The sequence below is a fragment of the Olea europaea genome, chromosome 2 (assembly GCF_002742605.1).
Source record: "Olea europaea var. sylvestris chromosome 2, O_europaea_v1, whole genome shotgun sequence".
NCBI classification, from domain to species: Eukaryota; Viridiplantae; Streptophyta; class Magnoliopsida; order Lamiales; family Oleaceae; genus Olea; species Olea europaea.
In genome coordinates, this window is record NC_036238.1 from 4,740,003 (window position 1) to 4,811,556 (window position 71,554).

The following is a 71,554-nucleotide window of genomic DNA, read 5'->3' on the forward strand; positions in this document are numbered from 1 at the left end:
TTATAAGTAAATTAGCAAATGACTCGTACCTTACTGTCAAAACTACTTTTGGACAGGGTGGTCCGTTTTGGAAGGTACCGACTGGACGCAGAGATGGGGTGATATCAAATGCATCGGAAGCCATGGCGCAAGTCCCACCTCCATTTAGTAACTTCACCACCCTCCAAACACTTTTCGCTAATAAGGGTCTTAATCTAAAAGACCTCGTTGTGTTGTCAGGTAACACTATTCATTTACGAATATTATACTTGCTAAATAGTATAAGATTATATATACACGATGGACAATTATCATTGACGGCATTATTGAAACTTTTCTGTGAATTATTTTAGGTGCCCATACAATTGGTATTTCCCATTGTTCGTCGTTTACAAATCGACTGTACAATTTCACGGGAGTGGGTGATCAAGATCCGTCTCTCGATAGTGAATACGCAACGAACCTGAAAGCTAATAAATGCAAGTCAGTTAATTCGACTACAAAGGTTGAGATGGATCCCGGGAGTTTCAGAACATTTGATCTTAGTTACTACAGACTCGTCCTAAAGAGAAGGGGTCTATTTGAATCTGATGCAGCTTTGCTAACAAGCTCAACAACTCGGTCATTTATTACAAAACTTGTTGAAGGCTCCCTTGGGAATTTCTATAAAGAATTTTCCAAATCAATGGAGAAAATGAATAGTATTGATGTCAAGACTGGATCTAGTGGTGAAATTCGGAAGCAATGTGCTTTAGTGAATAGTTAATTATGTCTTGCTGTTTTTGTAAGTTTTCTCTTTTTTGTTGCTTTATTGCTTGTGGGAATAATTGAATAAATTATTGTTGTGTCCTTCGAATTTTTTATTTTTCAATATTTATTGAAAAGAGTTTGCAATAATAAGTGAATATTTACGGTGTACACTTGTATCTTATTGATGGAAGTTAAAATTTAGATTTTATCTTTATTTAAAGTCAGTAATTAATTTTAATCACGTATTACATTAGCTTCACAATTTTTCAATAATATATTTCATCAAATTTTAACAAAATCTATTAAAAAAAATAAATCAATTTTAATCCCAGGGCTCAATTTTCTTTTCAATTAGATTAATGCTATATACTCTTATCGAGTTTCCAATCTCAGTTTAGATGGTCCTAAATGATTGGTTAAATGAAAAGTGGAAGTAAAGAAGTCATTTAATTTCACTTTTTATTTAGTATCACATTAGGACTATTTAAACTGGGATTGTAATTTCAATAGGAATAAATAACATACTCTTATTATTTTCTTTCCTTGGAATACGCATCTATCTCTTTATGACTCAATTTCTTTTACATTATAGCATAATAAAAAAAAAAATTTGACTCAAATTCCAACACCCAAGTAAAATTTTCTAATCAAACATGTAATTTAATTTTCCTTACATTTAAATAAAAAAAGAAAATATTATTTTAAAAGTAACTCGTGCGTCAATGTCCAACTAGGTAACTTATTTATTTCTAATTTTTGAATTGTAAAAAATTCATTATTTTAAAAGAAATTTTTATATAAAATTTGCTAATCTTATTACAAAATGCTCTTGGAACAAAATTTGAGAAATTTGAGTTAATTGTCCCAATGGTCAGTAAACTTACATCTCCGTCTTCAATTCTTCACTGAAATTTAAGATGTCAAGTTTTGGCTACTAAATTTATCAAAATGTTGGACGTTACTCACTACCTTAACATTTGTTCTAATTCCTTAACAAAATTAGTGGCGTGGCTAGTGAAATATACATGTGACGCCCCGTTACAATGTTAACAAATCTTGGGCCTCAAATCATGGGGGCCCAATTGAAACTTTAAGATTTGAGCGTATTCGAGAGACTCTTTATTTATGGAGAAAAATCATATGTAAAACAAAGATCATCTTTAAATTTATTCATACACTTGAACAATGATTGTTCATTTTACTTTTATCAATAAACATTCGTTGGTCCTCATATGTTATTATGATTTGAATAATTTAATAAGTAAATTATTTATATTTGTCATTTAGCCTTGTTCGGCTCCATTATTTTGAAAATATATTTTTCTCTTTCTTATTTTCAATCACACATTCTCCAATAAAATAATATTACACTTAAATACAATACTTTTCCTTATTTTTTAATCACACATTCTCCAAAAAATAATTATTCGAAAGTACATTTTCTACCAAAATTACATTAAAATGGAGTCCAAACCGGGGCTTATTATAAATTTCAAGTTTCGTCTTAAAATGAGTTTTGTCCATTATTTGAATTTCATTTTTACGTATATTTTACACTAGAGAAAATAATACACAATAGAGGGAAGATAATAATCGAGAGAGAGAAAAAGGATGGAAAATATTGAGGTACGATGACTCCCTTCATTTAGAAGAGTTTCTACATCTAGATGATTATGTTGATAATGTCTGCTTTTTTCGTGTCACATTGCTCAACATGGTCCTAAAGATGTTTTCGGAGAAGAAATTTTGTAATATTATCGATTTTGATAATTGTTTTTTGCAATTCACAATAAAATGAAAGAGGCTCCCAATTCATGTTTTATTTTAGTCCGCATTTTCACGCAGCAATCACTTTGTGCTAATGCTCTATTTGAGCCCCCTTTTTTTGAGAAACATAATTTTTAGAATAATGATTTTCTAAGAATGTAAAGTCAAAATATAGAAAAAATTTAAATTTATGTGTAAAATTATTTTATGATAAAATATTGCTCAAATATTAGCCCTCGTTTGACTCCCCCTTTTAAAATGAAAATGGGTGGAATAGTATTTTTTTGAAAAATGAGTGATTGAAAAAAAAAAAGGAAAAGTTTTTAATTTACGTGAAATATTATTTTATCATATAGTGTGTGGTTGAAAATATGAGAGAAAAAATGAAATGTAATGGGGCCAAGCGGGGGCTTAGTCTAAAGACTCCGTGTAAATCCAATTGGGCAACTTACAAAAATACCCTTAAAAGTAAAGGTGTTTTGCAAAATCATATGAAAAGTTTTTTGAAAGTAAAAAATACTGTGTAAAATGAAAAAGTAACCTAATGTCACTTTTTTATAAAATTTGTCACTTTTTTTATAAATAAAAAAAAGTGACACAAACTCGGAAAAAAAGTAACACGAAAGCTTAAAAAGTAACAAAATTCAAAAAAAAGTGACACAAACGAAAAAAAAATGACAAACGCAAAAATAGCATCATCCATTTATGCAACACCAGTAATCATATTTTTAACATAATCAACATATCTAGAACAACATATATTAGCGTAATGGCGATTCCTAACATATCAACATGTGGATTGTCCTAGACATCCTGATTATGTTAGAAAAATATAACATATCATATGTCACTTTTTATCTTATTAAATAAGTGACAAAAATTTAAAAGGTGACGAAAACTAAAAAAAAAAAAAGTGACAATGTCACTTTTGAAAGTTTAGTGTCACATTTTTATTAAAAAATAACATACAATGTCACTGTTAAATAATAATAGAATTTTCAAGAACGTGATTGATAAAAAAGTGACAAACACTAAAAAAAAAGTGACAAAAATTAAAAAAAGTGAGAAATACTAAAAAAAGCGACAAAAATTTAAAAAAGTGATGAAAATATAAAAAGTGTTGAAAAAAGTGACACGAATTAAAAAAAGTGACACAGATTATAAAAAGCTACACAGATTAAAAAAAAAAGTGACAGAAAATAAAAAAGTGACGAACAATAAAAAGAGTGACGTTAATTAAAAAGAAAATAAAAAAGTTGTATTTGAAGGTTTCAAGTCCCTTGGAGTCTCAAAGTTCGGCCAAAAGGGTAGGCATGTTCATGAAATATTTGAAATGCTATCATTGAAGAATTTCAAGTCTCTTAAAGGTTGGTCGAAGACCGATCAGATTAATTTAGCAATGTCCTTGAAAATTCCAAGTTTTTCATCTCTTGGCAGATTTGAAAATGTTAAGAGATCATATGCATTGTTCAAGCAGTTTTGTGCAAAGTTTTGCCCGGTTTCTTGGTGCTTTTCTTTGGAGATGCTCGATTTTAGTCTCAATTCTTCGGGCTGCTTTGACTGTTACAATTTTCTGGTGAGTTTCGGCTAGTTCAGTGCATTGGTCAGCTTCATCCCAAGATCAATTTGTTGGCAAAAGTTCTATGTTCCTTGGTCGAAGGTTCAAGTTCGAATCAAGTCTTACATCTTGGAGTTCGGCCAACAGGTTATGTACTGTACTCATCCAGTTTCCTTGGAAGTTTGGACTCTATATTCTTGAAGATTCATGTGTTTGTTCGATGAGAAGAGCACCAAGAAATTCGATGATCTTGTCAATTCAAGTTTGAACTCTGTCCTTTCTGAATATGATCCTATTGTGCATATTGTCATATGGAATTGGATAAAACAATATGTCAAACACTTGGTGTGCATATTCTGATGACCTGCAAAAGTTATTTTTCTGGCATCTGCATTGTGAATCCAGTAGCATGTCTCCATTGTTTGTAAACCTCACAAACTTCATATGTTCTCCCATCGTAACAACAACGTACATCTCCTCCAATATCCAACCATACCATACCCTTCCATCTCCCACCCCAAAACATGTATTACTTCCAGCAAAACACATTCAGACCGACAATATAGTTCCTTGGAGGTATCTAATAAATTCTCCACTTAAATCAACTAATATTGATGACCGCACAACACTTATTGTTAAAAATCATGAAATCCACAACAACTCTATTGAACCATATTTCTAACAAAAGCCAGAATACTGAGGTGAAATACCAATTGCCTAAAAATCAATTGGCAATTTCAATCCAAACCAAAATTAGAAGAAAAACTATAATGCCATATTTTTGTCCTTGGAGTGGTTGATTTGGCAAGAACTTCAAGATTAATAAGGCCGAGAGGCATGAGTCCCAAAGTGAGCCCTAACATCATGCCGGCAAAAGTCAAAGACAACTTCAGTTCCCATTTTTACAAATCATCTGGTCGATTCCACTCTTTAAACTCCTCGTTTGGGAGTTTTGGATGGTTTGAGAGCCCCTCTTTGAAGCAGTTGATTTTGGGGCTTTTCAGGTCAATTTTGGGACGTATAAATTACGGTGATTAGAGGTTTTAATTTATTTTAAGTGTATTAATCTTGTTGGTTTTTTTTTCAGACTACTGGGCCTAATTTCCTCAATCCAATTTGCGAAGACAGCCCACGAACACTGAGGCCCATTACTATAAATTTAATTAAACCCTAGCAAAAGAGATTTGCTTTCCTTTTTTGCTACCTCGTATCGAACTCTGCTTCTCTCCTAATTCTTCACTTTCTTTTTTATAATTATCTGAATTTTTTCACTCCTTCTCCAATTTCTTTTGCATTTTATCTATAATGCGTGTTTCGCTGCAGTGATGATTCAAATTGTGGACTAGAGTTTCCGATCTGGGTCTCAAGCCCCAGAAGTTGAAGACTAACCCTTGGCTGTCTGAGCATAAACACGTAAGGTCAATTCCTTTTCCTTAAAGAATATGTTTTTTTTTTGAAATTGATTTGTTGTATGATTATATCATTTTCATAGATTTTTTAGATCGATTTTTATGATTATCAATTGGCTTATGATGATAAATGAAGTATCTTAGCGGATTTCAGTGAGATTTTATAAATCAATGATCTGGTTGTTACACACACTGAAGCCTCCCCTGTCTATTATTATATATTTTCTGAAATCCTCACTATTTTCGAAAATGAAATGCTTTTTGTTCATAATTTGTGCTATGAAGAGGTAAGGCACCAATTGGTGTTTTTTGGGCAGTGGTTTATCCGTGAGCCCAATTAATTAACGACTTCTCCTTCCACTGAGCATTTGAATATTGATTTAATTTATATTTATATATAATCAATTAATTGCATTATCTTGTGTATAATTGATTATTTTCGTGATTTGCATCCGTTAGCAATTTTGATCAATGGTGATTCAATGCCATTAGATGGCGGAAACGCATGGTATATTTAAATCATCAGTTTGAAATTTAATTCATCAGTTAGGGTTTGTTGAGTATTTGCTTCTGTTTGGCATTGCGTTTACTGGTAATTCTCAGCGACAAACTGCATTTCAATTGTAGTTTGTTCAATAATTTGGAATGCACTGTGACATTTGAATTGTGCGTTAAACTTTGATGTACCCCTTTATGCAGAAGGGATAGTTGCTTCTTAATGGTGAACTCTTTTCTTGATTGTAATAGGAGAGTTCAAGTTTCCCGAAGCATATATGAAATTGACAGTTTTAAACAGCTCGATGTTCTTAATGTATGGCATCGTGTTACCTGTCTGCTGCTACATTTTAATTTCAGTCAAAAATGATACTTGGAATAGGAGAACCAGAAAATTATTTTATAGAATTGTGAAGATGGAACATTTGGCAAAACTACAGTGGGGAAATGGAGTAAATTGCGAAATGTAAGTTGGAAATTGGGATAAAGGATAAAGCATTCTACTTGGAAATGAAATAAATTGTGAGATATCAGTTTTATGTTGGAAATTGGGTCTAAAGTTCTACCTTTAAATGGTAAGAAGACATTCCTTGTATGGGAGCTGTTTTTAACGAATTTTCAGCAAAAAATTGACTGTTATAAAGTACAAACAGTCCTATCCAGTCGTGATAATTAATCATCTTAAAATGGTATAACCAAAAATGCCCTTTGTACTATGTTGTAGGGTGGGGTGGGGTCTTTATGGAGAGCTATTGAAGTAATATCAAGTGTACGAATTGGAGAAAGTAAGTCTATGGGATCGTGACTACCGTGTAACTGTTAAATTTTTATAAAAAATCGCTCCTCTATAGGGGCTAAATTTTTTTAGGTTCATTAATGATTAATTTGAAAAAATATTCTTAATTGTTTGGCAAATTACTGAATTTAGGCTCTTTCTTATGAGGGCTTAGTAATTGTGTGGATTAATATGTATGTAATTGTGGGTCTCATAACTTATAAGTTAAGAAGTTAGTTGGCTTGTAAGTGGTGAGGTTCATAATTTTGTGCATTTTCTTCTACATAGTTTGCACGAGGCTTATGAGAAAGTGTGTAGTCAGTCAAACATAAACAATGATCTGACTTTTGGAGTTGCATTGATTTCCTATTCATAGTACGTAGGACATAAATTGTCTGTTGGTGATGTGGCAACATGTGTGTTGTCGCATCATTGATGTGCAACATATTTCATTCTCATTATGGTAGGAAATTAGTTCTGTGTATTATAAGCTTTAAAAATTTATTTTCTAAATATCTTTAACCTTCACTACCACTGACATGTTTTTGGTGGCTTGTCTTGAAGATAAGCTTTTATTATAATTTTTTTTTTTGAATTGTTTTAACTAAATAAACAAATTTCTTTTTTTTTTCTTTTTATGTTTTAGTTTAAAATTCTTTAATTAAATATTTTTCGTAAACAAATATTCCATTTTTCCAATCTTAATTAAATAATATTTATATTTTTTATTTAATTTTAATGATTTCTTATTGTTTAAATTTGTATATATAATATTTATATTGTAGAATAATATTTATTATAGAATAATCTTTAAAATGAATCTACGCTTGCATATAGTAGTTATGATTTGGTTCGCTTAATTTTCTGTTATTATACTTTATTCAATTATCTCTTGCACAATGCTTTAACATTTTGAATTTTTGCAGGATGAATTATCATCTAAATGTAGAGTTGAGACGGATGCCGGGAAAAGCTACGTGGAACAGTAGCTTTGACAGTTTCACGACTGTATTGGAGCTACTCGATGATCAGCATGCAGATATATTGCGTCAGTCCTTTCTTTGGCCTCTGTACCAGTTGAGAGAGGTGCAGTACTCAGGGCAGATTATCGATGCACTTTTATGTCGGTTGCTGAGTCGAGTCGACGGTGATGCCTTCCACTTCGATCTCGGGGGCAAAGTCGTCAGTTTTTCGATGTTCGAGTTTGCACTGGTCACTGGATTAAAGATTACGGGCGATGAAGCAGCTAGTAAAGAGATTCAGAGAAGAAATAGGCTACACGATGCTTACTTTCAGGGACAGGGAGCGATTATTCTACCGCAGCTGATCGACGCAATCAGGAGGTGTGATCAGATGCTAGATAGACTGAAGTTAGGTCTGGTTTACATCCTTGAGAGCGTGTTGCGGTGTCACCATAAGAAGACTGCGATCGACATCTTCCATCTGGAGATCGTCGACGATATTGATCGCTTCAACAACTATCATTGGGGTCGGAGATGTTTCGAGGATACTGTACACGTGTTCACTAGATCACACTCGAAGCCCAAGGGGTTTGTGCGTAAATACAACACTTATGGGTTGCCCTTGGCACTGCAGGTAAATGATTAACATAATCAATATTAAAATATTTTTATATTGAATTTGTATATAATAATTGTATGTGTTGTAGATTTGGGCTTATGAGACCGTTCCTCTATTGGGTACTCGCTTTGCGAAGCGGGGGGGGGGGTATACGTTGCCCTCGAATGTACCATTGGCGAGCATCTCGAGTAGAAGGATGTCCAACTGGGAAACAATTATCGGCTCTTCTCGACGACCCTCATGTGAGTATTATACATTTGTGATTTATATTGTACGTAGTTTAAAATCTCATTACATGATTGTAACGATTTGAATTGTTAATATGTCAGCTTGAAGTAATAACTGATTTGACACTGTCGATGGAGGAGGAGGCTAAGGGTCTGGTGCATGAATTACCCATTTCGCACACTCAAGACGATCAGATGTCCGATTCGGTCCACGATCGAGATTGGGTACGTGAATTGAATATAATTTATTGATTACCGTTTTGTATGAGTTAGCAATTATTGATTAAGTTAATAATTTGTAATATTTGTGTTGGAGTACGGTTCAGTTGATCGACGATTGCCTCCGCCACGGGCATCACCTCCACCCAGGGCATCACCTCCATCCCAGTCCAGAGACCTTTCTCGTGAATTTCTTCCACATAGTCAAGGTCATTATTTCGATGATCTGTATGCTCGTCTGACTGGATTTATGGCGCAGGAGCTCGGCGTGCTACGTCGAGAGATGATAGAGAGGGTCGACAATTTGGGACGACAGTTGGTAGGAAGGGTTGAAGATTTATCCGATGATGTTAGAGTGCTGCATAACCATTACGTGGACCTTCACGATGATATTGTAGCACTCCGAGGTGATATAGCCGACAGACGATTGAGGTGGCGAGCCTGGAGGAGGTGACGGTCGCCGAGGCGGAGGAGAAGAGGACAACCGCTGTGACTAAAGCTAAAAAGCGTATTGTTGACGTGTCAGAGCTGTTGGTCGACAAAGAGGTCGAGAGTGTCGTCACAGTACATCGTCTCTCCTTTCACAACTGAGACGAAAAGCAGTTTCGTCGATGGGACGTAGCTCAATCTGTTTCGGGAGGTTGAACAGGCCAAATGAAAAGTATTCGAGATTGAGTGGCGAAGAATTTTGCCCAGGTAAGTATTGTATGATTTTAGTAGATCACGATAACTCGTATATGCTTCGTTTAACATTTTATCTATTTATTTAGAGTCAGCCGTATGATAGTTGGAAGGATGATATTGGACACATATAAGTGGTTTCATGATATCACCACTCAGGGGACTTGGCTCGCCGACTACGTAAGTAACTCATATTGTTACTTTTTTTTATACTTTATGTTTGATTTATTAAATGAAATACCTCTCATTTTTTTTTGTTTTTCTTAATGCAGCACATCGACATGATCATAGGCTTTCTATGCGATCGAGCTAAGAGATATCCACGATTATTCCAAATTCCTGGTCAAATAATACTGAATATCGAGTTCTTCCGTGCCGTTATAATTAAATATCAGGTGCTCCAACTTATAGGTAATGAGACATGCTGTCTGGGTATATATTCAAATGCGTTATCAAGCGATCACCGAGTGTTGTGTAAAAGTCATAGGAGGGTTATACGCATATGTACATTTCAGTGATCGTGAATCATCACTGCATTGCTCTGGATATCATATTTGTTGACTCGACGTTATATGTGTATGATCCCGATCATTTATGTCTAACACAATGGCAGCTAGAGCTGAACTTGGAGCCGGTAATTATGAACGTTAATCTGATGGCTAGAAAGGCGGGCTTGACTGTGCAGGACAAACTAGCCATCGTGCGGTCAACGACGATGTGACAATCTATATCGTAAGTGTTTGTCAATTATTTTTAAACATATAAATTAGTTTTTACGTAGTTGGAATCAATTAACACATTATTGTTCATTTGTGGGGGGACTGTGGCATTTTGACTATCAAGTACAATAAATTTTTTAGTATAGCACATAAGATTAATGGAATCAACTAGTCATGAATACAGAATTTGCGAAATAAGTTAGCGTGCGATTTATACGAATTTGATTGTGATCCATAAATTATTTGTAATTATTCATTCTTATTATTTGTAATTATTTTTTGATTTTTTTGTAATTTAATTTTTTTGTAATTATTTTTTGTAATGTATAGCCATTAATTTTTTTTTTTTTGTGATATGAAACAATTGCTTATTTAATTACGACGTAATTTTGAATATTGTAAAATAAATGTAAATATTGTTTAATTCAGACCGATAATAATACACATGGTCTGATTGTTATTTAGGCTAACTTGACTTGTACAAAATTAGCGAATATGCCCTACTACTTTGTATCTGTTGTACCTATGCAATAGATAAATTTCTTCGATAGACGGTATTCTAGATGTACTTGGATATCCAGGATCACGCGATTCAATGAGTGATGGTGACAATGTATTGAGTGGGCGAATATGGTCGGGAACTATCCACTTGACTTCAATTAGTAGAGAATATTATATCAACATACACAGCTAGCGATGTCACACCTGCTCGGTGGCTTGATTCGGGAAAAGTTTGAGACGGCCTGACTCATAGCTCGGATGAAGCGAGCCTAGGCTCGGGTTGAACTCCATTTTGGGGTGTTGGCCCGAGCCGAAGCAGGTTCATTGTGGCTCGACGAGCCACACGGGTCAGCTCGTGTCACTGGCCAAAAATAGCCCTTGACAAGGCCTGTCTTTAAAAAAAAAAAAAAAAAAAATTAACACAAAAGTCAATAACAATAGTTGTTTGTAATAGTAGCTTGCTTCCTTAAGGCAGCTATAATGCTGCCTGTAATGGAGGCAGGTAGCAACTTGCTGTCTTAAGGCAGCTAAAGGACATGTGATTTTCTATTTTTTTTACAATTCAATTTACGAGGAATTTCAAATTTAGACAAAAACAGATTTTTTGGCTATAAATACAAGGTAAAATTTTAAATTTCAGATCAATTTGTTTTAATCGATTTTAACTTGCAGTGTTATAGATTCAAGCTTCAACTTTAATTTATTTGCTCTCAATCTTATATTCAATTTTTTTTACTCTAATATTCAGTATTTAATATTATACTAGTCATAAATGAATATTAATAGTAATGAGCCTAATCAGTTTAATGGTAGCTCGAGTGCTCCATCAGGTTACGATGCATATCAAAATGTTCCAATTGATTTGGAGAATATTGAAGATGAAGTACTCAAGATTAAAAAGTTGAAAAAATAATTCTCGGATTGTTGGCAACATATGATATGTGAAAAAATTAGTGTTCAAAATAGAGAGGATATTTGGAAAGCGTGTTGCAATTATTGTGGCAAAGAATTTAGCCCTTGTTTGTCATCCATTTTCTCCCATTCTTTCTCATTATTTTTTCACAGTACTCATTTTCAATCACACATTTTTTATTAAAATAATATTACACGTAAATAAAAAAAAAATCCTTCTTTTTTAACCATACATTTCAACATCAATCATTATTTCGTAATACATTCTTCCCAAATAATGGGTGACAAGCACACCCTTAGTTGGAAGCCTAATTCGAGCACAACGTATTTGAATAGATACATATTAAGGAGTTGCAAAGAGAAGCTAGTCGATCTCGACTAGAAATAGGTCGAACTAGTGTTTAACAGTTCTTGTTCTACTCTTTCCACTTTTGTATATTCACGGGAAAGATTTTTGAAGGAATAGCTACATACGTGGCTGTAGCAGAGATGCCGCTTACGAGATAAATCCAGGAATTTTACCTTGCTCTTGGAGAAATATCTCTAACCCAGGTAATCTTCTTATTATAGAAATATTTTTCGTTCGGATACTATAAGATTATATAACAAAAGAAAACAAGTTACTATTAAAGGTCTAAAATTTTTTAATAGTGTTATATTATTTATATCTGATTTATGGACCGATGGTAATAGAAAATATTATACTGCTGCTATGACTCATTATATTGATCACTTGTGACTTTTACGTAAAAGGATTATTGCACTTAGATGTGTAGAATATCCACATAATATCACTAACATATACATGATTTTAAAAGATATCATACAGGAATATGGTTCGAAATTTTACTTTTGATAATGCTAGTGTGAACAAATGTGATATCGAAAGATTTATTAATGATCTTAATCCTTCATTTGGAACTTTACTTTTTCATCAACGTTGTGTATGTCATATTATTAATTTAATTGTAAAATCTGGATTAGAATATATAAGTTCTCTTTTAGATAAAATTAGACAAATAATAAATTTTATTATTGTGTCACCAATAAGAAAACAAGCATTTAACAGTTTGTGTGCAGAGTATGACTTACACGAAAAATCATTCGCCACTAATATAACACATAGATAGAACTCTACATACTTAAGTAATTTCATTATATTATAATGATAGGCATATATACGGACCCGAAGATAATTTAGAAGATTGGGAATGGTCTATTGCATTTCACGTGAAAAAAATTTAATATATTTTTTCGATGCTACAAAAGAATGTAGCGGGGTTTATTACTCCACATCTTCAATTGTTTTACCACATTTCATAAATATAGAAATTTGCGATTTTTTCTGACTTAATCTGATCTATGAAGTTAAAATTTCGTAAATATTGGAAAGAATTGCCTCTTTACTTATTTTAGTTTCAATAATGGACCATTGACTTCATTTAAATGGTATAATAGCCACTATAAATGGGATTTCAAATTTTATGTATGTGAAATTATCACATGTGAATATAAAATATATGTTATGTGAAATGTATAATTATTATGCTGAAAAAGAATGTTAGCGTAGTTCTACTTCCCAAAGCTCTTTTTCAAAAAAATATTTCAACAAATTCAAATAATTTATGGAATTATTTGGAAAGCAATACAAGTATTCCCTCGTTTAATTCTAGTTCATCAATGTCTAGAGCGATAAATGTCGATGGTACAAATTTAGAAATTCCCTCTGAATTAGCTATGTATATGTGTGTGGACGTTCGTAGTGTGTTACCTGAAAAAGAATGACAGAAATTTAGTCTTCTAAATTGGTGGAGGTGTAATTAAAGACAATATCCAATTGTATCAAAAATTGCATGTGATCTAATAGCACCTTCGGTGTCTACGGTAGCATCGGAGGCTGCATTCAGTTTATGTGGTCGAATTTTATCAGACGAACGTTCAAAACTAAAAAAACATATATTGGAGGCTTTAATATGCTTGAAGGACTGAGAATGTGCGAAATTACGTGTTCAAGAACATGTTGATAGTATACTGGCCAAAGAGTTGCAGTAGATCCAAATATAGAATGTTGTAAGTTTTTAAAATATTTATTTCAAAAAAATATGTAATTTTTAAATTTATTTGTTTCAAAATAAATTGTACACGAAATATTTTATTCGTGTACAATTTTAACTCCACCTACGTAATGTAATCGATCCCAAGTCCAAAAGGAGGAGGGTTGTAAATTGTCATTCGTATACATTACACAATTTTATAAATTGTAATTTTTATTTACTTTGTAACTCGTATAAATTATGTAATTTTTTAATTCTTTAAAAAAAATGTTAGATTCGTAATCTTGTAAAAAAAAGAGCCAGACCCGAGCTTTTTTTTTTTGGGTCGAGCTTTTGCTTTGCTCAGCTGGGCTCAAACTCGAAAAAAGCTCGTTTGATTTTGCTCAAACCTCAAGTTTCAGCTCGCAAGTTGACTCGGCCAACTCGTTGACATCCTTATACACGGCTCTCCAATATTCAGTAGTATAATAAGGAGAGCACAATTTTCTCGATGCAAATCCTCGATACAAAGTCACAGCGATGCCTGCTCACATGAAAAACTCTCTAACTAAAATTGTTTACAAGTGTATGTGTCATCGGTCAAGTCCACTATGTATGTCGTATTATGTGCGCATTCTACAGAGAAGCGCAACTTATCCACTGGTTCGACATTCAACTTTCTCACAATCTCTACAGTCTTGAAGAGCATTTCCTCTTGTGCCGAGGCTAGCACGCTCGTGTAGCTCTGTGAAATTGACAAACAAATCATCACTATTGGAAACTACACGCGAGGAGTTAGATGACGGTCTACTCTATCCATCCCCTGAAGTCTCACGCTGCTCATGTCTCTTCGGAATAAAGCAATCAAATTCTTATTAGTAAAAATATTTACATTTTCATTCTCATTGTCGTAAGCTACGAAAGGAATTCTGTGTGCAACTGTCTCTAAAATAACCACATCATCTTCACGAGCTATCTCCACAGTATCCCAAAAATCATTAGCATTGTGATCCCCTCCATCCGAGTCTAGTTGTATATTTAGACTTTAGATCATATTTAATCTTACTGTAAAATTGATCTAAATTAAGATTCAGATTTTTAAAGTAATCTGAAATCTCTCCAATGGAGAGATGCAAAGAAAATGCAAATTATCTTCTTCGGCAACAAATGTAAAAAGAGATGTAAATTTATAATTTTTTTACATTTACAAGAGGCAGTTTGATCCTTTCATTAGAATAAGATTTGAATTTAAAGTGAGTTTGATTGTCAAAATTTTTCATAAAATGTCATTTTTTCACTCAAATTTTTGTCACTTTTTTAGTGTTTGTTACTTTTTCTATTTCTATCACTTTTTTTTTAATGACACATCACTTTTGAATAAAAATGACATTTTTTTTTAATAAAAGTGACATTGTATGTGACACTTAACTTTCAAAAATAACATTATGTCACTTTTTTTTTAATTAAAAAAGTGACACTATGTCACTTTTAATATTACATGGTATTTTTTACTTCCAAAAATTTTTTCATACGATTTTTCAAAAGATTCCTAATTTTAAGGGTATTTTTGTAAGTTACCCCAATTATAATTACAGAAATGTAGCCTAGAAGCGTCACAGTTTCACAATAGAATATGTTGATTTAAGAACAGACCCGTAATAAATAGCAAAATTGTAATGAAGTTCGTACAGCTGCCTGCAAAAATTTGACTACAAGCTCCCATTTGGCCTCCATTAATTTTCATTTCATTACATTTTATTTTTCTCTCTCATATTTTCAATCATACAATCTTCCATAAAATAATATATTACACGTAAATCGAAAACTTTTCATTCTTTTTCAATCACTCATTTTAAATAAAAAAAAAAAATACTATTCCACCCATTTTCATTTCCACAAAATGGGGGCTAAAACTATAAAAGTGCTCCTTAGAATGATTCTTGGGGATAAATACCAAGAACACTTCTTAGAACATAGAGTGCAAGAATAGCACTAGTGAAACATAATAAAACCACCTCTTACTTATCTTTCATCTTTGCTATAGCTAAGCCTGTAGGCCCTGGATATCCTATTTCTATAACAAGCCGCAATTTGTAAAATAGCGGAAGAATATCTTAATGTGACAAAAATGGTATCTTAATGGTATGCAAATACAAGAGAAATTATGGTATGGAGGCACTCTTCCTTCTTTTCACATCTTTGCACCTCTCGAGATGAGAATTTTGTTGTAGTTTAAGGTTTTTGGTGTACTTTATTTCTTCCTGGAGAAAGCCTTTATATAGGCAGATTACATTACATAGATCCTATATCAAAGGAGTACATCAAGGCATATCAATCATTTCTCCTATAATATATCTCTCTCATACAGGAAGATATACTCCTTTCCATACAAGTTACCTATAATTTAGCTAATCACATGCTAGCACTCCCTCTCAAGTTGGCGCATAGATGTCTTCTAAGCCTAACTTGTCCAGAGATTTATGAAGAATTTCAGTAGAAACTGCATGAGTTAGAATGTCTGCTAGCTGCTCACTTGATCGAATGAAAGGAATGTCCACCAACTTCAGATTCAGCTTCTCTTTGATGAAGTGTCGATCTACCTCAATGTGTTTAGTTCGATCATGTTGTACCGAATTATTAGCTATTTACCGAGCTGCTTGGTTGTCACAGTATAATAGCATAGGTTCCTTTGGCTTGAACCTATTTCAATAAGCAAGATTCTAAGCCATAAAAGTTCACATATCCCAAGAACCATATCTCTATATTCTGCTTCTGCATCTTGTTGTTACATTTTGTTTTTTGCTTCTCCATGTGACAAGATTTTCAGCAACAAATGTAAAGTAGCCAGAGGTGGACCTTCGGTCAGTGATGTTTCCTGCCCAATCCGCATCGGTAAATCCTTTCCCTTTCATATGTCCATGTCTCTTGAATGTCAGTCCTTTTCCTGGAGCTCCCTTTAGGTAACTCAAAATTCTCATTACAGCAGCCATATGACCTTCACTTGGAGCATGCATAAACTGACTTACCACACTAACAGCATAGGCAATGTCTGGACGTGTGTGGGACAAGTAAATTAATCTTCCTACCAATCGTTGGTATCTTTCCTTGTTGGTTGGTACTTGTTCTGGGTAAACGGCAAGGCGATGATTCTGAATAATAAGAGTCTCTGTTGGTTTACATTCTAGCATACCGATTTCGGATAAGAGATCTAGTATATATTTTCGTTGTGACAAATATATACCATCTTTGGACCTTGCAACTTAAATCCCCAAAAAATATTTCAGTCCTCCTAAATCTTTCATTTCAAATTCAGAAGACAAGCATTCTTGTAGCTTTTTCATTTTATCTGTGTCATCACCAGTTACGATCATATCGTCTATATAGATAATGAGCAATGTAACTCTACCATTCTTACGTTTGATAAATAGAGTGTGATCTGAGTAGCCTTGGTGATAACCAATTTTTTTCATAACATCGGTGAACCTCCCAAACCATGCCCTTGTCGATTGTTTCAAGCCATACAATGCTTTCCGCAATCTGCAAACTTTTCCACTAGAATGTGGAGTGTTGAATCCAGGTGGGAGATGCATATACACTTTCTCTTCCAAATCTCCATGAAGGAATGCGTTCTTTACATCAAATTGTTTTAAAGGCCAATTAAAATTCGCTGCCAAGGATAATAAGACTCTGATGGTGTTCATTTTGGCAATTGGAGCAAAAGTTTCTTGATAGTCAATGTCGAATGACTGAGTATACCCCTTTGCTACTAACCTCGCCTTGTACCGATCAATTGTCCCATCTGCTTTGTGCTTGAGGGTAAATATCCATTTACAACCCACTGGATTTTTTTCTGAAGGAAGTGATACAACATTCCATGTGCCATTTTTTTGTAGTGCATCCATTTCAGCTTGCATTGCCTCTGCCCATTTTGGATTTTTTAGAGCTTCCTCAACCTTTGTAGGTATTTTTATATTCTCCATCTCATTTACAAATGCTTGGTGTTGTGGTGACAACCTATGTGTAGAGACATACTGTGTGATTGCATATCTCACTTTTCCATCCGGAGAGTACCTATCAGGTGGTTTTCCACGATTTTTTCTGGGAGGCAAAGAATAAGATGGAGCAGATAATAAAGGAAGGAAAAAAACTCTTTCAGGTGTATTTACCTCAGGAATATCCATTTGATCTTGGACGTGTACTTGAGGAGAGGAAGGGGCTACTTCATCATGGTCATCTTGTTGTTAACTAGATTCAACAGAAATATGTTCAGAGTTCTGTACCATATCAGGCTTAAGGGCTGTATCTGGGTCTTGGTTTTGAGCTTGGTCTTGTCTTTGAACTCCCTCTGAACCAGATAACTCGGTGTTTTGTGGAAGATCAATCCAGTTGTAAGCCTCACATTGCGGCTCCCCCCGAGGACTAGAGGTGGAGTGATCTGTATGGAAAAAATATTCTGTTTCGGAGAAGGTAATATCAATGCTAACATACATGTGGTGAGTCGGAGGATGATAACATCTGTATCCCTTTTGATGAGGATGGACATCGAGAAACACACAGCGCACTGCACAAGGATCTAGTTTGGTGCGTTGGTCTTTTTGTATGTGAACATATGCTACACATCCAAATACACGTGGATCTAAGTGTAGTAAGGATGGAGCCTGAACATGTTGAGTAAATACATGTAGGAGAGTGCGAAACGAGAGGACTCGTGATGGCATCCGGTTCATGAGATAAACTGCATAGGTTATAGCATCAGCCCAATAATTTTGAGGAACACTAGCACCAATAAGAAGAGCTCTAGTGGTTTCAAGTATATGCCTGTTTTTACGCTCTACAACACCATTTTGTTGTGGAGTACGTGGGCAGGTAGTCTCATGGAGAATACCATTGTTTTGAAAAAAATTGGAGAGTTCAGAGTTAAGGTATTCTCCACCATTGTCTGATCGAATGATTTTAATTGAAAGAGAGTACTGGGTGCGAACCATTTGATAAAAAATTGGGAATATATTCCGCACATCACTCTTGTGTCGCATAGTATATAGCCAAGTCATTCTGGTGCAATCGTCTACAAAGGTAATAAACCATTGAATTCCAGATTGAGTAGTAATTGGTGCAGGTCCCCAAACATCAGAGTGGATCAATTCAAATGGAGCTATTCTTTTATTAAGACTTGAAGTGTATGAAGCACGATGGCTCTTAGCCAAAATGCAAATATTACACTTAAGAGAAGATTCTGAAACATCACCAAATAAAGATGGGAATAATTTTTTTAAATAACCAAAGGAGGCGTGTCCAAGTCGATGATGCCACAACCAGATATTCTTTAAGTTATTGTCAGTCTGGCTCTGAACTTGATGAACATGACCTGAAGCAACATCATCTACATAGTATAGCCCCCTCCTCTTAGTACCACGCCCAATAATCGCCTGAGTTCGGATATTCTGAAGTAGGCAAAAAGTGGGAAACATTAATACAATACAATCTAACTGTTCCGTAATCCGACTAACTGATAATAAATGATTTGATAGTGCAGGAACAAGTAAGCAATTATGTAGTGAAAGAGTGGAGTTAAGGGCTATAGATCCTGCTCCAATTACTGGAATAGGCTCTCCATTGGCTGTCATGACACTATTCTTGGAGGGATAAGTCATGTATTGAAATAGAGTTTTGTCGTAAGTCATATGGTCGGTGGCACCCGAGTCAATGATCCAGCTTGTATCATGAGCCACAGATGCAGAAAAAATCATGCCAGTGTTACCTGAGGTAGTAGTAGAGTCATTCAAGGACACGTGGTTGACTAAAGAGAGTAATTCACCCGGTTCAGTATGGTCATTTTGACCTGTTGCCATAGCAGCCATTCCAGGGACAGTATCAATTGAATTGGCTACCTTTGCTTGGCCTGGACGCTTATTGTTTCGTGCTTTATTTTGCTTCCGTTTTTCTAGAATCCAGTCAGGATAGCCGTGAATTTCAAAACAAGTATCTTTGGTATGGCGAGTACCATTGCAATGACTGCAATGCAACTTATCTTTTTCTGCGTCCTCAACAGCTCGAAGAGTGCGATAGTTAGACGAGGTGGTTTTGGAGACCATTGCCATGGACGAGCCTTCACCAGTATCCCTTTTTCTAAGCATGGTGACTTGACGTTGAGCCTCTTGTCGAATAGTATTGAAGCATTCTTCAATACCTGGGACAGGTTTCATTCGGAGAAGATCACTTCGGATAGAATCAAACACCTCATCTAATCCCGCAAGAAAGTCATACATCCGATCTTTCTGAATTTCTTCTTGTCTCGTTCGGAGGTCTGTGGCGCATACCATTTTAATTGGGCGTCGCTTATCGATTTCTTGCCAAACACTGTTGAGTTCAGCACAATAAATATTGACTGGACATCCATTCTGCTTTGTCCTCGTGGCCTTGCAGCGTAGTTCATAATATTGGGATTCATCAGCCCCATCATAGAAAGTTTGGGTGACACTATCCCAGATTTCCTTGGCTGTTGGAAGATCAATAAACAAGCCAAGGAGATTTGGTTCCATGGTTTTCAACAACCATCCTCGCACAATTGCATCCTCAGTGCACCACTTTGAGTAACCAGGATCTTTCTCATCTACTTTTGGGGTCTGTCCATTCAAATAGCCAAGTTTATTTAATCCCGCAGCATGAACTTCAATCATTCGTGACCAGATTTTGAAGTTTGTATTGTTCAATCTAAAACCAAATGGTAAGCTGTTGAGATTGGGTAATTCAATTGGGTTGGGAGTTTGGTTCATAGTGACAATATCAGTATTTCTGTCATTCATGGTTGGTCCCTTGTTTCAGGACCAATTCTGAATGAGGAATTCGGTTAGCCTATAGTGGCGGCTTAGGGTTTATAAAAGAAGTTTGGGATAGGCTCTGATACCATGTTGTAGTTTAAGGTTTTTGGTGTACTTTATTTCTTCCTGGAAAAAGCCTTTACATAGACAGATTACATAACACAGATCCTATATCAAAGGAGTACATCAAGGTATATCAATCATTTCTCCTATAATATATCTCTCTCATACAGGAAGATATACTCCTTTCCATACAAATTACCTATAATTTAGCTAATCACATGCTAACAAATTTCTCCATGGGGCTCCTTTTGTTCGACTTTTATGTCATCTCTTGTAGCAAGAATTGGCACATAAAAACTGATAACCATCTCAATTATAATAACAAATGTTTGAGATCAATCCCTACGTCGAATAGAACTTAATACCATAAGTTTGATAGAAAAGAGATGTTGCGCTATTTTTGTTCATCCTTAAAGTTAAATGGTTCAAAGATTCTACTTTGGCAGATCCTCGTGTGTCAAAATGAGTCTTCAATTGCCTGCATTAATCATAAATTCATCAATTTTTTAATTTTTTTTTTTAATTTAGGGATTTCTGAAGAATACAGAGATGTTACTTTCTGATTGAATCAGTTATCTTGTCAAGTGAGTGATTGATAATTTCATTTTGTTGGTTTTATGTTGGTCCCTTTTCCATCAACAACTTTGGAAGATGAGAAGAGCTACTAGGTCACTTAGATGAACAGGCAAGCTAGCAGAATAGCATAAGTAGGAATTTACCAAAAAAAGTAGTTCCTGGCAGCGGCGAATCCAGGATTCGAGTCCAGCTAGGGCGGGTTGACTGTTGACCATTGACCATCGACAGCTGACCGTCGACAATCGTAATAGGTCCGATCGTTTATTAAATGGTAAAAAGTCAAAATCGTATACATATGAAAATATACTTCAATACAACTCAAAATAGTAAAAAAATATACGATACAACCTTACTCAAAATCGTAAATATTATATTAATCAATGCTCAACATCAACAACTCACAGTAGGCAGTGCCGAAGACGCAGTAGCAGGGCAAAATAAAATAGAACAAAATCTAAATAACCAAAAGAAAATAGAACAAAACCAAAACAGAAAAATAAATAAATAAATAAAGAGGGAAAGAAAGAGTTACCAATGGCAGTCTAAGACTCTGAGGTAGTTCGTAGTGAGGTGGGGTCGAGAATAGAGTCTAGAACTAGAACTAGAAGGCAACAGCTGGTCAGCGGTCACGATTCGTTCGGCGTTCACTGCAGCAAACGACTTCTGCGGTCGACTCGAAATCGCGGGTCTTTGTGGCAGCAAGCATTGGAGCAGTTGAGGCACTGAAAGATCAAGGAGTTTGCAGGTGGAATTATCATTTAAGATTACTTCATAATCAAGCCAAGAAGAATCTCAAATCCTATTATCAGACTCAAATTCTACCTCCAACTGGAAAATTTTATTCTTCTACTGCTACTGCTGTTGTTGGGAAGATGAAGAGAAGCGAAAAATCTATGGAAAAAGTGATGGATTTGAGTTGCAGCAGTCTGTTTGACTGCTTCCTGGAGATGGAGAAAGAAGAAACGAGGTCGACGAAAAGGGTTTGGCAATTTGGAGGAATTGTATTTGGGAGATTCACAGTTCTTGCTTGCTGGACGCCTGGACCTCAGGACCCCGGACGATTAAAAAATTGAAATGATGAAATGGTTTGATAAATTGGATAATTTCATTGACAATTGGGCTAAATAATAAGAGGTCCAAAATTTCTTTAATTCACTGAAGCCCAAACAAAAAAAAATGGGCTTTCTTCTTGCTTCTCCTTCTCCAAGCGGCAGACGAGGCTACCAGCGGACCAGGCAATTCTGCAACTACTGTGCACAGCGAATGGCTTACCCAGTTACCCGGATGTACTATAGATTCAGGCGGAGCCAGCACGCGCGGTCGCCCCCCCTCACCGGGTGCTGGCTCCGCGCCTGGTTCCTGGCATACATACCATTATCAAGTGTGAAACCATTCTTTGATCACCTAGCTAACTATAAGTTCAGGTCAGAATGGTGCCACTCCTCTGCGATATGTCAAGGCCGTTTCCATTACACTTAGACGAAGAGTAGGGTCTTTTCTTGCTGGACGTTGACAGTTTAGTGCCAATACTAAGAATGTAAAAGTTAAAAGGTTTTAATAAATTCATAAAATCAAATAAATAACACGTTGAAGATTAATGGTTTTGCAAGCAATCCGATTTATGCTATCTATAATTCCTCTAAATTAGTAAAATAGACTAAACAAACCTCGTTGACTTCTATTTTCTATGAGACAAAATCATACTTACAACCTGAGTTGGGGATTGATTTTATTTCATCACCTATAGCTCCAGATAATAAGCACATTATTCACTGGGAGTTCCACAGATAAGTAAACAAAGTACACATTTTAATATTAGCATACCAGATGTTCCTGGAGTGGCCATTAAGTTGGCATTAGATGCGATCAGTCCATTGGCTTCATGTTGCATCACATCATTACAACTTTTTTTTTGGAGATACTAGCTTCTTGATCGAAGTTGGCGTTGATTGGGAGCCAATTCTGTTGTCAGTATCTTCGGTAAGCTTCACATCCAAGCATTTAATTAGACGGAGGCAGATAACTCTTTCAAAAACTTTATCTTATGAAATTAGTTGTGGTTTACATGTCCTGGTGGCTCCATAAAATGCATTCTTTCCGGTGGAGTTGACGATGATGCTTCAGGTGGCTAGGGCATAGAAGTCCTATTTGTATGCAAGCAGAGATGTTGAGTCTTGTTCTGAAGGAGAAACATAAGCACAAGGTAAAGCAAAATCTGACCAGAAGGTGCTTCGTGTAGAGCTTGGGTACTTCTCATCTACAGCTCCAAAAGAGGCGCTGGGTAGTGAACTTTTTTATTGCCCATACATAACCTCTCCATTAGAACAACAGGTGGCAGCTCCATGAGCTTTGCTATCTTCATTGTAGATATGACATTCAAGTTCTGTAACACATTAAAATTTGACACTTCTAGTTAAATGTCACTAGTTAAGCTATAAATGGAAACTTAAAAAAGCAAGCCATGAATTCTTAGTATATCTGAAATCCTGATGTATCAGGACAATAACATTGGGTTTTGCTCGTGAAATCGCTCTAGAGTTGAAGTTGCAGTGTTTAGTTTTAGCATTTGTAAAGAAATGAGTGAACTAAGGAAGGCATATGAGTAAGTAGAGAAAACTACCTTTCGCCTTTTTCCCCCTTTTGACACAATATCATTAGAACTCTGAAGCCAAGATTGATATGTGTGACAAGGGATAATCATTTGATCATAGTCCATGGCTGTAGCTAAAGGTCTTCTTGCTTTCCTACGAGCTGGCCCTTGCGTTATTTGATTCCGCTGATTTCAAATTCAAATAAATATCCTAGACTGATTACATATGCAATTTCTAATTACAGTTCGATGTGCATATTACACTACCTGATTAGATTCCTTTTCTCTCATCAGATGTTTGATTGATTCGCTCATCTAGATGTTGCTCAAAGGTTACATCAGCTGTAGGAGTTCAAAAATATCAAAAATACATTTTCCACATTTACTCCGACATAATCCATCTATTGTTATCCATCCTAATTTTGTACTAAGTTCTTACCAAATATAAATTTAGATCGTTAAATCCACAGACACACCAATCATACCAAGTTCAAATTTATTTTTCTTAAGGATTTTATTGTGAAAAGAAGATCAAAATTATACATTTGGAAAATGTAATACTAAGAAAAAGGGAGAAAGTCAGACAATAAAGTCAAAATATTGTTGTGGGAATCAATTCAACAGAAGATGCATGAATGGATAGATAAAAGAAAACCCCAAAAGTATTATTAAAGAAGAACATAAATCTCTAAAGAATTAGAAAAAAAGAATGTTAATTACCTCTCTGCAATTGATTTGAGCACTCAGTGTGTGTATGTATTCATGTATTTGTAATGTGCAAAAATAATGTGGTGTGATAGAGCTTGTTTGGCTGCGTTCAAAGTTTTTTATGGAAAATTGAGTTTCTAAACTCTTATTAGGCAAATAAGTAGAAGAACAACCAAATATGCTAGTTTGGCACGACTGAAGTTTAGTTGGAAGCTGTTAGTAATTTCAGAAAATTGTTATGTTATTCTTGCTATTAAACTTTTTATTTTTTGGAATGAGATAATTTTTGGTATATTCAATGAAAAACTTAGGCGAAGGATTTACAATTATAATTATTACATTTCGACTCCATATACATGTTCCAATTCGAAATCGATGTCCTATTATTCACTTTTATTCATCAATTGACTACCAATCAACAACCTTTTGATGCTTGAGTGAATTGCTCAAATCATAAGAGTTTGTACAAAATCAATATAATAACTTAGAACTGTTACTTTCATAAAAACAAATAGTACTTACTATTTATGTACATACTCTGAATTCTTTTTTTTTTTTTTTTTTTTTTTTTTTTTTTTTTTTTTTTTTTGGTTAATTTCGATTATGCTAATAATCTGTTCATAGAACTAGGAGTGGATACTTTTTTCCAAAACCGGTGGAATCGGATCAGAACCGTTTAGAACCGGCCGGTTCGATTTCGAATCTTTTAAAAAACAATTTGATTTCGGGACAAATTTTTATGAACCGACCGGTTCCTATCCGGTTCTAGTATGGGAACAGCGGGAACCAGACGGTTCTCATTGAATTTTTTTTCTTTTTTTTTTGGGTAAATATATGACTCAATCTTTAACACTTTTATTAAAAATAATCGGGTTCCTTCTGAATTTGAAATCCCAGCACTTTCCTTCTTCTCTTTAATTCTTTCCTTTTCTCTTCTTATAATTTTTTGATTAATTGATTTTCAAGCCATATTAAAATATTGGGTAAATCTATATCTAAATAAATTTATTTACAATATATAATTTCATTTATAAGATGCGAAATTTTTATTTTGTTTTCACTTTGTAAATTTATACCTAAATAAATTTTTGAATAATATGTTCGATTTTTCTATATTTTGTTAAAAGTATCATGTTGGTAGCATTTTTAAAGTTTTTATTAGTGAACATATTATTTTGGTTCGATTCCGATTCGGTTCCACAGTTAGCTATTGAATCAATGATTTCATTTCTAAAATTCCCATTTGTATTCAATTCGATTCGGTTTCCTTTGAAATCAAACCAAATCGGACCGCGCCCACTCCTACATATAACTAATAATCGATCAATTTGGCCCCTCAGGACATAGCCTAGTAGTGCAAAGGATAGAAGTGAGGTTATCTCACGCCTTGTTGGCAGCCGCAGTGTGAGGGTTCGATTCCTGAAACGTGGAATTTGACTCCTTGTAGGCGCATTGGACACTCTTGTTCCCTGACCTGTTAGGGCACATCCTGCGATTTACCTCCCTCACAAAACTCTATTGACGAACAATGGAGGCTCTCAAGGTTGGGGTTCAACCTTTTTTTTATTTTTTATTTTTTTAATAATCGATCAATTTGACAAACGACTTGTTACCCAAAGTGCTGAATCAATGACCCGATTGGATCGAATCCGATCGGATCGAGTCCGTTCAATCACGGCTTGCTAAGTACTAAACCAATGTCAGCAGCTTGTTCCCTAGGTCTTAACTCGTGCAAGTCCACGTATTTACCACGTGCTTCGAATACTAGATATATATCAGTCGATTTAACCGTGTTTAGCGTGGGTTTTCTGCGACTAATCGAGGGCTCTTCCTTTAACTTCGCGGTTCTGCAAAATTTGTTTCTGAATCTTTACTCTATTTGTAATAATCTTGAAGAAAAATGGTGGAAAAGAAACTTTTTAAGACGAAGCTATGTCAGTTGTACCAGAAAGGTCGCTGCAATCGCCAGTATTGTAATTATGCACACGGCGAAGCCGAGCTCCGCCGCTCCTTCAATGGTACTTTCTCTATTATGTTTTATTTACTTTTTTTTTTTTAAACAAATCCTTTATCATCTCTTTGACAGTTCATTTATTCGATCGGATTCGATTCCTTCTAATTAATGTTTTATGCTTCCTTTGCCCTTTTCCCGGAAAGATGGTAAATTTCTTATTTTATTGGATACTTTCGCTTATTTTGGAGAAATATAAGTGACGTGTAAGGAATTAGATTAAAAAATAATGAATAAAGACAGTTATTACTTGTACTTTGGCGAGGATGTAATTAATACAATTTTTTTATGCGTCATTTCCTGTTGTTTCCAGTGAATTTATGAGTTTCAGCGAACCGGAGAGCATGTGGGTAAATCTTCGAAATTGTATCAATTTAGTAGTTTATTGCTGTCGAGAAATATGCTACTTTTGATATGAAATTTCTACATGTTTGATAGTGTTGACCTGTAATTCATGTTTATTCTATCATTTTTCTACATTAGTTATTTTTTAGATATATAATTGACATGTTCCTCGAGGAAAATAGATAGATATTAAAACAATGAATGTAATATTCGTTTTATTTGGTAAGGATATAATTTATACATTTATTTTTATGTATCATTTCCTGTATTTTCAGTGAAATTATGAAATTTGGGACGGTGTTAGAGAAGAGGTGCACGTGGATAATTTTTTGAAATAATATCATTTATTTAATAGTTCATTACTAAAGAGAAACGTGCTATGAAATTTCCACGTATTTGATAGAGTTGACTTGTGATTCATTTTTTTTTTTTTGTTTGTTTGTAGTTTATTAATCTGTATGCTAATGTTTTGGGGATACTAAGCCGGTGTCATTTTCTTCCTTACTTCTGATTTTTTTGGAATATATAGGATAAGTCATTTTGAGTACCATAAAGTGTTGTGTATTTCATTTTTCTTAGTACATTGAGCAACTTCCAGCTTATCAACTTAAATTTCCGTCCATGGATGCTTGCAAATTTGAAGTTGAGCGGGGCCTGGTCTGGCAAAACAAAGTATTCGATGCTTTATATAATTAAAATATGGAACTATGGTTAGTTTAATTCATACATGCACTATATTGACCTGCCCAATTTAAGCCCAAAGCTCGTGCAGATTCTTGGGCTAAACTTGGCAGAACATCTTCAGTCTTTTGGAGTTGAATGTGCTTGGACATTCCATCACCGTCTTTGATTCGGTGGACTGTGCTCACCCAGCTTAAACCCAGCCCTCCCATTTATGGACCAATATTGTGCATATTGACTGCCTGAGTATCTCTTATCAGAATGGACTATGCTGGTTGATTTATCTTTCTGCTGCTTGTGGTATTGTTTCTCGGCTTCTTGGTTTATCCTATTGCTTCTCGAAACAGCAGTAATATATGAGGACCAGAAATTAGGTTTTTATGGATGTAATCTCTATTTACATAGTTCACCGGCTGATTAGGTGAACTATCTGTATGCCTTATCCTTCTAGATGCTGTGGTTTGTATATTCATCGAGAATGTGGTATTTTCTTCATGTGATTTCTCTATGAATGATACTGGAAAGGGATCTCTTGGTCGGGAACTGTATTCCAGGAGGCATTATGTTCCAAGTGGAATGGATAGTATTAATTTGATAAGGGCATGAGAAGAAATCTGCACTATAGCCTTATATTCTTATTGAAGAAGTGGCAAATGATTCTGCTATCTTTTATAAGTTGCTTCCACGATTCTTGAAGGGTCTATTGATAAAAGCTCAAACACTGGTATATCTTTATCCATTCATTATATGAGAGCTGTAATTTCTATGGCTCTAATGGAATCTACAAGATGGCTGTCTAATTGTTCTTATTTATCTTATACATTCCATGATATGGTAAGCTAACTTCAAGTTTATTGTTGGGTCATGACTCCCTGCTTTTTACTGCTTTCAAGTGATGACTCTGCCCTTCCCATGGAATTTTTTTTGTTTCAAATTGCAGGGAGGCAGGACTACCGAGGTAGAGACCTGAGAGAAAGGCTTGATAGAAGGCATTCTCCACTGCGTAGATACTCACTAGAGAGAGATTCAAGAGCAAGACATGTATCTCATGGTAAGATGTTGATCCTTATAATTGATTTTCTTTTTGAGTTGTGGTTTACTTAACAATCATCATCTTATATCGGTTTCCTTTGGATGTTTGTTCTAATGTCATTTTTAGGAGGCAGTCCTCACTCTCTTGGAAAAAGGACGTAAGTTTGTCAGCAGACCTTCTACTCACCTCCTCTCTTGGTTGTTTGATGATACTCAATCATCTGTTATTCATGTACTCTATGACGGACGGACATGGACACGAACACGCTGTCACCTACCCTTTTTTTTTTTGTCTTTTCAGTTTACAGACCTTTTTGTTAATTTCTTCAAAAAATTGAACTCAAATGGTCACTAACATTTGATGGGAGAAAGAAGTTCATGAAGTAATGGCGTTTAAAACATTCTACCTACTCTGATTTCTTTGCTATCATCTTCAAATGCATACTATGTTGCAGTGACGGAAGGGCAAGGAAAAGACAGCAGGTAGATACCCGTAGTGATTATTCTGGAGGCTTCAAAACATCAGATGGAACTGAAGATCAAATCAGAGATAAAAGGCAGACATCCTCTGATTCCAAAAATCTTCTTGATGACCAGGTTTGTATCCTTTTCAGTTCATAGAAGTAGCGTATTACATTTGCATGAAGTAATAAATGCAGATCTTCCTTTTCTCATGGTGGTCCAATCAATGTCATCTTTGTCTTTCTTTTTTTGGATGATATGCAGTTGAGGCAAATGAAGTCAGATATTTTAAAGTTGGATTGTGACAAACAACAGCTGGAGGTTAGTTTCCTTTGTTTGCAGTTGCAGCAGTACATAAGTTGTTTTTTGATCTATATTCTGCATTTGTTTTTGCCTTCTCTTGCTCTTTATGATTCTTGCGTATTAGAATACTCTAATATCCAATTTTTTCTTATTTTGGCGGCATAAGTAGTAGGCTTTTATATATTTATTTAATTTTTTATATGAATCAAAATGTAAATTCCTTCTTTGCTGTACTGGTTTCTAGATTCGTATGCAATCTGTTTGCAAAGTGCTACGCCAGTCATTTTAAGTCCATGAAGACTAATTAAAAAATAAACGATGGTTTGAGCAAGATAAAAGAAGGGAAAAAAGGCAAACACTGTGAGATGAATTTGAAGATGCTGTGTCTTTATGGGGTATCAAGGATATACATGTTTACTTCTTCTTCTTATCCTAATTTAATCTCCTACATTCCGCTTACCTCCGAGTTCGGTCGGCTGGGCACCAATCATTCCTAGTTCAGTTGACTCAACGGCAGTCATTCTTTCAGGGGCCTTGTGTTTTCCATGTTTTCTGTTTAATTGTATGCATATCAAATGGTTCTGAGACCCTGTATGTGCAATAAACGGAAAAGTGCAATGAGGAGGTTTCTCGTGGCTCTGTGTTTTTCTGTATTTTTCTACTAAAGTTTAGTTATTGGTTGGATATTTGGAATTTAGAATTTAAAAAATATTTTCTTTTTTCTTAACTTTTGTTTCTTCTGCTTCATCTTTCTCTGCAAGGAAGTTTGGTTTCTTTCTCGAGGTATATTTTAGAGTTTATATTCCTTGGATAATATTTGGAGCATATTTTTGTGATTGTGTCTAAGATCTTCCTAGAAAAGAAAGTTCAAGAAGCAGATAGCCTAAATTTGGGGATTCAGGAGCTTGAAATGCAACTATCCAAAGAAAAAGAGGAATGCAAAAGGTGCCACTCTTAACTGGATTTTTCTGTTCTTCTCATATTCTATGATACTACTTCTTAATTTCAATGACTTTTGACCTCTCTTTTATTTATTTTCCAGGATTACTTCGAAAATGAAGAAGTTCATCAAAGCACATGGTCGACACCTGCGGCTACAAGAGGAATTGAAGAGGCAAGTTTTTGTTTGGATGTTGTCTCCCCTTTATTTGTAATGCACTAATTTTCTGACTTTCAGATAGGGTTCTATAATGTCAATCAGCCTAAATGATTTGACTTGTAGGTCACAGGCTCAGCTTAAGAAGCTGGGGGAGCAGCTTGGTTCAGATGCTGCGGGACCTATTGCTAATGAAGATGATATAAATATTAACACCATGAGCGACGATGAAACTGCTGATGAGCTTCTAAAAGATGCTTCTCCACGCAAGAAAAGAACAAGAGTTCACTTGGAACCTCGTGATATCTCAAATGAAGGTAGTAAAGAAACCTGAAATGAGGAATAAAGCCCTTAGATGTTCATTTTTTATTATTTAATAAATACACGTAAAATTCTTTGATATTATCACATCTTGGAAGTTACCATACTTAAGAACAGTTATCGCATATGTCCTCCTTTATGTTTTGGAAATATCATTTAGTCCATTATTATCCAAATATGCATCTGGTTAATTTCTAATTTTCCGAAATGCTGGCTGTACTTTGTTCACAAGACAGCTTCTTAAGATTAGTGATTGCTCAAAATTTTCTACCTTCTATCATGTCTTGTATTAGTGAACTGCTCATTGACAGCGCTCTGGTTGTGAATAAATGTAACTATGATGAATTTATTTGTTACCAGAGAGAAGTGGAATCAAAAGCCTATTATCTTTGTACACAAGTGTTCTTTAAGCAGAATATACACGCTAAATTACTTGCAAATCTTTCCACCTTCTAATGCAAGATAATGTATTACGTCATATATATGTATTGATCTATTCATTGATGGTTCTTTGTTTTGTCAAAAAAATGGAATTTCTGATGAATGCGTTTGAGACCAGAAAGTAATGGAATCAATAGCCTATTATCTTTGTGCCTAAGTGTTTGTATGCTTAAAATACCAGATAAATCTCATAATGAGAGTAAGTATTAAAAGTGAAGAACATAAATTTCAGGAAAAAATGACATCCTTGCTCAATCATTCACAAATTTGAGGTTATGATGTAACAGTAATCAGGGTAAATGGTAGTTCTTTACTTGGGTATTTTTACTTGAAGTGGGAGGTTTTATTTTTCAATTAGGCTTGGTAGTGAAGTTTATGATATGGATTTGTGCATTTACTAAACTAGAGTCAAATGTTACATCACCCGCGGTATGAAGAGAAGTTTTTATTCAAATAATTATTTTGTGCCGAAAAGTAAGTACTAAAATTTTTTGACCACTTTATTTGTGATTGTTGGGGGTGGCTATTGCAGCACTTTGAGCTTGAGGATTTCTTGGTGGAATTGTTTGATTGCTAACTTAACTTGGTGCTGAGTTCCACAAAGTATCAAGCTGACTTCTAATTAGCTCCTTATTGCAAGACCCATTTGTTAATCTGCAACAGATTTTGTGAGTATTGCTTAAAATGTCGCATGGCCAAGATTCAGCAAAAAGTCAGTTTGTACCAAACTGACTTTGTTGTTCTAGGTCTTAAAGTGAATTGGTTCAATTTAAAAGCATGTTTGGGAAGTGCTTATAAACGGTTTAAATTATAAATAGATAAAAATGAGTGGTATATAAGTAAATAGTATTTGTAGATATCTCGAAACGCGTGAATAAAAAGTTGTTTAAATGTTCATAAACATGAGCAAAACATAGGCTAAGTACATATATTTCTGTGTCTCAACAAGTTTACCTTTGGATAAATGGTGACTCTTTTCTATTTCCTTCTAATTAAATTTTTTTTTTTTTTTTGGCGGGCGAATTTTCTTAAGTTTTGTATGTGCAATCAGTCAGTAGCTTCCCAGAAGTTAATTGGCCTTAATATTTTTACTTGATACTTCTGGCACTTGGATACATGTAACTTTTACTCTTTATAGCATCAGATCTTTTATTTTGAACGCGCTTGCTGACCATTTGACTGAGTGTGTCTGGACTTCGATTACTTTCTTATAGTACTGCTTTGGGATTGACCGGTGTAACTGCAATGTTTTGATTATTGTACACTCATGTATTAGCTAACAGTTTTTGCTTTCCCCAGAAAATCCTACTAGAGGAGATAAATTGGCAAAACTTTCCCGTCGTCATGTGCATCATCTGCAATCAAGCTATAGCAAAGAACCTGAGGCATATGGTGATGCAAATAATGGACATAAGCAATCTGCACTCGTAGAAAAGGAAAGGAACACTCCTGATACTGCCTTGCCGGATAAGGTGCTGTAATTGTTATGTTACGTTTATTTTATCATCTACCTTCGAAGCATTTCCTTCTTTTTCTCCATAAAAAATCATTTGGCTTTTAATTCATGTGTGAGGAATGCTATTCATGGATCATAGGATCATCCTAAGGCTCAAAAGGTCCATGGATGACTTTTGCATTCCCCAGGTTGAATTTGATCAGTTTAGTCAAAGACGTATATAAATGAATAATATTACTTTTTCAAGCATAGACAGCCTTCTGACCAAAACTTGAAGCAATTCTTCCAAGACAGTAGGATTTTGGCTGAATTCATGATTTAGAGGCTAAACAGACACTAGTTACTTTCGCTGTCATTTATGCTTGTTTCGTTATTGTATTTCAATTTGGGTTAATTTTTTAAATTTAGTAATGACATACGGCAGCAAGGTTTTCGTATTTTGATAGATTTGGATTTAGTAACCTTGTTTTAAAAGTTTTCTTAGCTTATCTATCAAACTCTCGATCCATTGTGTACATTTGGAGTTCAAGTCGTGGATTATGTGCAAGTTGTTCTGGTGAAGGACTGTTTCCGTGCTCACCAATGTATTCTATCAAACTCTTGATCCATTGTGTTCATTTGGAGTTCAAGTCGTGGATTATGTGCAAGTTGTTCTGGTGAAGGACTGCTTCCGTGCTCACCAATGTAATAAATTGGTGGCTCGTAAGATCAGCTCCGTGGAAGTAATTGAGAATATTAATTTGAGTGCTTATTGATTGAAGCTCATGAGTCTCATTAATACAACAAACTTCTTTAATGCTAAATACCTTATTCGGTATCATGACAAAAACTATCATGAGATTCAGCTGGTTATTCATGGACGAGTCTTCTGCACCATGGGTAGAATGATGTATTCCACAAAAGAGTGAGAATTTTGGAATTGTTGGGATCATCCCAAGGCCCCAAAAGGCCCACGGATGACTAGGCCTTGATTTGCCCAAAGATATTGCATTTGGGCTTTTGGCCGAAATCCATCTAGAAGGTAAATGGATTCACGACTACTCTCCCGAAAGATATACTTGGTTTGTCATTTTTTCCCCCCTTCATTTTGGGGCTGATTTTTGGTTTAGTAACTGTAGAAGTATTATAAAAGATTGCTAGGTTTTCCTATTTTTGCTGATTTGGGTTGCATAACATTGTTTTTAGAGTTTTATCAATCTATCTGTCAATCCTCGGTATTAGTTTTGAACCGTCGAGTGCTTGGTCGACGTGTTTTTTTTTATTGTTTTGCTTCCTTGCTGTATCAGTCTCATTGTACAATGTACGTAACAAAACTTGTTTATTTGTATGGAGCATGTGTTCATATTCAACCGAAAAAAAAAAGGAAAATGCATGGTACTTTAGTTGGACTTATGCTCAGGTCTCGATAATGTACAAAAAGGAGCATGCATTTGGACAGACTTATTGCTCCCAAAAGTATAAACTTCAAAACGTAACCTTAAGAAAAACATCAATATATTTTTTGAATGTAACAGAGTTTTGTTTATTGGACATTGCAAAAAATGATATTTATGTATTGACTTGTCGAATAATTGTTGTACTTGATGCTAAAAGTTGTAACTGAAATGGCTTAATTGGAACAGCATCTTTTACAATGTTCCATTATATTACATGGATGGATATTTAGACCTATGTTATAACCTCTATATCTGCAGAAATTGTATATACATCTTTTAGAAATTTTTCTCATATAGAGGGTGTTTGACACCCTTTTTTAAGGAAAAATAAATTTTAGAGTAGTGGATTGATGGAGAATGTGTGGATGAAATTTTTTTTTTTTATTTACATATAATATTATTTTAGTGAAGAATGTGTTGTTGAAAAGAGAGAAAAATGAGAATCAAACAGGGCCATAATTTATAAATATGTGATTTTTTCCCGAAACAATTAGTTACTAGGTATAAGAAGCATAACTTTGTAACCTTGGAATGGAGATAGTTTGTAAACTTTTATCAGTTATTAAGTAATATTAATTTACGACACATTAATTGGGTGTTATTTGAGAAATTGATGGATATATTGAGTTAAAATGGTGGAAACTTGGAATATAATGCTAGAACTACCACTTCTACAACTGAAACTGTAGGGCCATAATGGGAGAAATAGAGAATAAATAGTGTTATTCTTTGACCTGGTGAGAAAATTGAAAAAGACTATACATGGTGTTTGATTAATCAAAGTGCTTTCTATGGATTACGATGTATTTTATGGTCTGATGCTGACAAAGAACATTAGAGATTGAGCATTCGGGACCCAGGGTCTGAAGTAATATGGGGTCAACGGGCAGTAATTGCCACCACCTAAATGTTTGTTATCAGGACTCACAAAAAGAGAAAGTTCTAAACCTATTGGAATTGGACAAAGAAGTTACATCATCAGCTTTACTGAAAAAAGTAAATCTACAGGAATGGCAATAGCGTTGTCTGGATATTTCAAACTTTATTTTGATACGAAAGACCTGTATAACAGGTCCTGATGGACGCATGATCTTGAGCAAAAGCCTGCACATTACTCCGCAAGGCTTATTGAGGAAGGGGAGGACGTATAATTTCCTCTACAGAGAAAAAGCTCCAAGGGTGCAAATCTTGTTGACTATTCAACTGAACAAGGCTATATACTTCTTTATGACATACATATAACTTATTTTTATTTTAATATTCTGTAACCACTGCGTGAAAGTTCTCTTTTTTTCCATCTCTGTTGTGATTTTGTGAAACCAGTAATTCATTGTGTCAGTGGTATAACCATATGGATAATATTTATGCTAATATACTGTTTAACCTCGAGAAGCATGTCGCTTACTGTATAATTTGTTCTGCATGCTAAAAATGTGCAGTTCAAGGTATCTGAATCAGGCCTTCCACTGCCCCCAACAGGCATGGCTGCCCATGCTGTTGATGAAGATGTAGAAGTCGTTGAAACGGAGGAAAAGGCCCACGTGGTTGCAGCTGCTTCTGCTGGAGCCGGGCCAGAAGTTGCACCTAAGATCCCGCGCTTACCATTTCTGCCGCCGCCGCCGCCGCCACCGCCACCTCTGATCCCGCAGAATGTTTATATACAGGTTAATTTTAATTCAAAACATCAATGCGTAAGAATGCTGTTGGCGACCTATTATAGTGAAGTTTCTTTTTACCCAGTCCCACTTTATTTTGTTTCATTTTGATCACCAAAGCTACCAAATTGTGTTAGATACTCCACCGAGATCATTACCGTTAGTATTTTTAACTGTGGGTGATGACAGCTTGATGACATTGTTGCAACCTTAAATTCATACATTTGCAAGCAACAACGAAAACAAGTTGAATCTAACTGGCGGTCCATTGGTAAACATGTTTCTGACATGCAGTTGACCCTTCATAGTGTTAAATTGTGTTTTTCAATCCTAAAATGTTCAGTGGAATGCAACTTTCACAAGTGAATTACAAGTTCTGATTTGGCTTGCAAGCATGTGAATTCAACCTTAAGGGGCTGCCACGTCATTAAACCCATCATTCATGTAAGATTGGCTTGTTAAAATGACAGAGGAGTGCCACTGATGATGTAACTGAGCCAAATTGGTAATTTTGCTAGTGAATTTGGCACAGAATTAAGATGAGTGACTAAATGAAACTGCATTATACGTTGGGTGTCCCCATCGGTTTTTTTGATCCTTTCTGTACACATTTTCCCGAATGTTCTTGTTGAGGACCTGACTAAAATCAATTCTTGTAGTGTTTCACTTGGTTGACAATATCAATGGAAATGCATGCAAGACAATCGTGTTATGGATATACCTTAAAATACACTTCATGAGCAAAAGATTAGGTGAATCTATGACGAAATATGATTCTTGATATGTGATCGCTCTTTTAAGATTGCATTCTGAAGCTGCTGTATAATTTGATCTGAAATGATAAAATTGTTTTAATTGCAGTACAAGGGAGATGATGAGAATGTAGATATCGATGGACCTGACGAGGAGATGGTAGAAGTGGATATTGTTTGATGTCATTGTTATGCATTTTTATATGATGGTAAATGTATATTTTTGGTAACAAGTAGAACTAGGGATTTCAGTCTATATAAAGACTTACAGGGACAGAGAGATACCTCGTCTTATCAGCACATCAAGTTTCACGTAGTCGTTTATTATGTCAATTTATATATCGTACTAGTTTGTATTCAAAAGAAAATTACACTTCAATGCCTACATCTTAGCTTATTATGTGGGGCGGTGGCACTCGGGAGAAAGATTTGTACAGCATGCAATTGGTGGATTACTGGATAGGACAACAGGCCTGAGTGAACTCAAATCTGTTTGAGAAATGCAGAGGCTTCACACTGACCATGAACAATGGCAGGGTGTTATGTATATTTCAAGCTCTGGTTTGAACTTTGCCTCTTTATGCCGAGTAGTTATGCTGAAATTTATCAGTCTGTTGGATAACTCTGCTTCTGAGAGCCAGGTTACGTAGATTTTTTAAGGTATTTCGGAGTTGTATCCTTATAGAATTTCCCCTGGTACGTGTTTACTATTGAGAAATTTTCATAGAAGGGGAGCGCAGCATAGCCAGAGTGCTCTACTGGCGTATGTTTCAGGGTGCACTCGTCAAGGTACAATTAGTTCTACAAATCTGAAATTGAAAAAACTGGGTTTCGTTTCTACAATTCCATTCCTAATCGAAATTCAATTCTATCACTATGCATTAATTTCCAAATGTCTTTGGCTTGAAATTCTTGACCATGGTTTGTCAATTCTGAGCTCATAAAAATTGGATACAATCGATCTAAATCTAAATGGTTCTACAATCGGTCTAGTTGTCCCAATCTGATCCCAGCTTGGCGGGACTAGCTAATTCAGGCCTGTTTTGGCTGATCAACGTTCGACCCAGAAAAATCACGTTTATGCGAAGGAGAAATTGATGTGAATGACACAAATAGGGAAGATGTTGGTTGGTAAAGAAGCAACCTATGTTAGAACGCACAAACACAGCTTGTTTATGAATGCAAGTAGGGTCAATACACATGGGCAATTCAAGAACCATTTCGTAACCAGGAAAACGTTATGATTCTTAGGAATCCAAACACCCGAAAATAATCATTTCATCAACGTATCTCTCCTGCAGAATGTTTCAAGTTGTTTGCATAGGCTGGGCAAGTCAATTATCTCAAAATTTCATCAACTAAGATCAAATGAAGGAGCTAAAGATCCTTGATTCTTATGTAAACCTTGACGTCTAACATCTATAGGTAAAACAAATATCTTACTATACACCATCTCCTTAATAGCTGCAAAATGTTTGTCTTGTTCGTGGATCTGTGAAGTATAGATCCAATTCTCATCTATGATCCTTCCTCAGAACATCGGGGGCATAAACATAGGAAACCATAATCTTCAAGTAAAGCCCGTCTCTCTTCATAGGGAAGGTCCTCGTCTATGTATGATATTGTTATCTGTCAAAAATGCAAATGCTTGAAATACCAAAATACAAGAGGTGTCATATTGATATAAATCACAAGATGGCATAGAACTTCATACAACCAAGTCTGATTTTTTGAAAATAATAATTCAAATGACTAATTACCTCTTCTCCTTTGGAAATCGGTTTAAGAGCAATTATGGTTGCTTGGCCATCCCGGTCCTAATTAAACAAGAACACCACCATAATGTTGTCTAAAAGAACACAACAATATAATGAGTGAGTAGAAAAGGCAAAGAAGAATTCTCACAAACATACCTCTTCTCGTTTAAATGCTTTAGCATTAGGAATACAAGAATGATTCATACAACTCTGCAGAGGGAAAAAGGCAGTGCCTGATGCAAAAAATAGACAGTCAACTTAATACTCTGTTGCTTCCACAACAGGCAGACCCCAAAATAACACCACTTTGGGTGGGGATGAAAAGTATTCATTAAGGAGCCAAATATTAAAAAAGCATCACATACAAACGGCTTAAAAAAAATTGAATCAGAAAACTTATGCTAAAAGATTGCATGAGATGCTTAGAAACATTTGTAAACAATTTGCAACATATTTTGAGAAACAAAAAATGCCTTAATACCCAAAAAAAAAAATTGTAGAAATAAAATTTAATAGCAATCAAATTAATCTCTGAGTGTTCATTAATACTGACAAGTTCAGTACTGATTTATTTTTCACTTTATTTCACACAGTGGTTCAATCTTCAAACATGAAATCAAAAAGCATCAATTGTAAGTTTATATAAAGATGCTTACCTTGACAACAAATTGAATAGTCATCACCAAGAGCATCAAGAACAGGTTTTGTAATTTTCTCAGCTTCTTTCTGCCATGAATTTAACAAATAATAATAATAATAAGATATGTGTAACAGCCCCGAAATGTCCAAGGATGTGCTAACCTTTTCTGAGAATGGAAGATCATCAATATACAAGAAGTAATCCTCCACTGGAGAAGCTACGACCAAATCACTATCATGTGGAAGAGTTTTGGTTACCATGTAAATGTCATAACAATGATTAATCTTCATACAAATAATGTTTTTAACTGCATTAATTTAGAGTATAAGGCTTAGAAGGACAAACTTACAGGTTATTTAGCTCAAACATGCCAATTATATGACCATAGATTTCAAGTGAAAATACTTTGGAGAAGTCAAGGACATCAATTTATGAACCAAACATGCACATCTGGTTTAAAAAAAGAAAAAAAAAAGGTTGCTACCAATTCAGCACTGGTTAGGATACACGGCTCACATTCCTTGTCATACATGGCTTCCTTCAGGATCTCCAGTGACTGAAAAATGCAAAACGAGTCATTAGATTCAAAATATATGATAAAAGATAAATTTACAAAGCAACAGATGGTTAAGCCCCTGTTTGGCTCCCAATATTTTAAAACTAATTTTCCCCAAATTCATTTTCAACCATACATTTCATAGGACATACAACTTTTATCAACTTTCCAACCACATATTTTATCGAATTTTATCAGCTGAGATGCACCGACATGCTGTCGGTGTTAGCGTACCGGTGTTTGACATGTCTCCGACTCGTCGTCAACACGTGTCGGAAGTCCCTTGCGGCGTGTTAGAGTTGAAGAAGAAATGAACTCAACGGCTGAAAACAGTAAGCAAAATCTGAGGCTGCCGCGCTCATGAAGAATAAATGCAGAGATGGCTGGAAGAAGTGCAGAAACGGCTCAGGAGGAAGAAGAAATGCAGAGATGCTGAGGAAGAAGAAAGAAATGTAGAAGAGGAAATGAAGAGACACTTGCAGAGATGCTGAGGAAGAAGAAGAAATGTAGAAGAGGAAATGAAGAGGCACATGTTTGGACTTTGGGCAATACACCATATTATTGAAATCCACTATTCAAGTCATATGTGTTGGACCCAAAACATTAAATAGTCTGCAAAATTTACTTTTTCTATAACTATTTAATTGGTTTTCTTTTCAATTTTACCCTGAACAAACCAAACATTTATTTTTTATCATTTTACCCCGGTAAAAAATAACACTTAAAAAGGATGTCAAATCTTCAATTCCTTTCTTTGAAATGGTAATACGCAAAAATTGCAAAAAATTTATTACTTAAAACTATTAAATTAAAAATATAATATTTTAATCAACGTGTCGACTACGTATCGTGCCGAAAATTTTTCGAAAAATCACAAGTCGACGTGTTCGACACGTATCATGTCCGACACTCGTATCTGTGTCGGTGCTTCTTAGTTTATCAGAATCCTCTAAGAATTTGATTTTAGCCAAACCAAACAGGGGCTAAATTAGATATATTGTTCCCTTGCTTACATCCGCGTATGTTGGGTTCAAGTTCTCAAAATAAACTATCCAAGGAAGTAATGCTACATTTCACTATCTTTAACAATGGATTATTACATTTAAAACCTAAGAAGTACCGATACTTGTAAATTTATTATGTATCCGATACGTATCCAAACTCCGATACTTTTCAATACCCTTCGATACGTACCAGATTTTTTTTTAATTATTTTATATATTTTTATATTTTTTAATTTTCTATATGCATCCGATACGTATTTTTAATTATTTTATATTTTTGTATAATTTTCGATACGTATCCAACGCTTCACGGTTTACATGTACCTTTACTATAAAACGTTACTTTGAAACTTTTTGTTCAACATTCTTCTTCATCTAGTGCTAAAAGAAAGTGAATATGTACTCTTTTGAGCATTTTACAAGAAAGAATAAAATAACTCTATAACTAGTTAAAAAATTGATCTATATTCATAGCAATTTGTGTATTTTATTAAGAAAATTAAATCTCTATTCAAAAGGAGAATCTAAAATGTGGGTTATTGCCGGAGGTTCATTTGATACTCTTGAAAGTGTTGGACCGTTTGAAATTGCTAATCTATCATTAGATGAGTCAGAATTGGAGAATGTTATTTTTAATAATAATGAAGAAATTGATGTCGATGATGTTGAAAAAAATGAAGTTTCGACAATTATTGATTAAGATAAAGAGTTTTAGTATTTTATTTTATTTTTATTATCATGCTTTTGTATTAATTTCTTTATATTAATAAAATTATATTGAATTTTATAATACGTACTAACGTATCCTAACTTTTTCAAAAAAAATCGTATCTATGTATCCATATCATATCGTATTCGAATTACGTACCCGTATCCGTGCTTCTTGGTTTAGAAGTGCACCTCTCTATTTTCAGCCCATATTAGCTTAGATTTTCAACTTCTCAGACCACTATAACAATTGAGAATTGCACTTTCTTATCAGAAGAGGGGGACCCCGCTAAGCAGAGGAGTTGCAATCTTCCATTCATCAGCAAATTTGTTGTTTCTAAGTTCCTCGCATACAATATAAATTCATGAAGACCTATGAGAATTTTTAACATTGTGTGTCATTTTAGCCTTTTTTTTTGTCTTCCAGTAATTTCTACTCTACTCTTATTACAAACTCAGAAGCTCCATGATAATTCTTGATTCCTCATGCAGAGCATGTTTGTGGCTGACAGACCTGTATTAGAAGTGTAGGTGGTGAGTTTATTGGTGATGAACTTTGTTCAAATTTGAGGTGGCAGCAGCGCAGTAGTTCGACATTGGTGGGTGTGTTTGTGGCAGAAAAAGGGTTGTGTTGGTTGTCGAGATGATTCGTTGTAGGTTGAAAAAGGTTGATCAGGTTTATAGATGACTTGTGGTAGGAAAGTCCCTGTGATCCCAGATTCTGGTTTTGAAATATTGAAGGATGGTTCGATCGGAGATTGGCAGGTCATATCCTGGTTGCCAGTGGTGGATTTGGTTGGTGGGTTCTGGATTTTTTCATGGTACATTTGCAGTGAGTTTTGAAGGTGGCACTTTTTGTCTTTACTGGAGTGAGAGCGAGGAGCAAGTCTTGATACCATTTTGTGGAGGCTAAAAAGGATCACACATTTTTTCTACACTAGGCTAAAAAAAAAGTGTAGAATTTTTTTTTTTTTTTTAGCCAAGTGCAGAAAAAAGTTGTGCCCAGTGTGGGCTACCAATTTAGGTCGGAAGGTTCAAATTAATGTTACAATACTTGAACATGAGTAAAGATACTGGAATCAGGTTCTAACTGCATCTTTTATGGAGCAATTCCAATGAACTTTTCCATGCAGCAGATTAAGGACACATCATTCAACAAATACAGAATTTCCTCTGGAATAAACATTTGCTGCCATGAGGAAATTAGTAGCTGTGATAGTTGAATGCAATGAGAATGAGATACGATTTCAACAAGAGGCTGTAAGGTGAGTTGCTGACTGCTACGAGTGCCATTCCAATGGATTATTCAGATACACACAATAAGATGTTTATCAAATGACTATGACTGAATTAGATCCCCAAATAAATTAAAAATATGTATATTGTACCCAAATATCAATTTGGGATAAAATTCAGTTCTATCTTGTTTGACTAGTCAGAAAATGGTAAAGAGCCCTGTACTTGTTTTGTTTATTATAGTAGATGTGCTTGGTCAGGTAGGCTAAAGATGAGGTATAGAGAAAGAAGTTTTGGGTTCAATCGCTTGAACATTACTAGGCATTTCCGAATTAGAGCTTGAAGAACATTTCGGCAAAGAGACTGCCCAAGTCTGCCAAGATATAGGCTTCTAGGGTTTAATGTAATATCTTCTCCTGGTATAGGGTTGTTTCCATTGTTTTACAATTTTGCATCATTTCAGAATCTCTTTATATATATACACTTCACTGGTTATGCTTTCCTTGTCAATTCTGACGATGGAAGGATCATGTGTCTTTGTTCGGAGACAGCTGCTTGGGGGTCATATCTTCATTACTTTATAAATACTAATGGCAACCAGTGAGTAGGATAATAATCCTAGCAAAAAGAGAAATTATTCAGCAATTTACGACCCCTCCTGTCGGATTAAAAGCTTTGTTTTTGCTGGAAAATGAGATGGCATCTTATCTGCCTGTCTTTCAGCCAGATCTAGTCATACTTGCGATAGACGATTTCTAAACATCAGGTAAAACCAATATGGTAATCAGGACATGGTGACAAATGTCAGACATGCTAAAATGATTTGAGTAGATGAAATGAGGAATATAAAGCTTTAAGAGAGAATTCATGGCTAAAAGAAGCAATTAATAATGCATCCAAAAAGACAAGAAAGTCAGTTCCAGCAATATGGAAGACTCGACAAGTAGCATCCTAAAAGCACAAGCAGATGTCACTCAATTTTAGAGGAAAATCTAAGCCTTATGCTTCAACAGTTAGTAATGGAAAAGAGTATAAAAGCTACTGTAAAATCATTCTCAAATGATGTCGGCCATCTGTAATTTTAGAATCACACATGCTTGGGAAAAGCTAATAGTAATAGCAAACATCAGAGCAAAGAGATTATTTAAAAAACTGTGAACAGTTCAATTGGACCGTAGGGTTAACACTCCTGGCCAGACATCATTGATCTTAAATTCGAGACCCAGAGGATATCGAGGAATATTTTATGAAATTCTTATGATGTAGATCACTGCAATAACACTAGAAGTAAACAAATGAGAAAGAGAGGCTTAGAAAGTACACAATGATCATTCTGTGGAAGGAATTGATAGAAGTGCCTGATTTTCACGGAAAGATGAGTCCGGGATTTTTGTTGATTGGTTATCTAGTATTGATCATTTATTTGCTAGGCATAAATTGACTGAAAGACGAAAAATGTGGTGGTGCTAAACTGAGTGTGTAGAAAATAAACTGTGGGTTACAATTCTAGAGACAAGACAGCAAATGCGGAAGGGGTGCCTTGTAAACAAGAGAGGAAATGCAAATTCTTTTAGAAAACTTATACTTAAGCTAAACAGATCACCTTCTTCTTATTTAAGATGCATCTATTTGGGAGTTACCGTGAATGCCAGGTCCCTTATTTGCATTCTGAACATAGCTTCATCACAAGAGTCAACATCTTCTGGCAGAGCAATGCAGTCCCACCACCTAAGACAAATTAAAATGTATTTAAAACATATTTTATATCATTGGAGCAGCATGCAGAGTAAGGGTGACTTCATGATTATTGATGGAGTTACTGATGAGGACATCGGACGTTACTTATTTTGTTTAAGCTTTATTTATACTTTATTTATCTTTTGGATTATTATTTAAGATTTGGACTTGTATGGGCTCGGGCCCAAGCTCGGTAGGGTTGCTTAACTATTTAAACTTATTTTACATTATAATTTTCAGTTGATGATGAATGAATATTTTTGGTGGTTTATGGCGTTTTTCTCTTTTCCTGTTTTCTTTCTTCTCTTCTGTTGAATTTCAATCCCTCTCCTCTCTAATTCTCCTTCCCCATAGATCTGTTCTATTTCTCAATTCACTGTCCCGTTGGTGCTGCATCAAATTTGGTATCAGAGCCGAATCTTGATAATTTCTCGTACTCAACCCACAATTTCTTCGTATCTTCTTCCCATAATCTGTTGAAACAGTACAAATTAAAAGGATTTTTGGCAAAGATAGCAATTTAGACTTAGTTGGAAAAAAAAAAGTTACTGTTCACGCCCGAAATTTCAAATTTTAGATTTTTCTACAGTCTATTACAAAAAAAAAAAATAATAATAATAATAATAATAATAAAATTCCTATTTTTTTGGTGCGGCTGTTGCTAGTTACATTGCTTTTCTAACAATTTCAACCTACTTCCAATTTCCCCAAAAGCCCACTAATAACACCAATCTATCATACAAATTATTTAGCCCAACACCCACATTAGCCCATTACAGAAATCGCCGGCCCAACTCACAATACCCGGCCAATACCATAACACTCATCTCCACCCGGCCCAACCCAACCCCTATCTCACTACTCAAATCAATTTCACAACTTGAGCCCTAACTCCTCATCCCGTCACTCTCCACGACCAGTAGCTCACCCCGTCAATACCCACGACCAACAGCACAACCGGCATCACCGACGCCTCTCGCCACCAATCTTCTCCGGCCACACTCAATCGCTGAACCACCGTCTTCGATCACACTCAATCCGTCTCCTCCCCTCGTCTATTCAGTCCATAAGCCACTGCCACCACCTCCTTCAATTCAGTTGCCACCATCATCCAATCCAACTGCGAGATTGCCTTCGCAGCAGACCGCCGCACCTTCTGCAACAACACCCGCGTCGGCTTCATCTTCTTTCTTCTCTGACCCTGCTGCGCTGGCGACCCCATTCTTCTACTGCCACCACCTTCCACCACACAAAATATTCCCATACACTGCCACACTTGTCGCCACCACCACAACTATAATTCACTTCACACACCACTAATCTATCATTCACATACCACCGTCATAGCAGCCGCCAACACATCACACAATCAATTTGAAGCCACTGTTCAGGGAGTCAACGGAATCAGAGACACGTTATTGGGAACTTGGTTGCTATCTGTGACTCGTACCACATTTGGTACGAGTCACAATTTAGCAGGAGGGTGTTCTAAGGTTTGAAGGAAACTGCAGCGAGGGGTAATACAGAAACATACTTGGAGCCTCACACGAGTTGACAAATTCTGATCAATCAGAGTACAAAAGGGGCACAACCGAACTCAAGGAGTCACTGCTCTTATCTATTTTAGTTTCCACTGTTGCTTTATTTAGAATTGCATCAATTATTTCTTTGTGTTGCTAATACTTTGGAAATTTGATCCTTAAACCTACTTGATTGGATTTCGCGAACTATTTCCCATTGTTCACCCGTTACCCCACGTGACTAGGCCTATCATTTGGACCACTTGCCTTTATTTTATTCGCATTAGTATTATTGGCTTGCTAAGATCGGACCTTACGTAACCCAAATTTTCATAAACATGAACAAAAAATATATATATAAATAAATAAATAAATAAATAAGAATAAACAAAATACACAAAATAAAAAATTTTCAGATTGCGAATCTACTTTTGGTCCTCGTTTATTGATCTCTATAGCGCACCTCACGTAGCTAGTGTTACTGTGTATGCAATTGCGTAGTGGTCGTGTTACTGCGTCTAGTGCTAGTACATTTGCCATGGACCCTTCCCACATTGAAGCTGTCACCCGACAGTTGGCACAATTACAGAATCAATTAACGGCTGTCCAAACTAAGATAGCCGCTACTCGTGAAGAAAATAGAGCCCTATCCGTTAGGTTGAACACTCTTGACCCAATCCAATACTCAACTGAAGCTGAAAACTCTAACGCTTCCATTAATAGACCTCACCGTCGTCCACAATGTGGTCGACACCACGCTAGACATGATCGTAGGGAGGGAAATCAAGCTCGTGGACGCGAGCGGGAATATCACCGTCATGGTACACTATCTCCCCCTCGCCACGATGAGCGCCTCTTTCGAAATATTAAGTTAGATGCCCCTACATTTGATGGTTGTCTAGATCCTAGTGTATTCAATCAATGGGTTAGATCTATAGCGCACCTCACGTAGCTAGTGTTACTGTGTATACAATTGCATAGTGGTTGTGTTACTGCGTCTAGTGCTAGTACCCTTGCCATGGATCCTTCCCACATTGAAGTTATCACCCGACAGTTGGCACAATTACAGAATCAATTAACGGCTGTTCAAACTGAGGTAGCCGCTACTCGTGAAGAAAATAGAGTCCTATCCGCGAGGTTGAACACTCTTAACCCAACCCAATACTCAACTGAAGCTGAAAACTCTGACGCTTCCATTAATAGACCTCACCGTCGTCCACAAGGTGGTCGACACCACGCTAGACATGATCGTGGGGAGGGAAATCAAGCTCGTGGACGCGAGCGGGAATATCACCGTCATGGTACACTATCTCCCCTCGCCACGATGAGCGCCTCTTTTGAAATATTAAGTTAAATGCCCCTACATTTGATGGTTGTCTAGATCTTAGCGTATTCAATCAATGGGTTACAGATATGGATCGCTTCTTTACCTGGTATGGGTCCTTGAAGATCGGAGGGTACAATTTGCCAGTTTGAAATTAACTGGCACAACTCAACTCTTTTAGGAAAGTGTTAAGGACCTCCTAGAGAGGCGCCATGCTCCCCTTGTTGGGAGTTGGGATGAAATGAAGTGTCGCCTTCAAGAAAAATATTTACCTCAATCTTATAGGGGTAACTTGCTGGATCAATGGAACGCATTTACACAAGATAGTCGGCCTGTGACCGAATATGTTGCTCAGTTTGATGAGTTTCGAATGAAATATCAGGTCGTTGAGGATGAGGTCATGACTTTGAGTAGGTTTAGGCAAGGCCTAAGAGACGAACTTAGGCGTGAGCTTGTCCTTCGAGGCGTCACCACTCTTAACCACGCCTACTCTTTCGTTCGTGATTACGAGTTAGTGATTAGGACACCATACAGAAATCGTAGTGACTCCCGCACTGCGACATCTTCTGCATCCACTCCATCCCCTAAGTCTATTCTAGGACTTCCTCCTTCTAATACTACCCCTACATCGGATAGCAAAGGTAGAGGTTCTGAGGTTTCAAGAATGGTATCTCGTTTGCAATGCTTCAACTGTAAGGGTTTTGGTCACATTGCTTCTAAGTGTCCTAGCCGAGCCCTAGTTTTGGAAGAGCGTGAAAGTATAGTTGACGAGCCGCTAGAGGACTAGGTTTATGAGCCTAAGCTAGAAGAGTTTGATGACTTGGAGGATAGTGAGGATACCTTCTTAGGTTGTATTCAGGCTCGTGCCCTTATCCCACATACGCTTAGAGATGGTGTCGTCCGTTGCACTTTTACCCAGCCTAAGGATGCCAATGATTGGCGTCGTCATGCCATCTTCCATGCTTACATCAAGATTAATAATAAGGGCTGTAAAGTTATCGTGGATAATGGCAGCTGCATTAATGTGGTCTCGATGGCTACTGTATCCCGTCAGGGTTGAAGTCTGTTCCTCACCCTCAGCCATACAACGTCTCTTGGGTTGATACCTCCTCTATAGCTATCAAGAAGCGTTGTTTAGTCCTTATCCAGTTTCTCGAATATAAGGACCATATATGGTGTGACGTCATTTCAATGGATGTCGGGCACATCATCTTGGGACAACCTTGGTTATTTGACCTAGATGTAACCATCTATGGTCAATCCAATTCTTGCTCCTTCGTGTTTAATGGAAAAAAGATTCACCTTAACCCACTGCCCCCCAAAGCCTGTTGGTCCACTGGAAACGAAGAAGAGTGTGGAATGAAAGGGATTGCATATCATTAGTCCTACGGAGTTTGAGTGTACACTTGTTGGTGACTCAGTTGTGTTCGCTTTGATGGTCATGGAGGTTTCATCCCAGTCCACAATAGAGAGCCCTGTTGAAGTCCAGTCGATCCTCTAAGAGTTTTGAGATGTCTTTCCAGAGGACCTACCTGATCATCTACCTCCTCTACGGGATATTCAACATGCCATAGATTTCGTCCCAGGGGCATCCCTCCCGAATTTGCCTCATTATAGGATGAATCCTACCGAGCACGCTGAACTTCAAAAGCAAGTGGATGACCTCCTTCAAAAAGGATTTATTCGTGAGAGTTTAAGCCCGTGTGCTAACCCTGCCCCATTGACGCTCAAAAAGGATGGTTCTTGGAGGATGTGTATGGATAGTCGCGCGATCAATAAGATCACGGTGAAGTATCGTTTTCCTATTCCTAGACTTGACGATATGTTAGATATGATAGTTGGTGCCACAATCTTTTTGAAGATTGATCTGAAGAGTGGATACCATCATATTCGAATTCGCCCAGGTGATGAGTGGAAGACCGCGTTTAAAACGAAAGATGGTCTTTATGAATGGCTGGTCATACCTTTTGGACTAAGTAATGCGCCAAGTACCTTTATGCGTGTAATGACACAAACTCTCCGACCTTTTATGGGAAAGTTTCTTATTGTTTACTTTGATGATATCCTCATCTATAGTAAGACTAAGGAGCTACACCTTGACCACCTCACACAAGTTTGTTCTACCATTCGTGCAACTAATCTATATGCTAACGTCAAGAAGTGCTCTTTCTTCACCGATACAGTCGTTTTTCTGGGGTTCATTGTCTCTTCGACAGGGGTATCTGCTGACCCTGCTAAGGTTCAGGCGATTATTGACTGGCCTGAACCTAAAGCTATTCATGACGTCAGGAGCTTTCACGGCTTAGCTATATTTTACCGTCGCTTTATTAAGGGGTTTAGCACTATTATGGCGCCTATTACGGAGTGCATGAAGAAAGGGGAGTTTCATTGGACACAAGAGGCTGCTAAGGCCTTTAAGTTGGTCAAGAAGCGAATGGCAGAAGCTCCTATCATGCGTCTTCCAAACTTTTCCAAAGTCTTGAGGTCGAGTGTGATGCTTCTAGGGTAGCTATAGGCGGACTATTGAATCAGGATCACCACCTTGTTGCTTACTTCAGTGAGAAGTTAAATGAAGCGAAACAATGGTACTCGACCTATGATAAGGAATTGTATGCGGTTGCCCAGGCTTTGCGCTATTGGCGCCACTATTTGTTGCCCCAGGAGTTTGTTCTTTATTCGGACCACGAGGCCCTCAGTTACCTCAACTCCAAGAAAAGATTGAGCTCTAGGTATAGTCGTTGGATTGAATATTTGTAGGCCTATTCATTTGTTTTAAAACATAAGAAGGGGGTGGAGAACCAAGCAGCTGATGCTTTAAGTCGTCATGTCTCCCTTTTGTCGATCATGAGCGTCAAGGTCATCGGTTTTAAAAGGCTTAAGAAGGATTACGAGACGTGTCCCGATTTTAAGGATATCTTTCTCTAATCTATATGCTAACGTCAAGAAGTGCTCTTTCTTCACCGATACAGTCGTTTTTCTGGGGTTCATTGTCTCTTCGACAGGGGTATCTGCTGACCCTGCTAAGGTTCAGGCGATTATTGACTGGCCTGAACCTAAAGCTATTCATGACGTCAGGAGCTTTCACGGCTTAGCTATATTTTACCGTCGCTTTATTAAGGGGTTTAGCACTATTATGGCGCCTATTACGGAGTGCATGAAGAAAGGGGAGTTTCATTGGACACAAGAAGCGGCTAAGGCCTTTAAGTTGATCAAGAGGCGAATGATGGAGGCTCCTGTCATGCGTCTCCCCGACTTTTCCAAAGTCTTTGAAGTTGAATGCGATGCCTCCGGGGTAGGTATAGGCGGAGTCTTGGGTCAGGAGTGTCACTCTGTTGCCTACTTCAGCGAGAAGTTAAATGAGGCCAAACAATGGTACTCGACTTATGATAAGAAACTGTATGCGGTGGTCCAGGCTTTGCGCTATTGGCGCCACTATTTGTTGCCTCAGGAATTTGTCCTTTATTCGGACCACGAGACCCTACGTTACCTCAACTCTCAGAAAAGATTAAGCTCTAGCCATGGTCGTTGGATTGAATATTTACAGGCTTATTCATTTGTTCTAAAACACAAGAAGGGCGTAGAGAACCAAACAGCTGATGCTTTAAGTAGTCGTGTCTCCCTTTTGTCGATCATGAGTGTCCAGGTCATCGATTTTCAAAGGCTCAAGGAGGACTACGAGGCATGTCCCGATTTTAAGGATATCTTTCTCGATTTGCAAAAAAGACAATCACACACCACGGATGGCTTTCGACTTGAGGAGGGTTATCTCTTTCGAGCCAATAAATTGTGCATCCCTCGAACTTCAGTACGAGATTTCATCGTGTGGAAAATTCATGCGGGAGGGTTAGCCGGTCACTTTGGACGTGATAAGACCATCGAAGAAGTTGAACGTCAATTCTATTTGCCTACCTTGAAGAAAGACGTGGCTAAGATTGTTAGTACTTGTAACACTTGTCAATCAAGTAAACAGAAAAAGCAGAACACAGGTTAATACACCCCTCTTCCCGTCCCCAATTGTCCTTGGCAAGACGTTAGTATGGATTTTGTATGAGGCCTTCCACACACCCCAAAGAAACATGATTCTATATTTGTGGTTGTCGACCGTTTTTCGAAAATGGCTCATTTTTCCCCTGTAGCAAAACCTCATATGCGTCTAAAGTAGCTATGTTGTTTTTTAATGAGATTGTTAAATTGTATGGACTTCCTAAGACCATTGTGTCCGATAGTGATGTTCGTTTCACTAACCATTTTTGGAGGACTTTGTGGCAAAAGATGGGTACCAAATTGAAATTTTCCACGACCTACCACCCTCAGACTGACAGTCAAACTGAAGTAGTTAATACAAATCTTGATAACCTATTGCGTTTGGTTCGGGAAAATCTTCGGAATCGGGATTTGATCCTTCCTGTAGCTCAAATTGCGTATAATAGTTCCATGTCCATTTAAAGCCGTTCATGGGTACAAGCCTAGGAAACCGTTAGATCTCATTCCTATGTCCCCACAGGCTAGAGTGTCAGTGTCAGCCGAAGCATTTGCACAAAATCTTCGTGATTTGCATATTGAGATCAATAAACAACTTGAAACTAGTAATGCACAAATATAAACTCCAAGCTGATTTGCATAAACGACATATTGAGTTTCACGTTGGGGATTATGTTATGGTCCGCATTAGGCCAGAACGGCGTCTACATGGACCGCCTCCAAATTGCAACCTCGTAGTGCTGGTCCTTTTAAAATTTTAAAGCAAATTGGTCCAAATGCCTATGTTGTTGATATTCCACCACATCTTGGTTACCATTCTACTTTCAATGTTGAGGACCTAGTAGCTTATAAAGGTCATTTCATTCCCTCAGATGACCCTTTGTTACCTCCTTTTGTGGACCTTGATCCCGACTATTTGGCCACTTCGGACCCCTACCACCTCTCACAGCACACACAGATAAAATTGATGTCATTTTAGATGAAAAAACTGTGTTTACTAATGATGGAGAGGTTCAGCACTTTCTCGTTCGTTGAGTTGGTCGACCAAATTCTGATTGTAAATGGTCTCCCGAGAGACACTACAGCAATTGGATCTAGATTTATTGGAGTTTTATCGGAATCAGCAGGATCTTCCTTGGCCTAGATCGCCTCCCGTTCACCCAAGGGGAATTGGTGAGAACACCAGGTTCAGACCTACATTGACACATTTTTACAGACGTCGGAAGAAACTTGCCCAACCACTCAACTTATGGTTGGGAGATTGATGACAGCCTAGAGTGATATATCCACTCGACAGAGTCGAGTTTTCTCCCACCCCGGAAGAGTTGATGAAGACATCGGACGTTACTTATTTTATTTACGCTTTATTTATGCTTTATTTATCTTTTGGACTATTATTTAAGATTTGGACTTGTATGTGCTCGGGCCCAAACTCGTTAGGGTTGCTTAACTATTTAAACTTATTTTACATTATAATTTTCAGTTGATGATGAATGAATATTTTTGGTGGCTTATGGCGTTTTTCTCTCTTACTGTTTTCTTTCTTCTCTTCTGTTGAATCCCCATCCATTTCTCCTCTCTAATTCTCCCTCCCCATATATCTGTTCTATTTCTCAATTAACTGTCCCGTTGGTGCTGCATCAGCTATCATTTTAGAAAATAACATTTTTTTGCAGAATGATTTTCACATCAGAAAATAAGATGTTCCGTCACTAACTGCGAATAACTATAACGTGACAGTAATAATGTGTAAATAAAAGTTAAATTATTAAACTATCGGAAAAAAGTTGAATGTTATTTATTAAAAAATAATGATCTAATTAATGAATTTTAAAAATAATTTAAAATATTATGTACTAAACCCTTGTTTGATCCCCCCATTATTTTCAAAATATATTTTTCTCTCTTTTTTGCAACCATACATTCTTCTATAAAATAATATTACGCGCAACCCAAAACATATCCTTATTTTTTAAACACACATCCTCCATCAATTTACTATTCCAAATGCATTCTTAGGGGAAAATGGGGCTCTAACAGGCTAATTTAATTATGTCCTTTTCAGTTTTCAGTGATTTGATATATTAACTTTACTTTTCGGCACTACTATGGACATAAGTAATCACTTTACCAAACAGTCAAAAAAATATTATTAATTATAAGAAAAATAAGTTAATTACTTATGGGTCATTATTTTTGGCTCAGTCAAACAAAATTCTAAATAAATTGCTGGTCCAAGATTCAAAACATATTGAGAAAATCCGTTCTATAACTTCTGTTGGATAAGAAAAACATTTTAACCACATTACAGCATTATCTTTATGGAAACATGTTTATTCCATATTTACGAGTAATAGTGTGCCTTGCAAGTTTGGCAAATATATGTTAAAGACCGACCATTTTTATGGTTCATGAGATGTCAAACAAGCATTTAGAAAATCTGAAAGCCTCCAATAATGGAAGAAAAAGAAACGGCAATATTAAGCAAATTAAGATTCCTGTAGACTGATGCAAACGAAACTATAGATTTGGTTGTTTGTATGTTGTGTCCTTTAAAATTTTGAAATAACTAGATTGAATATTATTATTTTTAACACTAATGCTTCTAAATTTGGCAAGACAAGATTCTGTAACTAAAAGAAGCAAAAGAAAAAATTTTCAGGTAAAAATTTTGAATTACCTTCTCTTGTATCCCATAGATACAGGCTTCCATGCTTCTAACAGCAATGGAAAACCATAATTGGTACAAAGATTCATGGAATCGTGTTTCTCGGGATTTTCACACTGTGCAACTTTCAGTTTCCTGTATCTCAGAATGCTAAACGAAATAACCTGAAAATGGTACCCCAGCACTTGACGTTATACCAATAAAGTTGATAACCTTCATGGCAGATTACAATTCTATCTCCATTTATGATTCTCAATGCATAAAATAGAAGAAAACTAATTTATGCACCAAAAATCTTTTTTTTTTTCCTTCAAAATGATGAATTAGCCCACTTGATGCTCTTTTGCATTTCATAGATGTTGCTCTCCCATAGAATAACAATCCCCCACTACAATCAGCCTTGTAACAAATTTGGCTTCATCAAGTCCAAATGATAATTTTCCCAAATGTCACAAGATAATTTTCTGACGCATGAACAATTCGCTTAGCTTCTTTTTCCATGAGTGATTCATGTGCTTGTGCTATATGATTTTCTTATTTTTTTGGATTAATCAGGGAATTCATATTAGCTTTCCTTCAGGTGTTGCTTAGGTGGAGGGGCAACAGAAAATGTCAAAAGGCAAAAGAATGTCATTAATTGCAGATAAATAAATTAAAGGGGATATAGATTATTCTAACAGCACGTTCACCTAACACTAAAAGAGAAAAGTTGTTAATACAACACCAAAAGCCACTTAAATGATGATGAATCCATTTAGCAATGAATAAGATGCCATTTGTTTTACTTTTCCATCCAATCTGCCCGAGCATAGAATCTCTATCATGCTCATCTTTATGTCACAGATTACAAATTTCCTTAGTCGAGGAAAATTTTATTGCTCTCTATTACCAAAAGAGGAATACAAGTTTCTTTCTTAAATATAAGGACTACGTAAATCTTCTTCTAGGCGTTTACTTTTATACTCGTACTCATTTCTCACTAGGTAATGCCTACATTCTCAAAATCTGATTACATTTTTTTCGGGGACCACAACTATTTTATGAAATGGTCATTTCTTTTTCACTAAAAGATAGATGAGTTAGCAAAATGAATCAAGGTGAAATAAGAGTCTGCACCAAAACTATTTAATCTCTTATGATCATGCATGGACAGGAAAAAGGAAACTGAGAACAAGATATTACCTTGGCAGCTAGGATGAAAATGTCATTAGTTTCTGGAAGGAGAAAGCAGTGTAAGCATAAAACGAAAGCAAGATAGAGAAATATAACAGAAACTGCTGGAGGGTAATAAAGTAATTTATAGCTTCACCATTAGCATGTTGAATGAATTTCAGAAGTGCCTTTATATTTGATGATTTTGATCCCTTCCCAGTACAAAGCAAAGAATGGAATGAATCCCAATCAGCCTTGGCACATGATTCGCTATAAAAGATGGATAAAGTGAAAACTTAATGCAATAAAGTTAATTGTTGAATAAAGATTATAAAAAAACATACTGTTAGATGTAACAGTGAAGGAAATTAAATGACAGTCAGTGCATGACATGTAAGACCAATGATTAACACAAGTTGTAAATTTTTTATCTTCTAAATAAATAATATGACATATAATGCAAGCCAATATACTTGCAAACAACTGCTCTGTTCAGAGATAAAATATGTTAAAACCATTACCAAGATATCTTTTTGATGTGAACATTCAGAACTTCAAGTGTGTTTGATTACATTTATTTTCCAAGGAAAATATCAATTTTTCACTCAAATTCCTACTTGGGGTGTTTGATTGCTATTTTTTCCCAAGGAAAACATTTTCCAACTTTTAAAAATATGAATAATTTTACTTGTTTTTAAGGAAAATATTTTCCTTAAGTGGAGGCGGTTTTTGTTTTCCTCAAAATAAGGAAAATATTTTCTTTTCTAATTGATATTTTTCATGCCAATCAAACGCACTCTTAGATACTTTATTGTCTTATTAGCTCGAAGCTTTTGAAAGAGAGAACTTATTTTATTAAGAGGATGGTGCAGCTACTTTATGACCATAATTACTTGTTAAAAGTAATCCAGTCAATGTAGCATCAAGTTTATTCCCACTGAAGCGGATAGAATAAAATTTAATAGAGAACTAACAAATATCAATTAAGGATAGACCTTGAACACATCTACTTACGCTAACTAAGAAAAGGTAACAATGTTTTCTACATATAACAGTCTCTTTTCATAAAAAGAAAATGCATATTCAGATTCCAGAAACTCTTAGCAACTTCGAGTTTCTAGGCTCCAGAATACAAACAAGCTAGAATGTTAACGTGGTTGAAAATTCTCTTTTTCCCCTATGTATACTAAGATAGATATTAGGATATTTCGTCTACCTGCAGTAGTATGCTTCTCTGCATCCACCGGGACATGAAACAACTGAAGGCAGAGGGAACTTCTCAGAGAAAGGTAATCGCATAGAACCATTCATTAATGATTCGATAGTATCTTGAAGGAGAGGACTCCTGTCAATAAAACTACCAGAAGAACATTCTGTTCTATCAGAAGGACCACATTCATTGTCTGCAGAGATGCCTAGCTCTTGCAAATAAAGCTTCTTCCCAATTTGAAGCTCTACCGAGCCAATAAATTGGAAGCAAAAGCTACAAACTAAACAATCAATCTGCAACATTAAGAAAAGTATCTAAAATAGTATCTAAAATAACTAAAAAATGAATCAAGTAAATCATTATGAGGAGTATAGCATAATAACGGTCTCAAGTTGCAAGACCTTATTGGAAGAATGTTGGGCACCAACAAGCATTTGATCCTTCAAAATAAGGTCCCCTTCTATAAAATCAAAATCAGCATAAACTCCTGCAGTTTTTCTAACCCAGATTAAAATTCTCTCGCAAGCATATTAGCAAACGGTTAATATTAAAATCCCACATCAACATCTACTTAACAAGATTAAATTTTTATCCAATTTACCATATTAGTAATAAACAGTTAGCAAAGCCAACGCATAATGTAGTATATATAAACCAAGAATCTAGGTAAATAAAATACCCTTTCCGTGTTCGCCTTCTGGGTTTACTCTAATTCCCTTGCATTTCCTTTCAGCTATAAGCTCTTGGAAATACTCCTGCAAAATTTGCTCAACACATTAATTTCTTCTAATAGCATCAGTTTTCACCGTTTATATGCATAAAAGAGCCCCAAGTGTGTGTGTGTGTGTGTGTGTGTGTGTGTGTATCAATGGAGAGAGAGGTTTGAATGCCTTGACTTGATGAGGAGATGGAGACTTGAGAAGGGTAGAGATTTGGTCCGTATATTGCGAATCAATTGGGCAAACGGAGGCAGCCATTAATTCACCTCACAACAAAGCTCCTCTGCTCGTTCGTTGGTTTACTAGCTAGCGGTGAAGACAATTTTTAACTTAGGCAGGGGTATCAAAAGGCCTGGCCTCTGGTTCGGGATTGGCCCGGGCGCTGCTACATACAATGGCCGGACCGAGGCCCATGGGTGTAGGCCGGCCGGCTCTATGGGAAGTTCAAACGTTAATTGTAAAAATTTAAGGGAAAAATTCACAAATCATGTTTTAACTATGCACAATTCAAAAATCAGGTCTTAAGTTTAACTAATGTAGAAATTAGGTTTTAGCTAATTAATTAAAAATATTTATTAATTAAATATAAACGAAATCACATTTATACGATTAATGATCACATGAACATAATTATAGATCACAACTTATTTATTGGTAATATATTATCAAATTAATTGGTGACAAGAACATAATTATAAGTCACAACTTATTTATTGGTCATATATTATCAAATTAATTGATCACAAATTATGTCGAGATTACAAATCGAAATTTTTTTAGGTCATAATTTATCATTGGTTACAATGCAAAAAGTTATAGATTACATGTCACATATTTTTAAATTTGATAGTCACAGATTATTTTTTTAACTCACAAATAATCGAATTTTAAGATCACAATATACAAATCCAAAAAATTAGGATCGCAGGTCACATATTTTCATATTTGATGGTCACATATTACTTTTTCAAGTTCCAAATGATTGAATTTTAAAATCATAGTTTAATAGTCAGTCACAGGGAATCAAATAGTTGGTCACAGACACCAAACGCTCGATCCCAATCCACCACAATACTTGGTCATAGGCACTATTCCACCTCGCCACAATACCATCACAACCACTGCCAACACCACCATCGCCGCCACCACCACCAACATGAAAACCATCACCACTCCAAAATCGACAAACCTAACAAAAATACCTCAACAATAGCAACTGCACTAAGCCAAGCCGGCTACCCGATTCCCACCACTACCACTCGGCACCACCATCGCATCCACCACCACTCCAAAACCAACAAACATCTAAACACCGTACCAATACGCTTCTACACAAACAAAGGTGGCGATCACACTACCAACACCTACACCCGCAACCCCCACCAATTTATAGCCAACACCTAAAAACAAACACACAACAGATTAAAGTGCCACAGTAGCGGCGATACCTAAAAACAACCACTTTACCTCAAACACCTAGAAACACCACTGTTGTTGCTGCTGCGGCGATTGGAGCGCGGATACTTATCGAAGAGAATAAGCAACACATCCACATTTTCGCCATCCCCAAAACCACATCCACGTCACACCAATGATGAAGGAGTAATGGCGACAGAGATGCTGGAGGCAGTTGATCGAAAGGGTGATTTGGCATATGTACGTTATACCGATGAATGAAGAGGTGAAGGCGATGGAGATGATGGAGGTTATCGATCGAATGGGTAATTCGACATCTATAAATGAAGGGGTAATTTGCACAACATTGACGGACTGAAAAAATTAGTTGGCACCGAAGGTTGGAACCAACATCGCCTGAATAGTTCTCAGACGTCAGGTCCAACTCCTTCGTCGTCGATCACCGGAGTGAAGAGAGAGAGGGAACAAAAAAGAAGATAGATATGAGAGAGAGGTAGAGATAAGAGGGAAAAGAAAATTTATTTAGGGTTTGCATTATATTGATACCTGAGTTGTGATTAATAAAACCTTTTACCTGAATTTTGAGTTGTACTCTTCAATCCCCTTCTTTTATGTAATTTCCACAAAATTTAAACTGAACTTTTTACTAGGCCGCCTCTTTCTTCTAAAAATTTATTTTTTTCAAAATTCATTTTCAACCACAAATGTTTTAATAAAATAATATTACGCGCAAACCTAAAACATTTCTTTAATTTTTAATCACATTCTCCATCAATCACTATTTGAAAATGCAAACTTTCCCTTAGAATGGGGTTCAAACAAGGGCTAGCATTTTCATTATTTTTAACTGTTATTTTTAGGAAAATATTCATATCTCAATCCTTAAGTATAGGCCAATTTAAGAGAAATTCCAAAACTCAGGTGCAACATCTATAATTAAAAAATATTTTATTAATTAAATATATTAAGGTCATAATTAGCTAATTTTTTATCATAGTTACGCACTTATAGGTAATTAGCTAATTTTTTATCATAGTTACGCACTTATAGGTCATAACTTATTTATTTGTCACAAATTATCAAACTAAATTGATTATAAGTTATTCTATTTACTTGTCTATGTATTGTTCCATTCGATCTTTTAGGTCTCGACGATTCTGCTACGATTCTTGATCACAAATAAATTTTTTTATAGATTACAACAAATCACAAATTGTAGAGGCCACAAATTATTAAATTAGTTAGTTACAAGTTATTTCTTAGCGACAAATTACCATTGGTCACAAATTATTGAATTTTTAGAGCACATGATTAAATATTTTGGTCACAAATTAATCAAGAAGTTGGTCACAAATACCAAACACCCCTCACAAATTATTGAATTTTTAGAGCACATGATTAAATATTTTGGTCACAAATTAATCAAGAAGTTGGTCACAAATACCAAACACCCCTCCCCAATCCTACCACCAACATCAATACTTGGTTACAAATCAATCAAATAGTGGTGACAAACGATTAAATAAATGGTTACATATAGGGATGTTAATTGGGCTCGCCAACTCGGACCGCCCGTGGCTCGATCTCGAAAAAGTTCGAGCCGGCTTGTCTAGAGGGAGGCTCGAGCGGAGCCCCATTATGAGGTTTTGGGCCGAGCCTGAGCCGACCAGTATGGCTCGGGATCCGGTCGGCTCAAGCTCAAGCCTTAAAAAAAAGGGGAAGAAATAAGGCGGCTGCCTTTGTTAAGGCAGGTAGTCGAGTGTCATACAAAAAAGAGAAAGAAAGAAAGTAAAAAAAAAAAAAAAAAAAAAGAGAGAGAAAACTCGAGCAGGCTCGGCTCCCTAAGGACCAAGCCTTGTTTCTTTCAGTCAAGCTTTTGCTCGGGCTCGAAAAAAACCCATTTGATCTTACTCGAGTTAAGCGCGAGCCTTGAATTTCGCTCGGCTCGTTGACATGCCTAGTTACATGTACACTCTTCATCCTACTTCCACTCAATCCCACTAGCTGGTCACAATAATTCATATAATTGGTTACAAACATATAAATCCACCACCACACCTCTAAAGTCAAACAGGCAAGAAGACCTAAATTGCCACCATCACCACCTCACAACAATCATAGCCTTCTTCTCCATGGTCAAACCATCACCATCTTCACCCAAAGTTGCCATCGTCTATACCACGCGCAATGGCTGCTTCTCTACAAACACTGCTGCTACAATGACAATTGCGAGCAGCAGCATGCGCAACAACATCAACATCGTTGCGGGTGGCCTCTCTACATAGCTCAATTACAATGATGTCGTTGCGTTGCATTCACAGCATTGCTGTGATCATCATCATCTCCCATCGGTTAAAACATGCTCATAGTGAATAGGGTAGAGAGAGATTGTGCTCCCGATGGTGGCGTTCTCTAGTGACAGTGACAGTGACAGTGATCTATTTGTAAGGTAAGGGTAGAGAGAGAAGGAAGAGGGAAATGACTAAGGTTTTGAATGGGGTGGATGTGTTAGGGTGTGAATAAATCAATTTATGATACAATTATTAATACTAAAATATGGAATTATCACATGTTTTTTGGTTATGTAAACTTTATATATTATTTTTGAATTACCATCGTTAAAAATTGGCTAGCGTGTAATTTCCACTTATTTTTATTCAAACGGCCACATAATTGTAAATTAATTTTATAATCTATCCATAGTACCTATTTCATTCGAGAATACTATTACTATTCCTGCACTATTCACATAGAATAATGATAAATAACGCTCAAGTGGCGCTTACACCGATTTATGTAGCAATAAAATTATTGTCATGTCCAACGGAATAAAAATGCATGAGAAAGTTGAAACTCTGTCAATGCTTCCCTTCTATGATGTTTTTCCCAATATTCCCCCTTTTCTTCCTCTTTCAATCATAATGAAACAACGTACCTTAAAAAATTAGTATAAAAGAGAAAGTATCAAATATTGTTATCCCATACGTTGATGCATCATAATGTAGGGCTGCAATGTCTTTTGAGTGCAAAAGGTGGTGTAGAATCGACTATATTACGGTGAAATTATGTCACTCTTAAATCACTCTACATAAAACTGAATATCCAGTGATATCCTAACTTTCGTTCATCAAAACTAAAAGAAATTACCATACGAAATGGATGAAAAATGTCAAATAAAATTTTGATGGTCTCAAGTGACATTATAACACTGTGGCTCACAGACTATGAATCATAATATCGAGGCACTTAAAATGTGGAAAATATTAATTAGTGATTGTGATGTGGATTGATGTGTGCTTTCAAAAGATTGTTTCTTATTTAATATCATCATTAATTCACATTTATTTTAATTGTCAAAAGTGCTTTGAAAGTTCATTTCCAAACGGGTTGAGTTTTTCTTTCTTCTTTTTTTCCTCTCACTTTCTAAATGTTGCTATTATCCCTTTTTTTTGGGTCGTCCATTCAAAAATCCGCCCCCTTTAATAGAAATGGCTTTTGTGCTAAATTTTTTATGTTGAAGAATGATCTATTGGGAGTTTAAGGGGGAGAATAAGAGTTGTATTGCGTATATTAATTAGGTACTCAAGAAGAACATTAAAAACAGTAGATCTCAACTCTATACACATTTTCTCCATAGATGCTATGCTAAAAGTATATTTAATTAGGAATCAATGAAGTAAGCTTTACAATTGTCTCGACTCCAAAACCCATTTGCTTTTGCCATGGCTAAGTTCTTCTCCACTAAATACTTAATGTTCTTATTTGAATTCTAGCCTAAATTGCCTCACACGGCATTTACTTTCACAATAGTTAAACATTGAAGAAAATTCCAAACCCAATGGACGCTTATAATCAGTTTCCACATTGACAAACTCAGCTTGGAGTCATCAACTCACATTGAATGGTATAGCATCACGGATGCCTGTTTATCAACTCTTCATTCTCACACTCTCTAATGTTGATTTCCATCACACTTCCAGCTGCATTAGGCAATACATTACAGCAACGCCTTCTTGGTGCCTGAAACTACATGGTACAAGGAACAAACAATCTTAATTAATCAGTCGAGATGACACAAATCGAAACGAAAGTTTTGCATATTTTTATATATATGGCTTGTTTGGTTAGATTACACAACACTGGTTAGCATTAAATAGAATAGATTCACGAGCAGGGTCACCGAACCTTCAACAAAATTCTTAAATGGATACTAAAGTTTAATTTGTCTCAATTAGGTCATTGAATAATAACTTTGATTTGAGTTTCATAACCGTATCACATTCAGTTACATATCATCCACGTAATTTCTACTTGGACCCTAGAAATGAAAATATGGTATGATAGGGATTATCAAAATATATTAACTAAATGGCTAAAAGATTTATTTTTTCCTTCATTAAACACTTCCATGGCAATGTAAGCAATTTTGATTAATTTGGGAGGTGAAAGTAGTGATGGCAACGGGGCGGGGCACCCCCTCCCCGGCCTGCCCCATTTGGCAAAAATCCCACCCCGCCCCGGCTGGGACGGGGCAACTTTTTGCCCCGTTTAATCTTATTTATTTTTTTATTATTTTTTACATTTTGAAAGTTTCGAATTATGTTATTATTAGATAATAAAATACAAATTTAAAATGAGTTTTTAACGGATGAATTGTTTAGAAATAAAATTATTTTTAATTTTTTTTTTAGGCCCCGCCCCACGCCCCGCCATGGCGAGGGTTTTTTGGCCCCATTCGGGGCGGGACGGGATAAATTTCCATCACTAGGCGAAAGGTGATATGGTGGTGAAATCTGAAACTAAAATTGAAGTTTAGTGACTTAATTGAAACTAAATTAAAGTTCAGTAACCCAGTTGAGAAAATTAAAGATTAGTGATGATATTGGGATATTTCTATATATTTAGCAGTCATAGACGAAATTTACCAAAAAGGGTTGGAAACATTGTTAGTCACTCAACTTAAAACGTCATTTCAACATTGTAGCAAAGGATTATTTGGCGTTGGAGATGTCAAGTAATTTGTTTTTTTCAAGTAATTTGTTTTTTCCCGTAATCTAAAAAGGCATTTATGTTGATATAGTAGATGGAGTCAGGGCCCGACACGAAGTTTATAAATTAAGCCCCCCAAAAAATTTTGACATTGTTAGCCAACGTCTGCTGATTGTGGCGAATAATAAAGAAGAGGAAAAGACGGGCAATAAAAATAAGGAAGAAGAGAAAAAGCCCAATTCAAAATAATAATAATAATAATAATAATAATAATAATAATAATAATACTGATGTTCCTTTTACATCATTTCACCCCCCCCCCCCCAAAAGGGCAAAAAGAGGCCCCTTCAATTTTGGGCCTGAGGCAAGGGCCTCATTGGCCTCTTCACAGGACCGGGCCTGGATAGAGTGCCTAATCGGAATAAAAATAAATATTCAATGACAAATAATGTTATGAAGGCAATATACTAAAATTTTAAAATTTTTTTGTTATATTGTCTAGCTACGTATCCAAAGTTTATGCAAGTAAGCACCTGTTTGATGTCAAGTTCTTGCTTGTGAGAGAACACCCTGATTTCTTCAAGCTTCCTCAACGAAGCCTGTCATATGTGCAATTTTTAGAGACCATATTCTGATTCTTCTTGTAAGTGCTTTTTATCCCATCTTGGCCTGATGATACTCGATCGAGGTAAAATACCGGTGGCCTTCGACCTGGATCGGGTGATGTTCCCTTGTATCGAGATTGTAACCATTCTTTTTCCAAGAAGTGTAAGTCTCTTGCATTCGCAGAGCATCGAGTAAAAATACATTATTAGGGAAAACTTGAACAACATATGATGTTGGAGAAATTTCACCGAATTTGAGTAGAAATCACAAAATATGAACCGGAAATGTCAATAATAAAAAAAAAATCACGAATTTGTGTCAACGAATGACTTGAACACGATATTATTGTACTCAAACAATATTTGTCCCTTCTCCTATGAACTTGAGATGCTTTGAAAGTTGTTGGCAAATGATTTGCAGGATTATAACAAGTCTTGCAAGGATTTAAACACCAAAGCACAAGTGCAAATCCTAGAAAACTTGAAGAACACAAAGAATGAATATGAATATGACTTTTAAAAACTTTGATATTTTATTTTGGAAGTAATATGGAACCTTGATGTTTTGTGATTTTTTTGCCTTCAACATGGATCCAATATATATAGGCATACACCACATTCACGAAATAGTACCAAACTTTAAACCAAAAGTCACCAATTTTGAATTTACAACGGGAGAAAATGGTGCCCAAGGGTCAAGTAAATACAGCATGCGACCGCATGGTACAAACTCATGCGGTCGCATAGACAATTTTTTTTTTTTTTTGTGGTTGTTTATTTTGAACAACAAATCACAACAATCCCCCACTTGTTCAAAATTAACAAGTCTCATATTCATAATATACGATACTCATGCATAAGGATTAGATATCTTTCGATTTGAATCTAACTATAAAATTATTCAAACAAAGTTTATCAAAAGTAGCGTGTAACTTTGAACCAGTTATTCCATATGACAATATCGATAAAAACACACACACACAAGTACCACGTGTTCTCAAGTTCCTCATAACTCGCTTAGAGCTTTTATGGCCTTGCGCTTATCCTTTTCAACAATCTTTTAAGAGAGAAATTCCAACTCTCTATTAAGGCTGACCACCTTGAAGATTGTTTAGGTGAAGTTCTTCTAGTACCTTTGTTACCTTTAGAGGTAGTTGTGTTTTAGCACTGAACTTCATTAAGAACTTATAGCTCATCCCTCATTTCAGTAACAACTAGCATTAATTTAATTAGGATAAGATTATTGCTGATTTTTTTAATAATGTTGCAACTATTCACATATTGACTTGTTGTTACCCTTTGAACTCGTAAATTACCTTTTAAGTAATGACAAGTAGGGTTGCTATCATTGGTGAACCTTTTTAGTTAAGGAGTTTCAACCTCATCCTACTCGAAGTAGATGCTACTAAATCTCTATTTAGAAATTTAGTCAAAGGATCCACCAAATTCTCAATTGACCTTACATAATTTAGAGAAATTATTCCATCATTGATTAACTTCCTTATATAGTCATGTCTAAAACTCACGTGTCTGGACTTCTCATTATATACCTCATTGTATACTTTTGCTAATGTGGCTTGACTATCACACATAATAGGTATTGAAGAAATATTTTTCGATCCCAAAGATATCTCATAAAAGAGATCCTTAAGCCACTCAACTTCTTTCCCGGTATCTGATAGGGCTACAAATTCAGATTCCATGGTCAAGTGTGTTATGCATATTTGTTTCTTTGATTTCTAAGAAACAACAGCTTCTCCTAGAGTGAACACCCAACCTAAGGTGGATTTACTTTCACCCGTGCTAGATATCCAACTAGTATCGGTAAATCTTTCCAATATTGTCGGAAATTTAGTATATTGCAGGCCTAAGTTCTTGGTTTTCTTTAAGTATCCAATAACTCTCCAAATGGCCTTCCAATGATTATTACTCGGATTACTAGTAAATCTGCTAAGTTTACTTATAACATAGGTTATGTTCGGTCTTGTGCATTGAACTGCATACATAAGACTTCCTATAGCATTAGCATATTCCAATTGAGCAATCGCACTTCCATCATTCTTTACAAGTTTTGAACTTGGATCAACCGGGGTACTATATTCTTTTGTGTTCAACTGTTTAAACTTGTTTATCACATTCTCAATATAATGTAATTGACAAAGGTGATAACCCCCACTAGTCTTAGTGACTTTGATACCTAAAATGGTATCTACTTGATCAATATCCTTCATTTTGAATGTGGAAGATAGAAATCTCTTTTTTTCTTCTATACCATCCATGTAATTACTCATAATCAACATGTCGTCAATATATAAACATATAAATGTTACATAATCATAATACACTTTAGAATATAAATATCTATCTACACTATTATGTTTAAATCCGAATGATGTTATAGCTAAGTCAAACTTCTCATGCCATTTCTTAGGTACTTGCTTTAAACCATATAAGGATTTTGCTAACTTGCATACATTATGTTCATTTCCAGGTAGAACGAACCTTTTGGGTTGCTCCATATAGACCTCCTCATCGAGATCCCCATTTAAGAATGCCGTTTTAACATCCATTTGATAAACATGCAAGTCATATATTGAGGCCAATACGAATAATATCCAAATCGAAGTTATTTTCGCTACTGGTGCATAAGTGTCAAAATAGTCGATTCCTTCCTTTTGTCGATATTCTCTTGCTACTAATCTAGCTTTGAAAGTATTTAAAAAGTCATCAACATTATATTTCCTCCTAAATACCCTTTTACATCCAGTAGGTTTGGATCCCGGTGGAAGATCGACAAGTTCCAAAGTTTTATTAAACATTATCGAATCCATTTCATCTTTAATTGCATCTTTCCAAAAAATACTATCACAAGAAGCCATGGCTTCTTTATAGGTTTTAAGGTCAGTTTCCACTTGTAGAACAAAAGGAATTGTTCTTACAATATTTAACTCATTTCTTTCTACTAAGTAAAAGGAGATAAGTTGAAAATCAATTTCATCCGGTCTCAAAGACTTCTCAACTCGAGTTCTCTTACTTCTTCGTGGTTCATTAGATTCATCAACATCTTTAGAAGACATTTCATCACGTGTTCCACTTGAGTTAGGGATGTCCCAATATTTTCCTTTAATTCATTATCCGATGATAACAAATTTTCAAAGAACTCTGCATCACTTGATTCGATAATCACATTGGTTTCCAAGTTTAGCAATATATAAGATTTGCTATTATTAGCATATCCAACAAAAGTACATTTAATGCCTCTTGGACCTAATTTGGTCCTATTAGGATTTGTGTTCTTGCAATAAGCAAGACACCCCCATACTTTGAAGTATCCAATGTTCGATTTTCTTCATTTCCACAATTTATAGGGAGAAATCTTTGTATGTTTAGAAGGAATTCTATTAAGTATCCTACATGCACTTAATAAAGCTTTACCCATAAATTAAACGGCAACTTAGCATATATAAGCATGACATTAATCATTTCTACTAAAGTTCTATTCTTCCTTTCAGCCAAACCGTTTTGTTCGAGTGTTCTAGGTGCAGAACATTGGTGAATTATACTATCTTGTTTACAATACAAATTAAATTCACTACCTCTATCATTTCTTAAAATCTTTATTTTCTTATTTAAGTAATTTTCAACTTCATTTTTATAAATCTTAAATAAATTAAATGCCTCGTATTTATGTTTTATCAAATGAACATAGGTATATTTTGAGCAATCATCAATAAATATTATGAAATATCTATTTTCACCTCTTGTTAGCATGCTGCCACGCGTTTTATGCAACATGGTTTAACCACAAGTATACGGTGTCAAGTTTTGTAATATAGTATTGAAGTAAAAGTGTCGAACCTACATGGATTGTATTTAATTTTCACTAAGTACTATAATTATGCAATTTCTACTTTATTTAGATGAATGTATGATTGAATTGATGTTTTATAAATGAACGATTTAAACTAAACTAGTGTGATTGGATGACACAAATTTGGAGAATACAAATTATCAAATTAGAAGGCCTAGGGATTGATTTCACCTAACTTTCAATTATGATTCAACGAATTCAAATTATTCCAATTAATTTTCCCATATTTAAAAGCAAGAATCCTAATGTATTTCTTACCCCCTCTCTCGAGCACCGATTAGAAATTAACCCTAGATCCCAATTCTAACATCTTTGTTCAAAATTGAAAATCAAGAATTTAATAAAGATCCGATTCTTTTATGGAGTAAACTTCACAAACTTATACTTTCTCTCAAAATCTATAAATTCTATGTTATATCACTCTTATGATCACGCCTAAATTCCCACTCTCTCGAGCGTCGAAATTAACTAGCATCAAATCATCCAATTGTTGATAAGGCAATTGAAAGCATTAAAATCATGATACAATTAAATATATGCGGGAAAATCAAAAAAATAATTATAAAATCATCAAACCATAATCTTGATTCGACTACATCAAACCCCTTGATAAATTGTTTAATTCATGGAATAATAAATGAAAATCATACAAATTATAATAAACAGCATAAGGAAAAATATAGAAAAACTAGTATTTTGTGTAGATTTTTAATCTTTTTCCTTGACGTTGTTCCTTCTTCTTTTTTATGTCTTCAATTTTTGCCTCCTTCAAATTGTATAGTTGAATTCTTCAATCTTGCCCCCCTTCCATTCTTCTTGAAAATAGGGTTTTTGAATGGTACTTATAGTATGTTAGGGGTCTTGGACGAAATAGGGTTGAATTGGGCTAAGAAAAAAGTTCAAAAATATAAAAATGCGTTTTCCCACATATTCGGCGCCTCGACGCCAAATATGGGAGCCGTGGCGCCGCCTGTTCTGTTAATTTTCAGTCATATGGGCACTGTGGAGCCCGGTTCGGCCGAAAAGGCAGACTGCGCATCTTTCAGTATTTTTAGCATAACTTTTGCATCCGATGTCCAATTGAGATTATTCAAGATGCATTGGAAAGCTAACTCAAAGGGCTACAACTTTACATCAGGAATCATTCATCAACTTGATCGTTTGCTATAATAAAAATGAGTCTCAATATGAGGCTGAAACTCCGAGGCATAACTTTTCGGTTTAGAAAATGATTTGTGATCATATTTTGACTAAATTTGATCCCTTTGACATCTTTTTTCCATCTAATTGACTCCTAGCACTCTCGGATCTTCATTGCGAGGTTCAACACAACTTTTCAATATTTGCACTTTAGTCCCCCAACTTTGTATTTCTTACAATTTGGTCATTTTCTCCAATTTCACAACTTTTGCTTATTTCTTTCAATTTCATCAACCTATATTACAACATCAAAACACACATTAAAAAGCTCTAAAATACTCTCAAGAGCAGCAAAATAACAAATTAGGTGGTATAAATATCATGAGTATAGAGCACTCATCAAATATCCCCAAACTTAATATTTTGCTTGTCCTCGAGCAAACACAAACGAAAAAGAATAACAAACAAACACACAAACTCAATTAAAGCCTACAGAATCACGTAAGAACAATTTTTTTTTTTTTGCTAGATATCTTGCTTTTATAGCCCAAAATTAAAAACATAGCATTGATGTCATGAATCACTTCAAAGTTATAATACACAAGCTGAATTCTTACATATTCAATGCAAAACGGGTGTGTGTGTGTGTGAAAAGTTAAGTGCAACGCTATATAATAATAAGTTGATTCAATTCCCGATCTTAAAAGTCAAATATTTCCTTACCTCGCTCGTGAGATTCATACACCCCCAAACTTACTTTCTTTTGTCTTCCCAATGGTATAATCTAAGGTGGATTTTCAATACTAGTTTTTTACACCGCTCAAGTTTGGTTAGATTTTACTAATTATGTTCAACATATCAATAAATGAGGATTCTCCTTATTTTTTACTGCTTCAATCTAGGAATCAACCAAGTTACTAACCCCTTATCAAAAGCCTAATTCTTTCAAACAAGTGTTTAGGGCTTAATCAATGCATGTGATGTCCATTTTTTTTAATATAAATTTATTCTTTAATTATCCTTTGTGCGGACGTCTTTTCATTAAACTTTCTAAATGACCTCTGTAGCGAGCTTTAGGTCGATGACTACCAAATTAGATGACTTTAGGGCATCAGGCTTTAGAATTGATCACTCGAGTCATAAAGACTACGAAGAGACGATTCACAATGAGATTATTATGATTGTCCTCATTGGAATCTTTTTCTTGTGTGCAGTGATTAGTGCAATGCCCCTAATTAAACACATATTCTCAAAAATCGACCTCTAACTTAAGATTTTCACCCAATTTTCATCATATTAGTCTTAGACAATCCACACAGAAATTAGCACACACGGAATCTACATTTATCTCTAAGTTTCCCTACAACAGTGCAATCATCCAAACATCCTATATTTAGTTTAAGGGTATAATAATGTTTTATGGTTGTTTGGATTTAGTATCTAAGTTCTCTAATTTAGCATATAAACGTGAATCAATCCACTCATGTACAATGCTACAATCAACTCACGTGCAAAAATAATTTTCGTTTCACACGAATAAGCAAAAATCTAACTCACACATATAAACTTATCCATAATCCACAAACCAATACATGTTCTCAATAGTATACATCATCGCCGGCAAGGCTATCTAACTCACACAAGCATACAAAATACAAAATGATTTCTTTTTTAACAGTGCACCCTAATAAGAAAATTAAAAAAATTGCATACAAATCACACAAAATAATAAAAAAATACGTAGGCAATTAGAAAATTTATGATACACCCCCAAACTTAAACTAAACATTGTCCCCAGTGTTAAATTAAAAGAAAAGGAGGAAAACTTCCTTGAATTATCTGAATTGCCAATGATGATCTGGTGCTATGATGCTAGACTTGATTGATACTTTTTTTAGTTTCTCCTCCAAACTTGATATTTATCCAATTTCTACATCTTCGTTTAGTTCCTTTGTGATCAAGTTGCATTTACTTCGGGTTTTTCTACGATTGTTGAATTTTTTTTTTTTTTTGAGTTGACTCACATTCAAAATGGACGGACAACAAGGAATCTTTCTTTTCAACCCCTTCAAGTGGATTGTATTTCTACCTTTTGAATTCACTCCAGTAACTCCAATCTCCAACAGATATATTGCACTCTTCCAAATTGGCAAGTTTATTGTAATTCTTACCAATTACCCTCTCATTCAACAGAGGAGGACCATTTCCTATAAGTGTGATGTCCTCATCCCAATCAACAGGTCTATAATCTCCCAAAGGCATGTAGTCTTCATCAGATTCGTCAATTGCTTCTTTTCAATATCTTAAATAATGTATAAACCTTAGAACATTTATTGTATGGGGATTGGTAGGTGTATGCCAACAGTGTTCAGTGTAATACATCCCATAACATATCTGATAGAAGATATTTCCAGATATTTCCAACAAGCATGTAGTTTGTATCCATATCGATATTACTTGTTTCAATTGCGTGCTCTCTTGCCAATGTTGGAATCATGCATATACTATTGCTAATTCCTGGAAAGAATACCAAAGAGATCAAGTTGGGTAACCAAAATTAACAAACTAAAAAAAAAAGAAAGACAAAATCTAAATTAAAATAGAAATTACTTGGTAATAATATTAGTAAAAATCAAATTAACAATCACCGGAAACGACGTCAAAAACTTGCCACGCGTTTTATGCAACGTGGTTTAACCACAAGTGTACGGTATCAAGTTTTGTAATATAGTATTGAAGTAAAAGTGTCGAACCCACAAAGATTGCATTTAATTTTCACTAAGTACTATAATTATGCAATTTCTACTTTATTTAGATGAATGTATGATTGAATTAATGTTTTATGAATGAACGATTTAAACTAAACTAACGTGATTGGATGTGACAAATTTGGAGAATACAAATTATCAAATGAGAGGGCCTAAAGATTGATTTCACCTAACTTTCAATTATGATTCAACGAATTCAAA

The 71,554-nt window shown here is 35.5% G+C and overlaps 6 protein-coding genes across 13 annotated transcripts in view; 5 read left to right on the plus strand and 1 right to left on the minus strand.

The window, feature by feature from the left end:
• LOC111409233 (peroxidase 3) overlaps positions 1–897 on the plus strand; it is a 1,635-nt gene extending 738 nt beyond the window's left edge. The window contains exons 3-4 of the mRNA XM_023039246.1: positions 57–219; positions 333–897. Coding sequence (XP_022895014.1) covers positions 57–219; positions 333–745 — 576 coding nt within the window. The 3' untranslated portion in view covers positions 746–897. The remainder of the gene's footprint in view (positions 1–56; positions 220–332) is intronic.
• Positions 898–5,226: 4,329 nt separating this feature from the next.
• Positions 5,227–10,450, plus strand: LOC111409242. 6 transcript variants are annotated; one of them, XM_023039278.1, is made up of 8 exons: positions 5,227–5,472; positions 7,660–8,329; positions 8,403–8,556; positions 8,644–8,766; positions 8,868–9,456; positions 9,531–9,621; positions 9,714–9,852; positions 10,055–10,450. In XM_023039278.1, the coding sequence occupies exons 2-4, from the start codon at positions 7,661–7,663 to the stop codon at positions 8,646–8,648; spliced, it is 828 nt and encodes a 275-aa protein (XP_022895046.1). In that variant the 5' UTR covers positions 5,227–5,472; position 7,660; the 3' UTR covers positions 8,649–8,766; positions 8,868–9,456; positions 9,531–9,621; positions 9,714–9,852; positions 10,055–10,450. The 6 variants fall into 6 exon arrangements, with proteins under 6 accessions (XP_022895046.1, XP_022895023.1, XP_022895039.1 ...); XM_023039255.1 differs by having other exon boundaries at positions 9,714–10,324; XM_023039271.1 differs by having other exon boundaries at positions 5,228–5,472; positions 8,855–9,456; positions 9,714–10,324.
• Positions 10,451–21,331: 10,881 nt separating this feature from the next.
• Positions 21,332–22,413, plus strand: LOC111371444. The gene is made up of 2 exons (XM_022993439.1): positions 21,332–21,487; positions 21,669–22,413. The coding sequence occupies exons 1-2, from the start codon at positions 21,332–21,334 to the stop codon at positions 22,134–22,136; spliced, it is 624 nt and encodes a 207-aa protein (XP_022849207.1). The 3' UTR covers positions 22,137–22,413.
• A 3,690-nt stretch (positions 22,414–26,103) lies between these two features.
• On the plus strand, positions 26,104–37,081 carry LOC111409292 (zinc finger CCCH domain-containing protein 13). 2 transcript variants are annotated; one of them, XM_023039317.1, is made up of 12 exons: positions 26,104–26,379; positions 28,339–28,449; positions 28,558–28,588; positions 28,886–29,027; positions 29,157–29,213; positions 30,043–30,140; positions 30,238–30,309; positions 30,418–30,608; positions 32,353–32,525; positions 35,385–35,609; positions 36,260–36,352; positions 36,462–37,081. In XM_023039317.1, the coding sequence occupies exons 1-11, from the start codon at positions 26,262–26,264 to the stop codon at positions 36,338–36,340; spliced, it is 1,299 nt and encodes a 432-aa protein (XP_022895085.1). In that variant the 5' UTR covers positions 26,104–26,261; the 3' UTR covers positions 36,341–36,352; positions 36,462–37,081. The 2 variants fall into 2 exon arrangements, with proteins under 2 accessions (XP_022895085.1, XP_022895094.1); XM_023039326.1 differs by lacking the exon at positions 36,260–36,352 and having other exon boundaries at positions 26,107–26,379.
• A 489-nt stretch (positions 37,082–37,570) lies between these two features.
• On the minus strand, positions 37,571–56,919 carry LOC111409277 (histone-lysine N-methyltransferase ATXR2). Of its 2 annotated transcripts, XM_023039301.1 has the most exons (15): positions 56,736–56,916; positions 56,525–56,600; positions 56,247–56,332; positions 55,852–56,138; positions 54,793–54,905; positions 54,666–54,697; positions 53,496–53,647; positions 43,894–43,981; positions 39,257–39,305; positions 39,099–39,153; positions 38,911–38,980; positions 38,766–38,835; positions 38,266–38,342; positions 38,113–38,169; positions 37,572–37,981 (listed from the first exon to the last, which is right to left on the minus strand). In XM_023039301.1, exons 1-15 carry the CDS (start codon positions 56,820–56,822, stop codon positions 37,871–37,873), a joined length of 1,410 nt encoding a protein of 469 aa, XP_022895069.1. In that variant the 5' UTR covers positions 56,823–56,916; the 3' UTR covers positions 37,572–37,870. The 2 variants fall into 2 exon arrangements, with proteins under 2 accessions (XP_022895075.1, XP_022895069.1); XM_023039307.1 differs by lacking the exons at positions 43,894–43,981; positions 53,496–53,647 and having other exon boundaries at positions 37,571–37,981; positions 56,736–56,919.
• LOC111409305 lies at positions 45,945–46,993 on the plus strand. The gene is made up of 2 exons (XM_023039339.1): positions 45,945–46,440; positions 46,920–46,993. Exons 1-2 carry the CDS (start codon positions 45,998–46,000, stop codon positions 46,984–46,986), a joined length of 510 nt encoding a protein of 169 aa, XP_022895107.1. The 5' UTR covers positions 45,945–45,997; the 3' UTR covers positions 46,987–46,993.
• Positions 56,920–71,554: the final 14,635 nt, after the last annotated feature.

Bases quoted from the DNA above. Each gene is read 5' to 3' on its own strand.
- LOC111409292 (XM_023039317.1), top strand. From the start codon at position 26,262: ATGGTGGAAAAGAAACTTTTTAAGACGAAGCTATGTCAGTTGTACCAG. The intron at 26,380-28,338 runs GTACTTTCTCTA...TTCAAATTGCAG, and splicing joins GCTCCGCCGCTCCTTCAATG to GGAGGCAGGACTACCGAGGT. The intron at 35,610-36,259 runs GTTAATTTTAAT...CAATTCTTGTAG, and splicing joins CGCAGAATGTTTATATACAG to TGTTTCACTTGGTTGACAAT.
- LOC111409305 (XM_023039339.1), top strand. From the start codon at position 45,998: ATGCAATTGCGTAGTGGTCGTGTTACTGCGTCTAGTGCTAGTACATTT. The intron at 46,441-46,919 runs ATCTATAGCGCA...TCAATGGGTTAC, and splicing joins GTATTCAATCAATGGGTTAG to AGATATGGATCGCTTCTTTA.
- LOC111409277 (XM_023039301.1), bottom strand. From the start codon at position 56,822: ATGGCTGCCTCCGTTTGCCCAATTGATTCGCAATATACGGACCAAATC. The intron at 56,139-56,246 runs GTCTTGCAACTT...TTAATGTTGCAG, and splicing joins CCCAACATTCTTCCAATAAG to ATTGATTGTTTAGTTTGTAG. The intron at 37,982-38,112 runs GTAATTAGTCAT...CATTTTTGACAG, and splicing joins CGATTTCCAAAGGAGAAGAG to ATAACAATATCATACATAGA.
- LOC111371444 (XM_022993439.1), top strand. From the start codon at position 21,332: ATGGTAAAAAGTCAAAATCGTATACATATGAAAATATACTTCAATACA. The intron at 21,488-21,668 runs GTAGCAGGGCAA...AACTAGAACTAG, and splicing joins TAGGCAGTGCCGAAGACGCA to AAGGCAACAGCTGGTCAGCG.
- LOC111409242 (XM_023039278.1), top strand. From the start codon at position 7,661: ATGAATTATCATCTAAATGTAGAGTTGAGACGGATGCCGGGAAAAGCT. The intron at 8,330-8,402 runs GTAAATGATTAA...TATGTGTTGTAG, and splicing joins GGTTGCCCTTGGCACTGCAG to ATTTGGGCTTATGAGACCGT.